This window comes from Schistocerca piceifrons, chromosome X, assembly GCF_021461385.2.
Source record: "Schistocerca piceifrons isolate TAMUIC-IGC-003096 chromosome X, iqSchPice1.1, whole genome shotgun sequence".
Lineage (NCBI taxonomy): Eukaryota > Metazoa > Arthropoda > Insecta > Orthoptera > Acrididae > Schistocerca > Schistocerca piceifrons.
In genome coordinates this window covers 628,846,042-628,918,130 of record NC_060149.1, presented here as the reverse complement: position 1 = coordinate 628,918,130, position 72,089 = coordinate 628,846,042, and positions in this window count along the sequence as shown.

Genomic DNA, 72,089 nt, shown 5'->3' with positions numbered 1-72,089 from the left:
CACAACACCCAGTCAACACGAGGCAGACCCCGCCGGGAATCGAACCCGGGCGCGGGAAGCGAGAACGCTACCGCACGACCACGAGCTGCGGACCGAGTATCCCGTAATATACGAGAAAAACGGCATATGCATTTCTGGCAAAATTTGACGGAAATATGACCTATTATATTAAAAGTTAGCCGCAATATGACCTGTTACTAAAATTTGTCGAAATATGACTTTATACGCACAATCAAAATACATTTTTCGGCACTAAAATGCCTAGACTTGTGTATAAATTGTTCTAAAATTCACTCTATAGTTCAGAAAGAAATATGACTTGTCATTAAAATCCGCGCCCTAATGATCACCAAGGCAAGGTGGCAAAGAGTTCTTGTGTTAGGGCGTTCCATTCCTCCCCCAGCGTGGTTCGCAGTTCAAAAATGGTTCAAATGGCTCTGAGCACTATGCGACTTAACTTCTGAGGTCATCAGTCGCCTAGAACTTAGAACTAATTAAACCTAACTAACCTAAGGACATCACACACATCCATGCTCGAGGCAGGATTCGAACCTGCGACCGTAGCGATCGCTCGGTTCCAGATTGTAGCGCCTAGAACCGCACGGCCACTCCGGTCGGCGTGGTTCGCAGTGTTGGACGGTCGTTGGTGCATGTGGACGTGCTCCAAACATTTCCCCAGCACATCCGTGGCGTGTTAGGTGGGATTAAGTCAGGAAACGGGCAGGCAAGTCCGTTCGCCGAATATCCTCTCGATCCAAAAGTTCCATCACCGGCCCTGTTCGATGCAGTCGAGCATTGTCATACATAAAAATGAAGTCAGGGCCGAATGCAGCCCTGGAAAGATGCACATGTGGAAGGAGTGCAGGGTCACAATAACATTGACCGGTGATTGTACCGTATCTGAAGATTCGGAGATCAGTAAGCTCATGCAATATTATGCCTCCCCACATCATCATAATAGCTGGAACACCAAAACGATCATGTTCGATAATGTTCCTGCGTGCATTACTTGTTCCCGTATCTCACCATATGAAGACTGTTCGACTGGCTCTGACGAATGCACTGATGACAAGAGCTGATATCTGGGCAGATGTTACAGGCAGGGTGTCACCACGAAGGGGAATAGATTACTGGAAGCTTCATTGAAATTACCCGTTGCCGCGCGTTGTTTACCTCTGGCACCATACCAAAGACAATAGAGACTTGCATGGTGAAGACTCAGAGCCAAGTTGGATGTTGAGTGCTAGAGTGGCATTCTGTAGCGTTCCGAGATGAGTTCACTTCTGTTTATAGCGATGAGAGCGGTCCCAACGTGTCCATAGACGACCTGGCGAAAGGCCACGAGGAGCAGCTGTTCTCGAGACCCATATCTCCTCAACTCCTGGAATCGTGGTGTGGAGAACTACAGAAAGTGACAACAGGACTGCTATGTCAACTGTTGAAGGGAGGCTGAATGCTCGCCAGTATGATATTACTGGCAGACCCTATAGTCATATCTTTCATCACCAGCGTACCAAGTGGTACGTACAACAGGATAATTCAAGAAGCCACGCAGCAGTTCACACCGCAAACAACGTGAGGAATGTTCGGACCCTGTGTTGTCCTGTCCGGTCTCCTGATTTGTTACCCATAGAGAATCTCCGTTATGCAAAGGGAAGACATATTTTCACGCCGGCCTGCAGCCGGAAATCTTTAATTAATGACAAAGCATGTGTTTCAGACATGACAAAAAATTCTTCAAGATGACATTTGGAGGCTCTTTTGTGCAATGTCACAAAGAATACAAGAATATCTTTGTCCTGTGGGGTCAAACCTCATACTGATACGTGGGCGTTTGAAAATTCCGTGCAAAGTCCGAGAGATGGCACCACTGGCGCGTATCGAGGTCATGGTTAGTTAGTAGCATCTTTGCAAATAACGCACACCAAGTTTCAGCCATATTGGTCTATTTATTTGTGTTTGGCATTCGTGTGAATCAAGGAAGTCGAGTGATTGCAAAAAAAAAAAAAAAAAAAACACCCAAATAGAATTTCGTGTGGTGATTAAATATTACTTTAAGAAAGGCAAAACGACTCAGGAGACTAAAGAGAAGCTTGATAAACATTACAGTGACTCTACACCTTCGATTAGAACAGTTTATAAATGGTTTCCAAATTTTTGGAGTGGCCATATGGGCACAAGTGATGCTGAACGCATAAACATTTGGACATGAGATAGCTATCCGCAAGATGGGTTCCGCGATTGCTCACGCTTGACCAAAAACGGAATCGTGTGAAGTGTTGCAAGGATGGTTTGCAGCTGTTCAGGAGGAATCCGTAGGACTTTAAGCGTCGTTTCGTCACTGTGGATAAAACATGGATACATTACTATACTCCTGAGACCAAACAACAATCTAAAGAATGGGTCATCAAGGGAGAATCTCCACCTAAAAAGGCGAAGACCATTCCTTCGGCCGGAAAGGTTATGGCGACTGTCTTTTGGGATTCGCAAGGGGTAATCCTCATCGCCTATCTGGAAAAGGGTAAAACTATTACATGTGTATATTATTCATCGTTACTGTACCGTTTGAAAACCCAGCTACAAGAAAAATGCCGGCGATTGGACCTCAAAGAGTCCTTTTCCATCACAACAATGCACCAGCACACAGTTATGGTCGCAAAAATAATGGAAATAGGATTCCAACTCGTTTTACATCCTCCCTATTCTCGAGACTTGGCTCCCTCGAACTACTATTTGTTCCCCAAGTTGAAGAAATGGCTGGCAGGACAAAGATTTTATTCAGCTGAGGAGGTGATTGCAGCAACGAAAAGCTATTTTGCAGGCTTGGACAATTTCTATTATTCGGAAGGGATCAACAAATTAGAACAGCGTTGGACGAAGGGTATAAGTCTAAAAGGAGACTATGTCGAAAAATAAAAATGCTTACCCCAAACATGTAAGTAGTTTTTATTTTTGCACGGACTTTTCAAACGCCCCTCGTATTGACGGACATCAGTTACGAATTCAGTGAAAGTTTAAACATTTAATACGCTTTATGTGATGTACTTCTTCACGAAGTTTGATAAATATTGGACTTGTGCTACATGGCATAACACTTTCCATTTCCGTCAGTGTATATGTGGGGTACATTCGTTAAGTACAGAGAAAGGTGGCACAGTGAACACGTATTAAGGATGAACTACAGCTAAAATTCCCCTCCGCCCGTCCAGATTTAGGTATCCTGAACTTTCCCTAAAACACTTAAGACGAACTGTCGCCAATGAGTGAGGGCTTATCGACCATGACATCATTACAGGAACGATGATCAGAAAAGGTGAAAATGTCATCAAAGAAACTAGGAGAGTATTTGAGCTTGGTCGAACTGATCAACTGTCAATGATAACCCACTTAAAAGGGGAACTGAGAGCGTTTGTTAGAAAACTAAACACAGAACAACTGTGGTTAAAACTCAAGAGCATGTAAAAATCTTACAATTTTGGAAATGGCTCTGAGACAGCAACCGTACAAGAATATAATAAGTGTAAAACAGCCAACCGGTTGCAACAAAATTTTATTCTTAACAGGTTTCACAACCGACTATATGTGTCTTCATTAGAAAATCCACAGTTACCTAAAAAGATTATAAATAGACATTCACACAGAGAAAAACTAAGGAATTAACAGTTTTATTCCGAACAGATTTATAAGAAGACTGTACTTACATGTAGTAACTGACGAACAAGTTTAATGGCACTAATGCTCTGGTCACATAAAACACTCCCTTAAGGAGTTAATGTTAAAACCGCATAAAATTAAAGTCTTTGAAACTGACATACGGCTCGTAACTGCCGGTACAACTTTGGTTTACGGTGTACTGCTGAGGGTGGCCAGAGGAAACAGTCACTGGAGGTGTGCATTGGACAAAAAGATTCAAGTTCCGAAATTGCCGCAACGTGGACACGAAACAAGTCACCAGCTGCTTTATTTACTACAAATATTTTAAATAGCATGTAAGTGTTCATCTCCCATATCAAGAGCTAGTATTATGGAGAATGAAAAATTATACAAAACAATGCAACAGCAAATATTAGGTATATTTTTGCACGAAACAGCAATAATGTAATAAATGAAAGAGAGCGAAAAACGATATATCTGAGTCTACTCGGAGGAAAAAGAGGAGTCAACTTAAGGCTTTTCTATACCATTAAAATTTTTGATTAAATAACTACAGCTACTCATTAAGAATGAAACCATCGTTCAAAGGAAGGTGTTTTAAAACTTCTAGCTCTTCTAGAGTATTAAGTTTCAAGCATTTCCTCTCTGTGTGCAGGATACTATGTCATGAACTTCTTTAGGCTTATGGCCTGTCATTAATAAATGACCGGCAAAGGACTAGTTATATATGTTTCTACCATTTTTCCTAGGAGGTGCTCTGTGTATCTGAATGAAATGGCTCGTCATGTTTGCCCTATGTAATAGGCTGGACGTGTGTCTCAGCTGCCGGTCGGTGTGGCCGAGCGGTTCTAGGCGCTTGAGTCTGGAACCGCGAGACCGCTACGGTCGCAGGTTCGAATCCTGCCTCGGGCATGGATGTGTGTGATGTCCTTAGGTTAGCTAGGTTTAAATAGTTCTAAGTTCTAGGGGACTGATGACTTCAGATGTTAAGTCCCATAGTGCTCAGAGCCACTTGAACCATTTTTTTGTCTCAGCTAATTTTATAGACTCCAGAGTTCTGTAAGGGGTAATGCGCTGGTTTCACGTTATGAATAAGACTATTTTTAAACAATTATTAGTAGAAAATCCTACATTACTGTCATATTTGTTTGTGATACAAGTCCAAAAAACGGTACAAAAAAATTCATTGTGTTCGTTATTGGGAGAAGCGCCAAGAATGATAAATCTTTTACTAGTTTTATTTTCTACTAATAACGGTTTTATTTTAATGGTTTTATTTTCTACTAATAATGGTTTCAAAAATATTCTTGTTCTTAATTTGAAACCATAGCATTCTCTCTTACAAAAGACAGGTGGCCATAATATTAGCTGTGACACACGTTCAGCCTGTTGTATAACACAAACAGGAGTAGCGATTTTTGTTAGATGCAGAGAACGCCTAATAGGAAGAAAAGGTACAAACATATACATTTCGTCTTTTGACGATCATTTATTAATTACAGGCCACAAACCTAAAGAAATTTATGACGTCAGTATCCTGCCCATATAGAGGAAAGGCTTCAGACTTGATATTCTTTAAGAGTTAGAAATTTTCAAACGCCCTTTTTCTCTCGCTCTGTTTGCGAGCGGAACAGGAAGTGCAATGATTGGTAGTGATACAACGTACCCTCCGCCACGCACCGTACGGTGGCTTGCGGAATACGTATGTAAACAAAAATGGCTCTGAGCACTATTGGACTTAACGTCTGAGGTCATCAGCCCTCTAGAACTTAGAACTACTTAAACCTAACTAACCTAAGGACATCACACACATCCACGCGCGAGGCAGGATTCGAACCAGCGACCGTAGCGGTAGCGCGGTTCCAGACTGAAGCACCTAGAATCGCTCGACCACACTGGCCGGCCTTATGTAAACAGCTGCAGATGTAGATCCAGTGGTGTACCGAGGGTGTAGTTCAGGCAGGACGCCCGCATCTCGTGGTCGTGCGGTAGCGTTCTCGCTTCCCACACCCGGGTTCCCGGGTTCGATTCCCGGCGGGGTCAGGGATTTTCTCTGCCTCGTGATGGCTGGGTGTTGTGTGCTGTCCTTAGGTTAATTAGGTTTAAGTAGTTCTATGTTCTAGGGGACTGATGACCATAGCTGTTAAGTCCCATAGTGCTCAGAGCCATTTGAACCATTTGACCCAGGCAGGACGTTGTTCTGCGATGTTTTGCTTATGTTTTTCGTACCGTGACTTTGGCCCAGTCACTCAAATGGTTCAAATGGCTCTGAGCACTATGGGACTCAACTGCTGAGGTCATTAGTCCCCTAGAACTTAGAACTAGTTAAACCTAAGGACAACACAAACATCCATGCCCGAGGCAGGATTCGAACCTGCGACCGTAGCGGTCTTGCGGTTCCAGACTGCAGCGCCTTTAACCGCACGGCCACTTCGGCCGGCCAGTCACTCAGAAGGAACGAAAGAAGATTAAGAGTTTAACGTTTAGTCGACTGCGCTGTCATTAGAGACGGAGCGCAAGCTCGTGTCACGAAAGGATGGGAGAGGAAATCAGCCGTGTCCTTTTTCAAAGGAGCCATACCGGCATTTACCTGAAGTGATTTAGGGAAATAACGTAAGACCTAAATCTGGCTGGCCGGACGGGGATATGAACCGTCGTCTTCCCGAATGCGAGTCCAGTGTGCTAACCACTGCCCCTACTCGCGCGGTTCATCGTTTGGGTTACCGTGTAACTGGACCAGGACGTTTATTTCAATGTTATCTGTGAAAAAGTGTTGCCCTTTCCTCTATATCTTCATGATAAACATGCGGTGGACAGTCCTGTCTTCCTAGGTGACAACATCCGTATTCACGGTGTTGCACTCGTACGTTCCTGGCTGGATATACCCTGTCGTACCTCGACTGCCTCTATAAATTATCTTCATATAATACCGTGGTCGAGCGGTTCTAGGTGCTTCAGTCTGGAACCACGCGGCTGCTACGGTCGCAGGTTCGAATCCTGCCTCGGGCATGGATGTGTGTGATGTCCTTAGGTTAGTTAGGTTTAAGTAGTTCTAAGTCTAGGGGAATGATGACCTCTGATGTTAAGTCCCATAGTGCTTAGAGCCATTTGAACCATTTTTGAGAAATGAGTAGCACTATCAGAAACAGCGAGTGAATCGTAGCAGTCAACATCCCACAGATTGTTACCTCTGCGGGATTTAGTCACCAATGAAAAGCTACACCTGGATATGACGCACGCGAAGTTATTTGCGGACTCTCTTCCTAGCCGAAGAGAGGCGATTATCAAGGTTGGACACGGCGTTACTCGGTATTAGAACGGTGCATCCTGGGGTGACTAATTTTTTGTCTCGTGTGATTATCTAAAAACAAAGAACAGATCCAAATTAACCTCGCCTCTATCAGTTGGGTGCTGAAACTGACGGCAGCATACAGAAAAGAGAAATATTCAATTTCTCGTTTAAAAATGTATTCACGCCTACGGAGACTACCACACAAATTGAAGAAAAAGGCGTTTGCTTGCATGATCATCTTCCGCAGCAGCTGTCAAAATCAGTTTTCATTGGTCTTCCGTCTTGCGCTTACTGCAATTTAATTAAAGAGAATTACACCAGACGCGTTCTGCTTTTATTTATAAAGCGTCTTCCGTAGTTATTCTGCAAATTCGATACATACGTTTGTACATTTTTGGCTGTTTTAAGTTAAAAACAGCGTTTCGTTTATAAAGTTGGTGTGCGATTTACTTACGTTGTTTCTTTACATATTCTCCAAACCATTGCTTCTTCCCTCCTTGCTAGCAGCGGCTGATGTCGACAGTCGGCCGGCCGGTGTGACCGAGCGGTTCTAGGCGCTTCAGTCCGGAACCGCGCTACCGCTACGGTCGCAGGTTCGAATCCTGCCTCGGGCATGGATGTGTGTGATGTCCTTAGGTTAGTTAGGTTTAAGTAGTTCTAAGTACTAGGAGACTGATGACCTCAGATGTTAAGTCCCATAGTGCTCAGAGCCATTTGAACCATTTTTTTTTTTATGTCGACAGACTTCGACTCATATATGCACTTGGCAGTTTTTGCCATTCTGCAGTATTTCTTCCGCTGCATTATTTACGCTTCACTTTTGTAAATTGAACTAAAGTTGAGTATGTTTCTCACTCTGCACAGTAACAGGGTTTATGTCAGTTTGTGTGCTTTCATTCCATTATAACAGTTGCCAACTGTGTGTGTTTGTGTGTGTGTGTGTGTGTGTGTGTGTGTGTGTGTGTGAGAGAGAGAGAGAGAGAGAGAGAGAGAGAGAGAGAGAGAGAGGGAGATTTAGTGTAAATTAGTGAAAATGTTTCGTATGTTAGGCAGAGATGTGAGAGGCGATGGGTGGGGTTGTTGATTGCAAGGGTTTTTTTCGGGGTGGAGCGGAGATGGGCCTGGATGGTGACTATAGGACAGAATCTGTGAGGAGATGGTAGTAGTATATGGAACCTGTGGTTATATGTGTACATTTAATGTTATATTAATAGACAGTCAGTTTAAAGGGAGTGTTGTTTGCTAAGCTGGTCTGATCATTTATTAGTTGTTTCTTTTCTGTTTTGGTTTCTTGAATGTGATAGTTTTCTTGTAAGGTGAGTAGGTGTTTTTTGTTGTTGTTTATCCTAATGATTTCCCAGTTTGTGTCTCTGGCGGCAATATTATGTTGGGGTTAGTGTAAGTGTTCTGCAAAAGTTGAATGATTTTCCTATACTTCCATGCTCTTGCATGTTCTTTGCATCTGGTGTCAAACGTCCTGCTGCTTTGATCTATGTATCTTCCATCACATGTATTGCATTTCAGTTGGTATATTCCTGATTTCTGAACTGAACTGAAGAAACGACGTTTTTAGTTGATTACACCAAAACTGATAATTATTTATTGGCTGACTAGTTTCGGGTTTTGTCCACTTTCACAAGCCACCTATTACAGAAAACAAAATTTGTTATCAGTGGATTCATCAAATGTGGATATTAAGGGTTTTCTATTTGCGATATATTTTATGTGGAGAGCCCTAATTCCGTCATCGCACTTTAGATGTAGCTTAGATTTGCGCTAAAACATGTCGCACTTGTAGTTATACATGGTCCAGTCACATTAATGTGGCCACCACCTTATGTTCGACATCAATGTTGCAGACGGCGGCTGGCAGGACTAGTTGTGGAGGGTATATAAGGAGTGGCGGGGGGACGCGAAAAGCAGTGCAGTCATTGTCGTAAAGCGGAAACAGAGCGCTTTATCTAACATCCAAAAGGGCATAATCATTGGCTTTAGGACCAAGGGTGGAAGCATTTCCAAAGCAACTAAGTTTGTAAACTGTTCACCTGCCGCCGTGGTTAAAATATACCGTGCATGGCAAACTGGCGCTATCCAAAACCGGTACCGAGGCAACTGTGGTCGACCCAGTTGATGACAGGGATGAACGACGGTTGCGGAGATGTTTACAGGCGGAAATACGTGGAAGTGTTGAGCAACTAACAGCGCAAATGAACCAAGGGGCTATCAACAGTATCTCCTCAACGATCGCTCGACTAACGTTGTTGCGTATGGGCCTCCGCAGGCGTCTGGTTCATGCACCCATACTGACTGCTGTTCATCGGCGACGAAGGCTGGAATTTGCACGGCAATACCAGAACTGGAGATCCACTGAGTGATGACAGGTGGATTTTTGCTTTTTCAGATGAATCACGTTTTATGCTCCATCGGCGTGAGATGTCTGAAAGCAAACGTACTGCAATTATCTTCGAGTGGGAGCGTTATAAACTGGGAAATGTTTTCGTAGTATTCCCTGGGCAATTTCATCATTCGGGAAGGCGTTATGGATCAACACAAGTATGCCTCTATCATTGGGGACCATCCATGGATCCTCAACCGAGGAACCTAGCGCAGATGGCCACGGAACTAGAGGCGGCATGGCTCCACATCCCTGTCAGTACCTTTCAGGACATAACTGATTCTCTTCCTGCACGTATCACAGTGATGCGCACTGCAAAAGGTTGTTATTCAGGCTTTTGACAGATAGTCACATTAATGTGATTGGACAGTGTACCTTACTGTAGCATGTTAATGTACGAGCATTATATGTATTTATTTTAACTGTGGTGCCTTCATTATCTAGCATGATCTGATCCATGTGACAACGATATTTCTTGTATAACTGTGAATTTGTTCTCGCTGAAATTTACTATGTGTCGCTCTGGATTATTTTTTGTAGGTATTATCAAAAATCTAAGAGATGCTGATGCAAATAATTTTATTATAAACTCAACTCCGTTCGAAAAGCCTCTGAAAGCTCAGTGTTACCGATTGACCGCTGCGTCACCCGCAGCCGACAGGCGTCACTGGATGGGGATATGAAGGGGCACGTAGTTAGCACACCGCTCTCCCGGCCTTGTCAGCTTTCGTGAGTGGAGCCGCTATTTTTCAATCAAGTTGCTCCTCAATTGACCTTGCAAGGGCTGAGTGCACCCCGCCTTGCCAACAGCGCTCGGGGCACCCGGGCGGATACCCACGCAAGTGCTAGCCAAGTACGACAGCACTAAACTTGGTGATCTGACGGGAACCGGTCTCACAACTGCGGCAAGGCCGTCGGTGATTTTACTATGGGGTCTTATATAATCACTGAGCTATACAATTTACCTCGCTATTTCATTAAAATGTTGAAATGTGTGTGAAATCTTATGGGACTTAACTGCTAAGGTCATCAGTCCCTAAGCTTACACACTACTTAACCTAAATTATCCTACGGACAAACACACACACCCATGCCCGAAGGAGGACTCGAACCTCCGCCGGGACCAGCCGCACAGTCTATGACTGCAGTGCCTTAGACCGCTAGGTTAATCCCGCGCGGCTATTGCATTAATATCACTGACTATATTCAGTGTGAGACACCCTGCTCCATTACATTAAAACTGTACAACACGTCTCCATTTTATTTCTAGCATTATGTAAGAGGTAACCTATTATTTCATTCGAATGTCAATGGAATCTACGTGCGCCAGTACTGTCGCGCTTTTATAATTGGGTTTTTAGTGAATTGTTTATAGTCGCGTACTTCGAGAGATGTTAATGTAGGATTGAGTGCAATTCATATGCTGATGAAGGTGCTGGATTGTCAGTAACAGAAAAAGTAAAATCAAAACGACCTCCTCGAAAAACAGTCTGTCCTTTCAAGGCATCAATCAAAACGGACGAACTGACATTCATGTTATAGTCAGTCTCGACATCCAAAATAGATTTATAAATAGTAGGCCTCCATCGGAAGACACGATGTACCCTGCGACGAGGCATTCGTATTGATAAACCTTTGTGTGTTAGGACAGGGAAGTCTTGTAAACTATTGCATGATGATAATATTTGTATTTTTGTCCGTGGTAGAGGTGCTGATATGAAATGTAAAATAGTTGGTGACATGGCTCTGTATAATAGTATGTAATAAATATTATTTTTTTAAATATATATAATTGTTATTTTATTTTAAAATACACATGATGCGTTGAAAGGACAGACTTTTTTCCGAGGAGGTCGTTTTGATTTTACTTTTTCTGTTACTGACAATTCAGTCGGTCAATGTTGGATGACTGTTGCAATAATTCGTATTGATACTACTACTAAGTCTACAGCTACGTCTTTGGAGCAGATACCTCCTCGTGATGTTGTCGGTTACCGGACGTTCATGATCACTATGTCTCAAGTACGTGGTGTTGGAGAAACATCAACAAATTTTTTTATTGATAAACCATTGTGTGTTAGGACAAGGAAGTCTTGTAAACTATTGCATGATGATAATATTTGTATTTTTGTCCGTGGTAGAGGTGCTGATATGAAATGTAAAATAGTTGGTGACATGGCTCTGTATAATAGTATGTAATAAATATTATTTTTTTAAATATATATAATTGTTATTTTATTTTAAAATACACATGATGCGTTGAAAGGACAGACTTTTTTCCGAGGAGGTCGTTTTGATTTTACTTTTTCTGTTACTGACAATTCAGTCGGTCAATGTTGGATGACTGTTGCAATAATTCGTATTGATACTACTACTAAGTCTACAGCTACGTCTTTGGAGCAGATACCTCCTCGTGATGTTGTCGGTTACCGGACGTTCATGATCACTATGTCTCAAGTACGTGGTGTTGGAGAAACATCAACAAATTTTTTTATTGATAAACCATTGTGTGTTAGGACAAGGAAGTCTTGTAAACTATTGCATGATGATAATATTTGTATTTTTGTCCGTGGTAGAGGTGTTGATATGAAATGTAAAATGGTTGGTGATATGACTCTGTATAATAGTGTGTAATAAATATTATTTTTTAAATATATATAATTGTTTTTTATTTTAATATACACATGACAGCAAATAAAGAGACCTGTTGGGTCAGTATGAATGACCCATCCCAAACAACCCATTCCTGAATACTTATTTTGTTATTTGTGTGTGTTGTGTGCGACCACAAACGATTCATAGAAATCTTCAGTGCCACCTTAATCAGGATATGAATTGCAAATGGTTCAAATGGCTCTGAGCACTATGTGACTTAACATCTGAGGTCATCAGAATTACTTAAACCTAACTAACCTAAGGACATCGCACACATCCATGGCCGAGGCAGGATTCGAACCTGCGACCGTAGGGGTCGCGCGCTTCCAGACTGAAGCGCCTAGAACCGCTCGGCCACTCTGGTCGGCTATGAATTGCATTCAGTCCTACAGTAGTCACTCACGAAATACGTGACTCCAAACTACTCACTGAAAATTCAGTTATAACAGCGTGACAATACTGTTGTATGTAGAATCCACTGAAATACTAATGAAATATTAAGTTTCCCTTCAGATAATTCTTGAAATAAACTCAAAATTTATTGTACAACTCTGATGTGAAGGAACACTGTGTCTCACATCGAATGTAATCAGTGATATTAATGCAATCGCGAAGTAAATTGGATAATTCGGAGATTATATAAGACCTTATAAAAAATTCTTCGCATTGACATCTGACAAATTTCCGATAACACGAAAAATAAGCCAGCGTGACACACAGTGAATTCTAGTGACAACAAGTTCTCCATTATACATTAAATATCGTTGTCACGTGAATCAGATCATGCTGGATAGTTGACGTACCACAATTAAGACAAACATATATAATGTTCGCATATTAACATACTACAGTAAGTTACAATTACAACTGTGACCTGTAGTAACACAGATCAGAGCTACGTCTAAAGTGTTATGACATAAATAGAACTGTTCACACCAAATACATCCCAAACACAAAAAAAGGTACGAAGTTACTAGAAGGACCATATTATTACAAATACCTTTATTATTAACGTTTGACGCATCCACTCATAACAAATTTTGTTCTGTGTAACAGGTGGCTCGTGAAAATCTTTTAAGTCCGAAACTAGTCCGCTAATAAATAATTAACAGCTTTGTTGTAAGTAATTACAAATGTCTTTTATTCAATATTTGAGAGATGCAATACGTGACATACTGAAAACCTATACACCACACAAATGTTGGATGCCGTACAGACCAGAGGTATTGATGTTAGCAGAAGAAAAAGAAAGAGAAAAGGCTGGTGAAAGTGAATAAGGCACCAGGACTTGACGAAATTCAGAGATATTGATGTTAGCAGAAGAAAAAGAAAGAGAAAAGGCTGGTGAAAGTGAATAAGGCACCAGGACTTGACGAAATTCACATTGAATACGCTGCGTAGTTAATTACTTTCACAGCTCTTATTTATTGAGCATCCTACGCAGTGAACAGTTCCCAAGATTAAACATGACGACTTTCTTTGAGGAAAAGAAGCTTGTCTCAGAAAATCAGAACTAATTTTGGAAAACCACTCTTGTGAAACACAGCTTGCTTTATTCACAGAGTTGGTTGGGTTGTTTGGGGGGAGGAGACCAGACAGCGAGGTCATAGGTCTCATCGGGTTAGGGAAGGACGGGGAAGGAAGTCGGCAGTGCCCTTTCAAAGGAACCATCCCGGCATTTGCCTGGAGCGATTTAGGGAAATCACGGAAAACCTAAATCAGGATGGCCGGACGCGGGATTGAACCGTCGTCCTCCCGAATGCGAGTCTAGTGTACTAGCCACCGCGCCACCTCGCTCGGTCTTTATTCACAGACGATAATTTGCAAATAGTACATGCGAGTTATGAGGTGAATCCGGTATTCCTAGATATGCAAAAGGCGTCCGACAGTGTACCACATCGCCGACTACTAACCTACACACGAGGTCTGTCCAAAAAATTCCGGAACGTTCGTAATTTCGCGCCAATGGTGTGTTGCAGCGAAATGAGGTTAGCATCCCTTCATACCTGTGTTAAATGTGTAACCGGAAGTTTCATTGTTGTATGTCTGTTAGTTATTGTTCAATGCTGTACTGAGTAGAGTGTTGTCTCGCACAGTTCCAGAATTTCAAGATGGGAGAGTTAGAGGGGCAGCGCGTCTACATTACATTTTGCGTGCAACACAAGAACACCTTTACAGAGACACACCAAGCGATGCACAAGGCCTACGGTTATGAGTACTTAAGCGGTAATCGGTGCTAAGAATGGCTCACACGGTTTAAAAATCGCCGGACGGAAGTTAAAGTGACCCACGTTCAGGACGCCCTTCGACATCTACCGATGACGCTCATGTCAGGAACGTCGACTAAATTGTGTGTGCCAATCGAAGACTGACTGTCCTAGAGATTGCAGAAGAATGTAACATTTCAGTTGGATCATGTCATGAAATCCTGACACAGCATCTTGGAATGCATCGTGTTACCGCCAAGTTCGTCCTACAGCTCATGGGTCAAGACCAGAAAGACGTCCGCTTCGCAGTCCTTGAAGAGCTTTTGGATCGCGGAAGTGAGAATGAGATGTTCCTTAAGAGAATCAGAGCTCGTAATGAGATACGGGACTACGGTTATAATGTTGAGACCAAGGTTCAATCTTCTCAAAGGGTCGGGAAAGGTTCTCCAAGACCAAAAAAGCTCATCAGGTCATGTCAAATGTCAAAGCCATGCTGATAGTTTTCTTTGACTTTGAAGGATTACTTCATCTTGAATTTGTGCCACAGGGACAAACTGTTAATCGATGGTACTATCGGGATGCGTTGCGACGCCTGCGGGAAAATGTGAGATGGAAACGGCCTAAAATGTGGCGAGACAATTCACGGCTCTTGCATCACTATAAAGCACCCGCACGTTCCTCCCTGTTGGTGTGTGGCTTTTGCACAAAAAATACCGTCACTATGCTGCCTCATTTCCGTGCTCTCCAGACGTGGCCCCTGCCGACTTTATTTTATTTCGAAAGTTGAAAACTCCGTTGAAACGACGAAGATTTGCAACAATAGAGGAGATAAAAGAAAATTATCAGATAGCGGTGCTCGCGATTCAGCAAGAGGCGTACCAAGACTGCTTCGCAAGTGGAAATTGCGTTGGAAGAGGTGTATCAATTGTGGAGGAGAGCATTTCGAAGGATACCATTCACAATAAGTAATAGGTAAGCGTAGAAAAATTTTGTTGACAAAGATGCGGAATTTTTTGAACAGACCTCGTACGAGCGTACGGAGTATCTTTGTGGATATGTAATCAACTCCATGGGTTTTTGACGTATAGAAGCCAAGACGTTATACTGGGGCCGCGTAGTGGTAGCCGCGGCCGACTGTCGTGCAGGGGACCGTTCGATTCCCGATAGTGCCAGGGATTTTTCATTGGGGGAAGTTGACTGATACGGGTGCACTCAGCCTCGTGATGCCAACTGGGGAACTATTTTACTGAGAAATAGCGACTCGAGATAACTAAAACCCAATGGTGGGGTGAGCGGTGTGCTGACACGACGCCGCTCCATACCATGTACCTTCCTTGGCAGAGCAAGATGCACCGGTCGGTCGATCGAAGGAATGTCGTTATACTGGACGGCGAATACCCAACGCCAATGACTGTAACACCGAATGCGCTCCAACTAATATTAATAAAGCCTCTAACGATCTCAATAAACGGGGTGTTAGATTTATCTGATGACCAAACGCTTGGGGTTGTATTTGCCGGCCACCGGAGCCGTGCAGTCCGGTCGAATGGGCGCCTCGTCTCCATGTTAAAGGTCCCACTACACGCCTTTTCCTCCAATGTCGTTCGAACAGTGAAACAAGAAGCACCAGTGTAACAGTGAAGTCTGCAAACGCAACAATGGCAAGACCGAATTATTCCATTCCACAAATTGTTTATTTACGAATCGTTTGTGCAAACAGTCAGCTCGTGTTGTCAGTATATTTTTTTAACAGAAGTTTCCAGGTCTTCGAATTCTGATCCATGATGCAATTCATACACTGAAGAGTCAAATAAACTCGTACACCTGCCTAATATCGTGTAGGGCCCCCACGAGCACGCAGAAGTGCCGCAACTCGACGTGGCATGGAATCGTCTAATGTCTGAAGTAGTGCTCGAGGGAACTGACACCATAGATCTTGCGGGGTTGGCCATAAATTCGTAAGAGTACGAGGGGATGGAGATCTCTTTTGAACAGCATGTTGCAATGCATCCCATATATGCTCAATAATATTCATATCTGGGGAATTTGGTGGCCAGCGGAAGTGTTTAAACTCAGAAGATTGTTCCTGGAGCCACTCTGTAGCAATTTTGGATGTGTGGGGTGACACATTGTCCTGCTGGAATTGCCCAAGTCCGTCGGAATGCAGAATGGACATTAATGGATGCAGGTGATCACACAGGATGCTTACGTACGTGTCACCTGTCAGAGTCGTACCTAGACGTGTCAGGGGCCCCATATCACTCCAACTGCACACGCTCCACACCAGTACAGAGTCTCCACCAGCTTGAAAGTGCTGACTAAGCGCAAACTGAGACGCGTATAGTACGTGTGACGTGTCCCGACAGTACAGCTCTGCGTGCACGTTCCGCACGTGTCGCGCGGGTCCAACGCATATTGAGACGCGTCTCGTACATACTTCGCACGCGCCGGTTGGCGACTCTCTGCGCTGACAGGAACTAAGCGAGCACACACTGGAATCTTTCTCAAACAATTTTACATAAACTACTCAGCAAAAATATTTCATTTTTATCTTGCTTATAGCGTTATATGTCAGCTTCGTGACGAACTGCCCATCATCTCGCTAATGGTCATACTTATTGTGGTATACACATTTTAGTAAAACGCTACGCAAAATTCTAAAAGTTTGCTATGAAAAATAGGGGTCGCTATGATTTTGTGCCGGCCGGTGTGGCCGTGCGGTTCTAAGCGCGTCAGTTTGAAACCGCGTGACCGCTACGGTCGCAGGTTCGAATCCTGCCTCGGGCATGAATGTGTGTGATGTCCTTAGGTTAGTTAGGTTTAAGTAGTTCTAAGTTCTAGGGGACTGATGACCTCAGTAGTTAAGTCCCATAGTGCTCAGAGCAATTTGAACCATTTTTTATGATTTTGTGTTTCGTGAATATTAACCACATATTGCTGCGTATGAAATTTAGCTAACACGTTGAATTTTTCTTTAAACTTGGGAGGAGGTCTCTATCTGCCTCCGATCTCGAGAAAATAGATCCTCCGATCTCGAGAAAATAGATCCTATGAAGCGCGCTCATTCCCGATCTTACGCCCATGAGAATGAAATATTCACAACATACCTCATATCTCCTAAAACTCTTGATACATCGAAATGAGATTTTGGCGAATGATAGCAAACATGGAGGAGAGTATTTTGCCAATTCGTAAACACATGGAACTTTCTTATCTATGGCCATATATTAGTAGTTATACTTCATTTTGTATTTTTTTCACTCCAGTGACTGTAATTTTTAAGGGTTATAGACAGCTAATGAAACAAGAGTTTCCTAGTTTGAAAATAAACATGAAATTTCTTGTCTTATGTTACTGCAGACCGACACAATGAAGTTTTTCGTAATCTATTGAGCTCTCTGATTGCCAATTACTTGTTTAATGAGGCACTCTGTTTCAAAATTCTATCGCATTAGCTGCTGTGAGATGAGTTTGCGCAAAGGACGTGCAATTAAACCTGTCAACAGGAGAAACGTGGCTGTTACTCATAAATGGTGATGCTCCTTCGAATAACAAAAGGTTAACGACTCACACAAAATAAATTGCCAAATCTGTTGGAATTTTGATTGAAGCCCCGTAACCCATCGTGTTTTAACACTGAGCGACTGGACTGGAAACTTACGAAAGGATTTTATTCCTTCTCTTGACCTGAGAAGCATTAAAATAGTGACGAGCGTTTCCTTCAGGAGGAATGATAGGCACATGTCAGATGCTGGTTACTCACCTACGGCTTGCCAAACTGACAATGTGTGATTCACGAATAAAATAGTTGTTTTTGAGAAAAATAAGCAAGTAATCTGTCGCACAACACAATGATCAGCATATTTTCAGCATCTGAAAACAACGCGCGCGACAGGAATGTGTACGTTTTGAGCGGGAGTTCACGTCGTTCGGAAATTGTCGTGAAGTAGATCTGCCTTTGTCAGCAATACATTTCAACAAATTAAATATATCTGATCACCACACACTTTCAGGATACTCATACTTTCGCAATAATACCGACCTTTTTTTCATTTGTGTAGCCTGTTGTATAATTAGTTTATTAATTCCGATAATGTGTATGCAACAACTGAAAGGTATTTTTCCGTCACGGAGAGCCAATTACAACATTGTTATTTGTGAGGGCTTTTCGACTGTTGCAGTGGAAATGTGATGTCCACATATACATAGTGTCTCTTATTACATCCATATCCAAGTAACGGCAGTGAAACTTATGTACTTCATATCTTGGATGCTGTTTACCAGAAGCACAAAGGGGTCATATGTGTGGAAATTGCGCCTTTTTTACTTTTTGCAACAGATCGTAGAGATACGTCAGCATAACAGGCAGCAGTAGATAACCTTGTTTGACTTTCCTGCGTTGCTTCTAGATCATGTGATGTTATAATATCCCTTACTTCCTTATTCACTACCCTTTGTTCGAAAATTTTTAGCAGTCTTCATGAAAAAATTAGCTTCACTTGCGAGTTAGAAAATGACGACCGACAGCTTACGGCAGTGCTTAGCCTGGCAGCAACAATTACAAAAATATTTTCTCGATTCCATTTTTAGGCCCTATTTCGTATAAAATTCGTCGTCTTCTGATTAAAAAATGTGGATTCAAAGTTAGTTTTTCCATTAACAATATCTTGCACAAAAATCTCATCCACAATCTCAAGTCCACAGTTCCTCGGGAGTATTGGGACAAATGCAGTTCTGGCACACTCTGCATTGGTCCCAGATTCATCCAAGATGACGTCATCCAAGATGGCGGCCTGTAGACTTGACAACAGCACATGACATCATCCAGGATGGCGGCCATGCCGTCAATCAAGATGGCGCCTTTTGGCGGGAAGTTTGAATTTTGGTGGGAAGATAGGTCAGCTGGGCTACCTCCACTAACCTAAGTCATCCGACCGCCACCTCATCCTATGAACTGGCTGGAAGTTTGAATTTTGTTGGAAAAATATGTCAATTGGGGTATCTCTACTAACCTAAGAAAATGGTAGGAAAGAAAGGGCACTTGGGCTACCTATACTAACCTAAGTCATAAGACCGCCACCTCCTCCTAGGAAATGACGGGAATAGGACTCAGCCTGTGCTAGACATAAGTCTTCATTATTTTGCATGCACCAGTCTTTATTTAAACAATTTGATGCAGTGCACCCATCCAGTGTGTTCACCATGAGGTCCCGACTCCAACTGACATAGTACACAGTACTACTGCCAGAGGACACTCTCATCCATGATGTAATCCTAGATGGCTGCTGTGATGTCGGCTGGTGATGCAAGTACCATTATCCAAGATGGCGGGAAACAGTGTCTTCACCATGAGGTCTGGACCTAGTATGCAGTACCACCACCAGAGAGTGCTGTCGTCCATTTCGTGATGTAATCCAAGATGTCGGTCTGGGGTGGGGGAAAATGGTGGGAACCAATAGGAACCCTTAACCCAGTCACATGTTAGATTTCAGCAGTATCTGATGACGTCATTGGAGGGGGTATAGGGGAGACTCAGCAACTCTGGGACCTCACTCTTTCTCAGCCAGTCAGCAGCAGAAGAAGAAGAAGAAGAAGAAGAAGAAGAACCATGAAGCGTCAGCAGTAGTCGCAATCCAACACAGCCCTGAAGAACAGGAGGAATCGGAAATGTAAGTATCCCATATCATATCTCTCTCTCTCTGCGGTTAGCATAATTATTATTCATTGTTTCCACGTATTGGTCCATGTCTAATGCTTCCTCGTCTTTGTCCAGCTGTAGCCATTGATGCACCCAAGCCAGCAGGTTCGAGCGCCAACACGCCTATCTCTGCCACATCCACACCTGTAGCAACCTCACCTGCCATCCTGCCGAGACCTGCAGTGACCTCTAGACCTGTGGCGGTAACAACCTCCAGCATGTCTGAACCTGTAGCGAGCACGTGGGGTCCTGTAGCACACTTAGCCCACTTGCTGGAGCAGGACAAGAAACTGCTGTTGTCCATCCCACTCATAGATTTGCGTGACGAGGGCACGTTATCTGTCCCCGACACATCAAATGCAGCTGCTGGTGGTAATAAACAACACCGAGATGGAGGACAGTACTGGTCACTGACATATGACCTATCCCAGCAGAACATCTCTGTGATAGTGCAACCACAGTGTGCAGATACTGTGGATAAGAAGGCGTCGAGTGCACTAGTGCTTTTCGCTTCCACGTACAATTTAACTCCCAGCAGAACAAAACGTGTAAGTGTTGGTATAGAAGTACATCATGTCTGGGGCCTGCATGCATGATTGTAAATTGAAAATGTATTAAGGGGTGTTAAAGTGCCAATTCCCGACTTTGACTGGGAGGAAATATGTCGTGCAGAGTGCTACATCAATCAGCAGATGACTACAGAGTATTATCCAACTCGTTCTCCCCCAGACATTTGCCTTACTGGTGTGACACTTTCTATTACAACTGTGTATGATGACTGTGCATTATGTGTGAAATCGGGTGACAACCGTGTTTATCTAAGGCATGCCTCAGTTAAGAAGTTATACGATCTGGATACTGCGCTATGTCTTGCATTGGAGAGACTGAATTGTTTGCTGTCTAGCATAGACTCTGCATACAATGATGTTGTAAACTCCCAATGTGTGCATGGTGTTAATGTTGATGATCTTAAGCAGCACCTCTGTTTGCACATGAATACTGAACCTAAAGAGAAACAGATTAAATGAGTGTGTGAAAAACTTAAGTACTGTGAGGCATCTTGGTACACAGGGCACATATCGTTTCTGACGCTGAGACTTTGCCAGCTGAGCTGTCCCATCTTGAAGTTACATTTCGTCAAAATGGTTACAGTGATAGACAGATTGAACGTGCGTTGCGCTATCGACCAACTGTACATCAGGTGATTGATGATAATTCTGAGTCAACACCTAAGTCTACAGCCTTCTTGCCTTACGTAGGAAACACGTCCAATAAGATCGGTCGTATTTTACGGAAATACGATGTGAAATGTGTTTTCCGACCTCCATCTAAAATTAGAGCACTTTTGAGTTCCGTTAAGGATGATCTTGGACTGCGTAAGGCGGGTGTATATCGTGTCCCTTGTAGCTGCGGCATGGCATATATTGGTCAAACTATCAGGACCGTGGAGGACAGATGTACTGAGCATAAACGGCACACACGATTACAGCAGCCAAATAGATCTGCTATTGCCGAACATTGCTTGGATACTGGTCACTCCATGTTATATAATAACACCGAGATATTGGCATGCACGTCCAGCTATTGGGACAGTGTGATTCGGGAGGCAGTTGAGATTAAATTAGCGAGCAACCTTGTTAACAGGGATGGAGGTTTCTGTTTAAACTCTGTTTGGAATCCGGCTCTCTCCCTTGTCAAGAAACAGAGGGACAGACTCAATGCTACCTCACCTGCGACTTCATAATCTCACTATCGATAGCTCTGACTTTGGTCATCTTTGGTGGCACTAGTGTTCAGTGTGTGTGTGTTATCTTTCCTGCTTGGGTCCGAGAACCGAGGTATTAAATTTGCATGTACGTCGCCTGTCCGTTGCAGTTTGCCTTGAAAATGGCGGGGTGTTCTCCCGCCGAAATATCGGCGGTCGCTGAAAGTGTTACCTGGCTGAATTCCCGGAAGTTATTTGAAAGTTGTATACGCCAGGAGAAACTCAGGTCTCACATTGTTTACCTCTACGGGGAGGAAATGTATCGGTGTTTACGTAAGTTGGATAAACTTCGTAGCTGTCGAGTTACACTGCAATGTGCTTTGTCGTTTTTATTGAGGTGTCGTGATGAAAATCATGTCCCAACATTTGCTAAGGTTGTGCACCATATTAATTCTCCTGCCGCCAACCGAATTAAGCAACGTGCTGGCTTGGCTCTTGTTCGCGAAAGGATTCGTTTTACTCGTCGACGTTTGGATTCTGTTTCCAAAGAATTGTATCGTTTTCATTTAATGGTGGCATCTGAAGTGTCTGATTTCACTTGGGATTGGTTGGACGGTGCCTCATGGACCCAAGCTGACTGGGAGTACAACTCCGTTACTGCCCGGCATTTGGCAAAGTTTGAACGTTTTCATCGCGCGGAGTCGGATGTTATATCTCGACGTTCTGTGATAAATCTCACAGAGAAATCTTTTGACGACGCAACCTTATCCGTGCTAGGGAAAGGATTAAATTTTGCACCCACTCCGAAGAATTTGCCGGTAGTTGATTTTATTAGTTCAATTGAACAGGCAGTTTGCAAACTACCTCCTGACGCTGCAGAGGAAGTTAGGAGGGAGGCATGCCGTGTTTTGACTAGGGCTCGTCCACCCAAGAGTAATGTAACAGCAGCAGAGAGGGCTGCTTTACGCTCTCTCAAGGTTGATCCCAGTATTGTTATTTTACCTGCTGACAAGGGCAATGCCACCGTTGTTTTAAATAAACATGATTATGTACAAAAGATGCAACGTTTACTATCTGATTCAACGTATCGCAGAATCGATGCTGACCCCACGAAAAGTGTTGAGAGAAAGACCAACAGCCTCCTGAAGAAAAGTGGTTTGTCGCAGGACACAATCAAGAGGCTTAACACCTATAGTGCGGTTCCCCCTAGGTTATATGGCCTTCCAAAGGTTCATAAGGAAGGGGTTCCTTTCCGTCCTATAGTGAGTAACATCGGCGCCCCGACATATCGTGTATCCAAGCATCTTGCATCTCTGTTGAGTCCACAAGTAGGACGGTGTGAACATCATATCAGGAACTCAGCTGATTTTTTACGTCGTTTGGAGGGACTGAGGCTGAATGACTCTGATATTTTAGTGAGTTTCGATGTGGTCTCTCTCTTCACTCGTGTTCCTCTGTCTGATTCGTTGCGGTTAATTGAAGCCAGGTTTGGTGCTGATTTAACTAATCTCTTTAGGCATGTGTTGACATCCACTTATTTTTTATTTAATGACCAGTATTACGAGCAGACAGATGGAGTTGCGATGGGTAGTCCGTTGTCTCCTGTGATCGCAAATTTGTTTATGGAAGACTTCGAGGAACGTGCATTGGAGTCGGCGCCTTTAAAACCCGCCTGTTTCTATAGATACGTTGACGATACCTTCGTTGTTTGGCCTCACGGTAGGGAGAATTTGAATGTCTTTCTAGAACATCTGAACTCGATCCACCCGAACATTCGTTTTACGATGGAGGTGGAAAAGGATGGTTGCCTTCCCTTTCTCGACGTGTTGGTTAGGAGGAGGGATGATGGATCATTGGGACATGCAGTCTACAGGAAACGTACTCACACCGACTTGTACTTACAAGCTAGTAGTTGTCACCATTCGGCTCAGCGTGAAGGGGTACTTCGTACCTTGGTACACAGGGCACATATCGTTTCTGACGCTGAGACTTTGCCAGCTGAGCTGTCCCATCTTGAAGTTACATTTCGTCAAAATGGTTACAGTGATAGACAGATTGAACGTGCGTTGCGCTATCGACCAACTGTACATCAGGTGATTGATGATAATTCTGAGTCAACACCTAAGTCTACAGCCTTCTTGCCTTACGTAGGAAACACGTCCAATAAGATCGGTCGTATTTTACGGAAATACGATGTGAAATGTGTTTTCCGACCTCCATCTAAAATTAGAGCACTTTTGAGTTCCGTTAAGGATGATCTTGGACTGCGTAAGGCGGGTGTATATCGTGTCCCTTGTAGCTGCGGCATGGCATATATTGGTCAAACTATCAGGACCGTGGAGGACAGATGTACTGAGCATAAACGGCACACACGATTACAGCAGCCAAATAGATCTGCTATTGCCGAACATTGCTTGGATACTGGTCACTCCATGTTATATAATAACACCGAGATATTGGCATGCACGTCCAGCTATTGGGACAGTGTGATTCGGGAGGCAGTTGAGATTAAATTAGCGAGCAACCTTGTTAACAGGGATGGAGGTTTCTGTTTAAACTCTGTTTGGAATCCGGCTCTCTCCCTTGTCAAGAAACAGAGGGACAGACTCAATGCTACCTCACCTGCGACTTCATAATCTCACTATCGATAGCTCTGACTTTGGTCATCTTTGGTGGCACTAGTGTTCAGTGTGTGTGTGTTATCTTTCCTGCTTGGGTCCGAGAACCGAGGTATTAAATTTGCATGTACGTCGCCTGTCCGTTGCAGTTTGCCTTGAAAATGGCGGGGTGTTCTCCCGCCGAAATATCGGCGGTCGCTGAAAGTGTTACCTGGCTGAATTCCCGGAAGTTATTTGAAAGTTGTATACGCCAGGAGAAACTCAGGTCTCTTTTGAGAATGGTGAATGCGTTAAATGAGTTAGTCAATGAAGTCGGTAACAAAGCAGCCAGTAGTGTCAGTGTCGTCGTAACTGCCGTCTGCTTCACGTCTGCTGTGCAGCGAGCTACGTTAATTTAAGTATTAACTGTATTTTTCTTACTTGTCACTTCTTCTTCCGTGTTTTTTTGCTTTTAGGAAGCTTTAATTGTCGATTGCTAGTAATAGTGTTCCATAGATTTCGTGTTTGTTTTGAATACAGTCAGAGGAGGAGGAGGAGATTAGTGTTTAACGTCCCGTCGACAACGAGGTCATTAGAGACGGAGCGCAAGCTCGAGTGAGGGAAGGATGGGGAAGGAAATCGGCCGTGCCCTTTCAAAGGAACCATCCCGGCATTTGCCTGAAGCGATTTAGGGAAATCACGGAAAACCTAAATCAGGATGGCCGGAGACGGGATTGAACCGTCGTCCTCCCGAATGCGAGTCCAGTGTGCTAACCACTGCGCCACCTCGCTCGGTACAGTCAGAGAGAGTCCCTTTAGTCAGCTGTAGTGCCAGTAGTGCTAGCGTTTGTTTTGAATACAGTCCAGAGACAGGTAGAGCTTGGTTTCATTGTTTTTAACAAGAAGTGTCTAGTAACCACAGTTTAGTCAGCTATCAGCCGCCTTTAGTGAATTAGCAGTCTAGTTGAAAGTTGATTAACTCTCTACAGTAAACTGATTTCTTAGGATGGATAGGATGTGTGACTGCTGTGTACGGACGCAGGAGGAGCTGGCCACTGTTCGAGAACAGCTGAACGTGTTGATGGTCGCGGTCAGCCGTCTTCAGACTGCTGCCTCGGAGTGTAGCGGCAGTGGGGAGTCTGGTGCGTCGCATGGTACACCCCAGGTGTTACATGCTTCACCCACTGTCCCTGCTGTCGAGACATCTTCGCGGGTACCGGGCGCGGTTGGGCCACCCTCTCCCCAAGGGAAGTGGCGGGTTCAGCGGCGTTCGGGGCGCCCGAGGCGGAGGGTCAATGTGGACGCTGGCCGTGTGGCATCGCCCGCTCTGCCTGTGAGTGGACATGTGGCCACTCCTTCAGCAAGGTCAGAGCAGGCACACGGGGGGAGGGGTTTATTAGTTATTGGGAGCTGCAACGTTAGGCGGGTGATGGAGCCCCTTAGGGAAGTAGCGGAAAGGTCGGGGAAGAAGGCCAGTGTTCACTCTGTCTGCTTGCCGGGGGGTCTCATCCGAGATGTGGAGGAGGGCCTGCCGGAGGCGATAGACAGCACTGGGTGCACCCGACTGCAAGTTGTTGCTCATGTCGGCACCAATGACCCCTGCCGTCTGGGTTCAGAGGTCATCCTCAGTTCGTACAGGCGGTTGGCGGAATTGGTGAAGGCGGAAAGCCTCGCTCGCGGAGTGGAATCTGAGCTAACTATTTGTAGTATCGTTCCCAGAGCGGATCGCGGTCGTCTGGTTTGGAGCCGAGTAGAAGGCTTAAACCAGAGGCTCAGACGATTCTGCGGAGATCTAGGGTGCAAATTTCTCGACCTCCGCTATCGGGTGGAGAAATGTAGGGTCCCCCTGAATCGGTCAGGCGTGCACTACACGCCAGAAGCGGCTACAATGGTAGCGGAGTATGTGTGGAGTGCACATGTGGGTTTTTTAGGTTAGAGATTTCCCTCCCTAGGCTCGACAAGACGCCTCCTGAGACGTGGCAAGGTAGGAGTGGGCAAAATGCAACAGGGAATAACAATATTAATGTGCTAATAGTAAACTGCAGGAGCGTCTATAGAAAGGTCCCAGAACTACTCTCATTAATAAACGGTCACAATGTCCATATAGTACTAGGGACAGAAAGTTGGCTGAAACCAGACGTAAACAGTAATGAAATCCTAAACTCAGATTGGAATGTATACCGCAGAGACAGGCTGGACAGTGAAGGGGGAGGCGTGTTTATAGCGATAAGAAGTGCAATAGTATCGAAGGAAATTGACGGAGATCCGAAATGTGAAATAATTTGGGTGAAGGTCACGTTTAAAGCAGGCTCAGACATGGTAATTGGATGTCCCTATAGTTCCCCTGGCTCAGCAGCTGTTGTGGCTGAGCACCTGAAGGATAATTTGGAAAATATTTCGAGTAGATTTCCCCACCATGTTATAGTTCTGGGTGAAGATTTTAATTGCCGGATATAGACTGGGAGACTCAAACGTTCATAACGGGTGGCAGGGACAAAGAATCCAGTGATATTTTTTTAAATGCTTTATCTGAAAGCTATCTTGAGCAGTTAAACAGAGAACCGACTCGTGGCGATAACATATTAGACCTCCTGGTGACAAACAGACCCGAACTATTTGAAACAGTTAACGCAGAACAGGGAATCAGCGATCATAAAGCGGTTACTTCATCGATGATTTCAGCCGTAAATAGAAATTTTAAAAAAGGTAGGAAGATTTTTCTGTTTAGCAAAAGTGACAAAAAGCAGATTACAGAGTACCTGATGGCTCAACACAAAAGTTTTGGCTCAAGTACAGATAGTGTTGAGGATCAGTGGACAAGTTCAGAACCATCGTACAATATGCGTTAGATGAGTATGTGCCAAGCAAGATCGTAAGAGATGGAAAAGAGCCACCGCGGTACAACAACCGAGTTAGAAAACCGCTGCGGAAGCAAAGGGAACTTCACAGCAAACATAAACATAGCCAAAGCCTTGCAGACAAACAAAAATTACGCGAAGCGAAATGTAGTGTGAGGAGGGCTATGCGAGAGGCGTTCAATGAATTCGAAAGTAAAGTTCTATGTACTGACTTGGCAGAAAATCCTAAGAAATTTTGGTCTTATGTCAAAGCGGTAGGTGGATTAAAACAAAATGTCCAGACACTCCGTGACCAAAATGGTACTGAAACAGAGGATGACAGACTAAAAGCCGAAATACTAAATGTCTTTTTCCAAAGCTGTTTCACAGAGGAAGACTGCACTGTAGTTCCTTCTCTAGATTGTCGCACAGATGACAAAATGGTAGATATCGAAATAGACGAAAGAGGGATAGAAAAACAATTAAAATCGCTCAAAAGAGGAAATGCCGCTGGACCTGATGGGATACCAGTTGGATTTTACACAGAGTACGCGAAGGAACTTGCCCCCCTTCTTGCAGCGGTGTACCGTAGGTAGCGTAGCGTTCCAAAGGATTGGAAAAGGGCACAGGTCATCCCCGTTTTCAAGAAGGGACGTCGAACAAACAGATGTGCAGAACTATAGACCTATATCTCTAACGTCGATCAGTTGTAGGATTTTGGAACACGTATTATGTTCGAGTATAATGACTTTTCTGGAGACTAGAAATCTACTCTGTAGGAATCAGCATGGGTTTCGAAAAAGACGGTCTTGTGAAACCCATCTCGCGCTATTCGTCCACGAGACTCAGAGGGCAAGGCGTTCGATACAGTTCCCCACAGTCGTTTAATGAACAAAGTAAGAGCATATGGACTATCAGATCAATTGTGTGATTGGATTGAAGAGTTCCTAGATAACAGAACGCAGCATGTCATTCTCAATGGAGAGAAGTCTTCCGAAGTAAGAGTGATTTCAGTTGTGCCGCAGGGGAGTGTCGTAGGACCGTTGCTATTCACAATATACACTCCTGGAAATTGAAATAAGAACACCGTGAATTCATTGTCCCAGGAAGGGGAAACTTTATTGACACATTCCTGGGGTCAGATACATCACATGATCACACTGACAGAACCACAGGCACATAGACACAGGCAACAGAGCATGCACAATGTCGGCACTAGTACAGTGTATATCCACCTTTCGCAGCAATTGCCATGCCATTTCCACCTGGCGCCTCAGTTGGACCAGCGTTCGTGCTGGACGTGCAGACCGCGTGAGACGACGCTTCATCCAGTCCCAAACATGCTCAATGGGGGACAGATCCGGAGATCTTGCTGGCCAGGGTAGTTGACTTACACCTTCTAGAGCACGTTGGGTGGCACGGGATACATGCGGACGTGCATTGTCCTGTTGGAACAGCAAGTTCCCTTGCCGGTCTAGGAATGGTAGAACGATGGGTTCGATGACGGTTTGGATGTACCGTGCACTATTCAGTGTCCCCTCGACGATCACCAGTGGTGTACGGCCAGTGTAGGAGATCGCTCCCCACACCATGATGCCGGGTGTTGGCCCTGTGTGCCTCGGCCGTATGCAGTCCTGATTGTGGCGCTCACCTGCACGGCGCCAAACACACATACGACCATCATTGGCACCAAGGCAGAAGCGACTCTCATCGCTGAAGACGACACGTCTCCATTCGTCCCTCCATTCACGCCTGTCGCGACACCACTGGAGGCGGGCTGCACGATGTTGGGGCGTGAGCAGAAGACGGCCTAACGGTGTGTGGGACCGTAGCCCAGCTTCATGGAGACGGTTGCGAATGGTCCTCGCCGATACCCCAGGAGCAACAGTGTCCCTAATTTGCTGGGAAGTGGCGGTGCGGTCCCCTACGGCACTGCGTAGGATCCTACGGTCTTGGCGTGCATCCGTGCGTCGCTGCGGTCCGGTCCCAGGTCGACGGGCACATGCACCTTCCGCCGACCACTGGCGACAACATCGATGTACTGTGGAGACCTCACGCCCCACGTGTTGAGCAATTCGGCGGTACGTCCACCCGGCCTCCCGCATGCCCACTATACGCCCTCGCTCAAAGTCCGTCAACTGCACATACGGTTCACGTCCACGCTGTCGCGGCATGCTACCAGTGTTAAAGACTGCGATGGAGATCCGTATGCCACGGCAAACTGGCTGACACTGACGGCGGCGGTGCACAAATGCTGCGCAGCTAGCGCCATTCGACGGCCAACACCGCGGTTCCTGGTGTGTCCGCTGTGCCGTGCGTGTGATCATTGCTTGTACAGCCCTCTCGCAGTGTCCGGAGCAAGTATGGTGGGTCTGACACACCGGTGTCAATGTGTTCTTTTTTCCATTTCCAGGAGTGTATATAAATGACCCTGTGGATGACATCGGAAGTTCACTAAGGCTTTTTGCGGATGATGCTGTGGTATATCGAGAGGTTGTAACAATGGAAAATTGTACTGAAATGCAGGAGGATCTGCAGCGAATTGATGCGAATGGCAATTGAATCTCAATGCAAACAAGTGTAATGTGCTGCGAATACATAGAAAGAAAGATGCCTTATCATTTAGCTACAAAATAGCAGGTCAGCAACTGGAAGCAGTTAATTCCATAAATTATCTGGGAGTACGCATTAGGAGTGATTTAAAATGGAATGATCATATAAAGTTAATCGTTGGTAAAGCAGATGCCAGACTGAGATTCATTGGAAGAATCCTAAGGAAATGCAATCCGAAAACAAAGGAAGTACGTTACAGTACGCTTGTTCGCCCACTGCTTGAATACTGCTCAACAGTGTGGGATCCGTACCAAATAGGGTTGATAGAAGAGATAGAGAAGATCCAACGGAGAGCAGCGCGCTTCCTTTGCAGGATCATTTAGTAATAGCGAAAGCGTTACGGAGATGATAGATAAATTCCAGTGGAAGACTCTGCAGGAGAGACGCTCAGTACGAGCTTTTGTTGAAGTTTCGAGAACATACCTTCACCGAAGAGTCAAGCAGTATATTGCTCCCGCCTACGTATATCTCGCGAAGAGACCATGAGGATAAAATCAGAGAGATTAGAGCCCACAGAGAAGCATACCGACAATCCTTCTTTCCACGAACAATACGAGATTGGAGTAGAGGTACTCAAGGTACCCTCCGCCACACACCGTCAAGTGGCTTGCGGAGTATGGATGTAGATGTAGATGTAGACTTAACTGATAACGTCGAGGTTATTGAGGGGAAAATAGATGTAGAGTTCCCTGTTGTTGAGAAGGGGAAGCAGGTACATAGTACGAGGAAGAAGAAAATGACCGGATATATAAAGCCTCACGCTGCAGAGATGTCTGATTAGTATACACATAGATGTCGACGAAGCAGAAAGTGATTGAAGCGTGGAAAGCAGTTCGTGAGAAATTACAGTTGCTGAGATTAGGGCATATGGATCGACAGCAAACATTAAGAGAGACCTTTAAGCCGGTTACTGAATCTCTCCGACAGCTCTCAGCAAAAACAAAAACACACGATAAGGGGGGTGTTGTCATTGACGAATTCATTATCCGTCAGACCCCTGGTCAGATAGATAGAACATTCGGCGTTAGCAGGGAAAGACCGTACATGTTGGGTACGGATCCTGTAACTGTAACTGATGACACGATACAAATAGGTGATAGACGATTTGAGAGAACACCCGGATTAATGAATGTTATTTTCCTAAGACCTACCAAAAAACCTATAAATTATTCAGTTAATTATAGGGAAACGTACCGTGAAATACTGCACATGACTGGTATACGTAAGTTCACGAAAAGCTGACCAACAAGAAATATAAAACGATTATAAAACCAATACTAGAAGGCGAAAACAACAACAGCAGTAGTAGCAGCAGTGGTGATGGTATTGACACTGAGCGTAAAGCAGTGAACAATCGAATCCCGTAGTATATATATTATGACGAGCCCAACGAGCTAATAGATCGACTACGACTGCTCATGGCATCAGCTGCTGCAGGTAATAAAGCTCATTCGAAAGGTGTTGCACTGCACCTAGAGCATATCACAATGACGTCTCAAGGTGTGAACATCATTGCAGATGCTCAGGGTTTCTATGATAGTGAGCGCAGACAGTTTGTATTTAAAGATGTTGCGTTTGTAGCGTACACACAAGATACTGGAATAATAGAGACATTCTCAGCAAACATTGCTTGACCAAGGTCTTTCAAGTATGTGAGGTGTGCTAAGACACAAAAGAGTGCAAAGTGATTAACACATTTCTACCATGGAATTCACTGAGATGATCCTGGCATACCCTATAAAGATATGGTGACTGCACTTAAATTAATCGATCACATGGATACCATCATCTATGTGAAGGGGAAGGAGAAGATCTCATGGATGCGTCGAATCTTTAAGTTTGCTGCTATTCAAGACCTGGAATTCTATAGGTGTCCTTCTCTCCATTGACTCAAGAACATGTTTTCCTGTATCTGCCTATGAAAATGTAAAATTACTTTTAAGTTGCATAAGAAATAAATGATTTCTTTTCCTAACAATCCATCTATACTTTGTTTTGCGATGTACGTCCTTAGCATGTAAGTTTAACCCTGATACTATACCTGTTTCCATCCATACCTGCAGTCCACTGGAAGTGTGCGACCTACTTACCACACCCTCGTGCACTGTCGACAAGGGACTAGCGGTACCTGTGCTATTAATAGGTAGGTTTTTGCATTCCTGTGTGCTCGCCTGCAGTGAATTCTCTGAAATTTTGTGTTAAGGGGACCATGGTTCAGCTCGAAAAAAAAAAGATTTTCGGTTTTCATCATATTTCGATAGATTAAGGTTTTATTTAAGTACTCTGAAAAAGATTTTTCTGAAAAAAAATTTTTCGAGCATTTAAAGAGCATTTTCCTACCACATATGTTTATGTGCCACGCCCACTTTTCTGTAATCCACTTTTCTGCATATATTTTAGATCTTTGTATCCCCTACATTGCACATTAGGGATTTTTTTTTTACTCCCTAGTGTGTTGGCTATCCTTGGAATGCAACGGTCCCGTATTCTTTTGTTTCTGCTGTTTGTAAACAACACGCTTTCAAACACGCGATTAGTTTTGTTCAAGTGTGATTGCGAGTAGTTGTTATACTTACATTTGCAGTGCTTGTTTACGTGTGTTTTGTTGTGTATACTGAAGATGACGAAACGTAAAGGCATTTTCAAGCAACGACAATTTAGAGGAAACAAGTTTAGAAAGCTTTTTGTACGAGAGGTTATGTTGCCTGGCAACGATGTTTCTAATTGTAATTCTTCAACAAGTGCATCATCAATGAAGCCCTTACCATTTCAAGAAATTTACAACGAATTTACTGTAAGTGACAAGGGGTGCAGTAACATTATTATAAATTTGAGAATATTATCAGATGTTATTTCCAAATTTGTACAATGTAGACAGTGTGGTGAGTAACAGAGTGTGAAAATTTGTGAGAGTGCCAGTGGGAGAAAATGCGCCGCACGGGATTAGCCGAGCGGTCTCAGGCGCTGCAGTCATGGACTGTGCCACTGGTCCTGGCGGAGGTTTGAGTCCTCCCTCGGGCATGGGCGTGTGTGTTTGTCCTTAGGATAATTTAGGTTAAGTAGTGTGTAAGCTTAGGGACTGATGACCTTAGCAGTTCATAAGATTTCACACACATTTGAACATTTTTTGGAGAAAAGGCCTAGCAATTGCTTTGGATTTAATTCGCACTTAATGCTCAGCTGTGATTTCATTTATGAATTCTTCAAAACCAGATGCAAGTGGCCCTTATGAAATCAATACTAGTTTGGATTATGCCTTACGATCCATTGGTAAGGGCATGGCTGCAGGGAGAACAGTTTGTTCAGTAATGAACTTACATCAACCACCAAATAAATTTGAAAAACTGACTGCAATATTAGAGAAAGCTGTATGTGAGGTCAGTGAGGAAAGCATGAAACTGGCTGCTAGGGAAGCAGTGGAAGAAAATGATGGATGTTCAGATATTGCAGTTGCACTTGATGGAAATTGGCAGAAAAGAGGACATACTTCTCTGAATGGAGTAGTGACTGCCTCGAGTGTAGACACCGGTAAAGTGTTAGATGTGGAGATAATGTCTAAATATTGCAAATGTTTTAAAGTCAATGAACATAAAGAACACAACTGTGTGGCTAATTTTAGAGGAACAAGTGGTGGTATGGAAGTTCATGGAGTACAACAAATATTTCATTGCTCTGTAGAAACAAGAGGCGTACGGTACACCAAATATTTTGGAGATGGTGACAGTAAGGCATACAACAATATGGTGAACTCTAAGCCACATGGAGATGCCATTATTAGCAAAATAGAATGTGTAGGCCATGTTCAGAAACGTTTGGGAACAAGGCTGAGAAAACTAAATGTTGATATGAGAGGAAAAAAATTAGAAGTTGGAAAATTGTTGACTGGACAGGGTCGGTTAACTAAAACTGAAATAGAAAACTTGCAGGTATACTATGGGCAGACAATTAGGAGAAATAAAGAAAATCTGTAGACAATGAAGAGAGATGTTTGGGCCATATTGTTCCATAAGTCCTCTACTGATGATAAGCTATGTCATGGTTTGTGTCCAAGAGGAGAAAATTCGTGGTGCAAAAACAACAGGGATCAGGCAACTGAAGAATCTTATTCTCACCAGTCATGAGGAGACAATCCGACTTTAGATTGCAATACAGTGTATACCTCGTGACCTCACTATCGAATACTAGTTTGCCAAACGATGTGCAGAGGAGCGTCTTGAATGCTGCGACTGTACAGGAACTGCAAGTAGTCTTCCACCATGAGGACGCCAGATGCTGCACATCAAACACCCTTTGCTCACCTCTGGGTGCCCCTGTCTATTGCACAATATGCATACATTTTGGACCTCAATGCCACAAACTCTACAATCGGTAAACCATTCGCCTCATTCTTCATAAGACCGATAACCTTCTTGTTCTTAGGAACAATACCATAAGGATTATCGATCTCATAAGAAAACGTGTGGAATTCTTTACCATTGCACCTAATTATTTCATATGGATCGCAGTTCTTTATCCAGTATATAAAGCTGTCTGTATCCATATAAAGTAATTTAGGATCTGCGAAATGAGGTCTTGCAAACTCGTAATGGAAACGGTACATATAGAATTTGGGGATAGCCAGAATGCACATCCCCAAATAAATAGGCTTCGTAAACTCTACTGCAGTCTTCGACATCTCCACAACAACAAAGTTTTCATTGAAAATGGTGGCACGCTTAAAATTTGGCCTGGCGACACACTTTCTCACACCATAACGCCCTTCCCATGCGGTTCTAATCAAAATATCGCATTCATTTCTCACATTCTGCATAGTTTTCCAGTTGTTCATTAATTTATAAAAATCTTTTTCAAAATCATTACTCGTGACTACCCTCTTTTCGGTATTTAGTTCAATATACTCCTTCAACCATGGGGGTTGCTTGAAGGAGATAGCCCGGGTTATTCTAACAAGCCTCATCCCTAAACTGAGGCACTGCTGGAGATTACGATAATGAATAATATACCTCTGCTTGTCTCCAACAGTAGCCATCAGTTTAGGGATGGTGCTTGCTAGCGGAATTTGTTGCTCCGGACATAACGGCAAGTCGCTTGTCTTTCCATGTAAATTATTGGGATGTGTGATGTCTGCCTCAAGCACATACTCTACGTCAGAATCGGCCGCAAGACCCATTATTTTTCTACCTAATCCCTTAAATTCGTCCTCGGGCACCCATCGAAACCCACTAACTGGCAGTGGCTGCATCAGGGGATGCCCGTATAAGTTGTTCACATCTAAGTACATAATGTAACTTGAATCAAGGGATGCATTAAACCCGACACCCATCCGTGAGTTATTTGCCTTGGTATGCCTGTGGATGCACTCCCCAATGTATCCTGTACTCAAAAAATTGAAGCATTGCAGCATCAGTCAAAGGTTCGATGCTGCGCCCCGTTTTTTTGAGCATAGCGTCCCAGAACAACCCAGGTGCTTTGTAATAAAAGGCGGGATCCAGAGAGTACATGGCCATACATAAACTCCACAACTTTTCGAAAACATCTGCAAGTAAATGCACGTGTGTGTCCATGTGTAGTCTTGCATATTCTCCCAAATTGAGTATGTTGAATTCCCACCAGACATTCACAGCATGTTCATAATCTGCTGTAGTTATGGCATCATCCGTGAGAATACTGGTAAATGCAGATATGTCGGGAAGCCTGGTTTCATTGAGTTTTGCCATACTATCAACATACTCGTATGAGAAAACTCCTTTCCTAGTCACAAGTAGGAACTTTTCTTTATCAGGAAATGCAGATCGAATGATATGCACATCATTCTGAGGTAGAGTTTCAACGAGTTTCTGGAGTGAAGTCTGCTTTAAGCGTAAAGAGTCAAGGAAGCAGAGCGTAATTTTTGGCGTCACTCGTTTTGAGAAAGAGATGTACTTCTCAACACTTACAGGCAAGACACTGACCTGATCTCTCTTCATACCGAAATTATCCAAGTGCTCAACCAGAAAATGAGCACAGGTATGCGCCGTGGTAACTTACACTTCAAATTGGATGCGTTATGAGCTGCACCGTGGAACTTTTCTGTGGATGGCAATGATCTCTATGGGGAGTTTCTGCTTTTCCATCTAACGGCAGCCCCAAATATGACAACTAACCGCCTTTTCATACAATTCATCATCCTCCTCTGATTTGGTCATGGGAATGTTTGTGCTATAGAGCTTATCAACTTCACATGCAAGTTTTTCGAGCTCAGTGAGAAGCCAAACCGCAAGATCATTCCTGATATGAGACTCATAGCGGTTAAGTTTAGAATCATATCCACATACAACTTGGAACACTGCCACATAAGGTAGTGTTTCTGTGTGAAGGTTGTATGTGAGGCTAAGGGGTTCCCTTCACAGCGAGTCATAGGAGCCAGTAGGCATTCCAAGTCGGCGTACACTACAAACGGACATCGCTGCAGGTGGTGAGCATTTTTAAATTGAATGAAGCTATTTTCCTGTGTGGGCATAATACCACGTACAGGTTCTCGAAAACACAGTCTAATAGATGTATCACTAATAACTCGTCTGAGGAAATGTAATTCAGACACCTTAAGCAAATATGCTTTTTATGTTCTTTCTTTGACAATTGACTGAAAAAGAGTTGGGACATGTCTTTGATCCACACATAGTGATAATTATCATCTTCAGAGAAGAGCAGCATGTTTACATTCTGATTATGCTCACCTGCAAGTTTTGAGAAATGGAGGGGTCCAACTACCATATGCTTGTCTTGCTCATCTGACATGTCTTTATTCTTCTTCAGGCCATAAAATGAACCGATATTCCGGTATTCTGCGCCTCAAATTTAGCTACGTCCTGAATCTTGACGGGGAACTCGATACCATTGAAGTTATAATATGTCTTATTATCACGGACTTTGTAACTGCTCAGACGCTGTGGATCTTTCTTGTAATTTCTCTCATAAGCCAGGATTGACCACGCAAAACAAGGATCATCGTTTGTATTTGCGACATTATTGCATGACTTCTTGTTGTCAACATGCATTCCCTTCATGTGTTTATGCTAATTGTTACGCACATTTATGAGATCGAGTTTGCTCAGTAGCAGCCAGGCTACATGTACATCTGACAATTATGCGACCGTAAGGAGCATTAACGGTAACATCATAGGAGGCAGTGTTGTGCAACCCTAGCAGGGACAAGATCCGACTATTCGGGAGTAGGATCTTACAATCGGAGTCAGTGTTCCGAGACAAACTTCCGGTACAATGTCCGCAAACGTGATGTCAGATCCGCCCGGCAACAGCGATCTAAACGCACATTGGCTGAGATTTTTTATATATACATGCGTAGGAGACGAGTGTAATGTCCCTATTGGCTGAGGGAGAAAGGTGCGGTCTCTCTTGTGCGTCGGGAAGACAGGGCGAGTTAGAAGCGAGGCCCCACTCAAAAATGCACGGTCGAGTAACTGGAGGCGGCTCCAAAAAAAAAAAAAAGACGCGAGTAAATATAGCAGTGATAAACAAAATATAAAGTTAAAGCGAAGTTATTAATTATCAGTGAACGCCATGTGTCGTGGGCAGTATCTATAACGAGTATTGAAAGTGATAAATGTGTTGTAAAGGTTTGAGTATAACGGCGTAGCCAAGAGCCGCCATGTTGGAAAGTGTGTGATGTGTGTTTCAAAGGATTCTTCACTAAAACGAGTATATTAAAAAACGTTGTTAACATTTAACAACTGGCATCCCAACACCCCACTTCAGCAGGATCACAAACCAACATTGAACCTGGCGCCTGAGCGCTACTACTGTGCGATGAGGGACAACCGAAGCAGGAAGACACCAGGTTAGTAATACAGAAACCAGAGGAGTAAGGCAGAGTTGCTTCCTTCTCGCTACAATGCCGTGGGGGCATTGTATTGTTAGCTATATCTTTATGGAGTTTGATATAGCTAGACCCTCAATTTACCAGATCATAGAAATGTATATGGATGCAAGGTATGGTATATAGCTGAGTGGCTTAGTGGACCCTCGAACCTCCATCTCAGAAAATCGGGCCATAATAACACTCAAGGTGGATTCATGATACCACTCAGCAATGGATGTGCTCCGAGAAATAAGGCCATTATCACCCCATATATAATGCAGAGTTGTAGCCTCTGCATCACCAGGATGTTTAGGTGAGAGATTCAGCTCGCAACAGAGTACTGCACTGCATTTAATGGCATTAAATCTCGGATCGTCTAGGACTTTGAGGAGCTCAGTCTCCAAGACAGGGAGGCATGCTTCTAAAAACCCGACAGGGTCGCAATACCTCCCTCCTGGATTCTCAATCCTAGTGAATGAGATGCGCCCCTCAAAAGCCCTAGCAACTGCTGAGTGTTCTAGAGGGTTCATTATACCGTTATTCTGACGTCCTTCACTATCAATAGGATGGGGGAGAGCACTACTGCTAGCCATAGAATAATCAATATTAGTATTACTAATGCTACAACTAGGGGTCCATTCTGTCGATGACGGGGCTGGTGAGGTTGCATCTGCTGCAGGGAGGGGTATGCACCGAGGTGCAGATACCTTTCGCTGGCGGCAGGGGCAAACTGTCTGAGGAGGCGGTGATGGCTGGTGGGAACAACTGGGCTGTAGAGATGGTTCCCGGGGTCTGATGTTCCCATTACCGAGCTGGGAAGTGGCAGACAGATGCCCTTCTTCTTCTCCTTCTTCTTCTTCTTCTTCTTCTGCCTGCTGAGTTGCCCATGGGCGCCAGAAGGCTTGCGGTGGTGCATTGGCAGGTGCTGTAGCCACAGCTGCCGCCTCTCGCACAGCCGTGAGCGGCGTTATAAATGGCACTGCGCGTCTCTGGGGAGTGTGGCCTATTCTCGCCCCCGCAACCACCACTCTAGGTATTCGGTGTACTTTGTGTGATACCCCTCCAACATACAAAAAAAATAAGTTTAGTTATCTAGATTTAAAAAAAATAAATAATAAGAATAAATGATCTTAATTATTTGTTGTAATGATAGACTTCGAAAATATTCACCTTCTCCACTCTGGCTCCATGACTTGAGCATCTCAAGAGCACATTCACTGAGGTCTCCCACCCACTGCAGTATCTCCTCCTCCTCATCTAAAAGAGTCAGATGGTTACGCCTTTCGGATTCTTCTTTCTCTACAGCGGCCGCCATCTGATGAACCCAATCAGGGATTTCACCCCCGCCTTGGTTTGAGTGCATAGCACCCTCAGCGACTCTCTCCCTATCCATAGAATCAACTAGAAAGAAAAGAAAATGTCTCGCACAACTCAATGTGTGCACTTAGAACACTCCTATATATTACACGAAATTATGTTATCTAACAACTATGTTTTACAAATGTACTTACATTCTCGAAGTGTTTCAGCCTTCTCAACCTCTAGCTGATGGGCCAGCTCCGCCAGCATGCGAGGGATGAATTCTACAAAGAGGGAAAAGACTGACTATAATACCCAGTACGGTATAAAATTTCTATAGCATACAGACACTGAACACACAGACACAATCCGTTAAAGGACACACGAGTCTGTGGACTGTGGTCCAAACAGATATTTGAACACAGAAAACATTTGACACAACACATAACACAGACACAATCCGTTAATGGACACAACAGCCTGAGGACTGATACTGAATCATATATTTGAACACAGACACAATCTGTTAAAGGACACACCAATCTATGGACTGTGGTCCAAACAGACATTTGAACACAGAAAACATTTGACACAAAACATAAGACTTACACAATCCATTAAAGGACACAACTGTCTGTGGACTGTGGCTGAAAGAGATATCTGAACACAGAAAACGTTTGGTACAACACATAACACAGACACAATCCATTAAAAGACACACCAGTCTGTGGACTGTGGTCCAAACAGTTATCTGAACACAGAATACATTTGGCACAACACATAACACAGACACAATCCGTTAAAGAACACAACAGTCTGTGGACTGTGGTCTAAACGGATATTTGAAGTCAGAAAAAGTACTTACCAGGTAATTGATCTTCATCTCCTCGGAGTTGCTTGCCACTGCTGCTGCTGTCGCTGCTGTTGCTGCTGCTGGTACACTTCATGTTGATTGAAGTACAATCAATAGACCTCGAAGGAACAAGCTGTGGAACTCTGAGAAGCACAGAAGCAGAATGAGGGCGAGTTCGGTTGTGGCTTGACTTATATAGCTTCTATGATGTCGAATCACGTCACTGATACAGTAGCCAATAGGATCGCTGCATTCTAGGGGTGGGGTGGGTCGTGCTACGTCATGAATGAATGATGACAGAGAAAGCAAACGTTAAGTATTTGTGGGACACTATAGAATTCCAGAGAGTTCGACATGGTTCTTATTTTTACATGCATGATGCGTCAGCTACACGTCGCACATGTTCCATTAGAGTGGCTAGCATATTTCTAGAACACGGCCTGTGATGTTACTATGCACATGTGGGCTAGTTGCTGTGACGTTAGTATGCACATGCAGGCTAGACGCTGTGATGTCAGTAGGCGCATGGGAGAGAGAAAGCAGTTTCCTAGGAGGAGGTGGCGATCGGATGACTTAGGTTAGTGGAAGTAGCCCAAGTGCTCTTTCTTTGCCACCATTTTTTTAGGTTAGTGCAGACACTCCAACTGACCTATTTTCGTGCCAAAATTCAAACTTCCCGCTAGTTCATTGGACGAGGTGGTGGTCAGATGACTTAGGTTAGTGGAGGTAGTCCAAGTGACCTATGTTTCTGCCATTTTCTTAGGTTAGTAGAGGTAACTGTGGTGTATTGCATTATCCAGATGGAATTTGAACCTCCTGCCATTTTCTGGGGTAGGGGGTTAGGTTAGTGGAGGTAGCCCAATTGACCTATCTTCCCACCAAAATTCAAACTTCCCACCAAAATTCGACATCTTGGATGACATCATGTGCTGTTGCCAAGTCTACACACCGCCATCTTGGATGACGTCATCGCCACCAGCTTGGATACATCTGGCAACAATGCAGAGTGCGCCAGAACTGCCCTTGTCCCAATACTCTCAGATACACAATTCAAGAATGTATAAAATCAGTTGTGATACATGTCCCATTTATTATGTAGGACAAACTCGAAGGTATTGTAGTGTCAGGTACAAGGATCATTTGTTGGGAGAAAGAGGCACTAATATACACAATTCCATTTTTCTGGTCATCTGCTAATTTCTGGACACAAACCGAAACATGTTGAAGAAATTTACATTTTAAATAAAGAAATGAATTGTCATAGACTCAATGTGCTGGAAGAGCTGGAGATTTTCAAGCATGTTCTAAGAATGATGGCCTCATCCTCAATGAACAGTTCCAACTACGTCACAAAAAATTTTCTATGTTTTCAGTCCACTGTTACCGGAATTTTGATTCCTCTTTTTATGCTATATTTCCCTGCTTCTGGTTTCGAAACGTTATTCTCTTCTAATCTTATAAATATGTGCTGCTGAAGTTACCTTCATTCTAATATTTTCTGGATTGTACAGCTGTTTGTAATTTTTTATGTCTTTCTGTCCTTTACACAATAGTAATTTCTGCCAAAGCGCAAGAGATGGCTCTATTGCACTTAATCTGCTTGACTACTGTGTGCCGCGCGGGATTAGCCGAGCCGTCTGAGGGGCTGCAGTCATGGACTGTGCTGCAGGTCCCGGGGGAGGTTCGAGTACTCCCTCGGGCATGGGTGTGTTTGTTTGTCCTTCGGATAATTTAGGTTAAGTAGTGTGTAAGCTTAGGGACTGATGACCTTAGCAGTTAAGTCCCATAAGATTTCACACAAATTTGAACATTTTTTTTACTACTGTGTATTTTCAAAAAGATATTAAGTTCTCTTTAAATAGAGTGACCAGACGTCCGGATTAATCCGGAAATGTCCTCCTTCTTAGCTCTTTGTCCGGGGTCTGGGCGGAGTTTTACAGTGTCCTGCTTTTTCGCAAAAGCTTGATTCAGTTACATTTACAATTCGTCCCGTTCTATTGCTCATTTCTTAAATACTTTAATTATTGGCACAGCCTTCGTGATAAACACACACGAAGGCGGTGTTAGTAGGTAGCACCAGGATCATCGATGTTATCGTTGATCGCCCTATAACCGAATGCAACTATCGATTATTTAAAATTTTCCTTTCGTATCTTCGCTTGGTATTGGCTTGGCTTCCTGTAGTGCACATGTGATTTGTGAGTGTAATTTTTAACCAAGTGAGTTACATAAAATATTTGGCTATGCCTAAACGAAAGTGTACATTTTCTGATGTACTTTCCTGCACATATCCGGCTTTCAAGAAAGGGAGAAATGAATTTGAAGCGAAATGTATGATATGTGGAGCTGGAAGGTACGTCTCAGTGGCCAATAAAGGTAAGAAATAACTCGACCGATTAACTGTCATGGTTTTATTTCATTGTTTCATAGTCATTCAATTTATTTGTATTCGGAAGGTTAAAGTGCAGTTTACATGTCGTCAGCTGCTGCTTGAACTGTAGATGTTGGTAGCGGTGCGTCGAATGAAGGGAGGTGAATGCTCTTGCGTTTTTCGCTTTGTTAACAATTCAGTGCTGTTGACATCACAAAATAATTGACGCCACACTGTCCCCACAATCAATGTTTTAATTTTTTTATATTGTTTAGTTAACCACCACCTGACCATCAGTAACAATTAACTACTAGTTTTACCGGTAATTCCCGGCAGTCACGTGACTTGGCCAAATCTCACGGGTTGTGTCATCATCTGCAGTTGACCCGTTTGATGTGTCCTCTTTTTTCTTCCTTTGTCCTCCTTTTTGAGGCTGTTTGTCCTCCTTTTCAAACAATTGCTTCTGGTCACCCTAATTTTTAAATTTTGTTTTTAAAATTAACTGTTGCTTTTTCAATTATTTCTGTTGTAATGTTTCAAATGCGAACATGTTACTGGCCGCACCTGACAGGCGGCGTTACTCATACCTTTTCGTGGCAGCAATGTAAGCCACTGGGCCGATTAGTCTGATGTTGTTCCCAGGTGGGAACACGTGGCAAAGGCTAGAACATTTTATTTACTTTTGACTTGAGCATAGCTGCCCCAAATTCTGACTATTGCTTTTTAGCAATGTAACTTTACGTAAGTAACCTTTGTGCGTCATGAAAATTGTCATCTTGGTTAATGTGTTTACTGTCATACCTGACTTTCTATGTATTATTTTGTAGGATTTAGCAACATTTCATTCTGATAAAGACACCCCTAGTAGGTGTCGAAACCTAGGTCAATGTACCTACCGTTTATGTGCAACCAGTTGGCTGTTTAATCCTATGTTGAAACTAGTACATGGTTGCTGAGTGAAAGCCATGTTCAAAACGGTATTAATAATTTACTAAGTAACGATCGGGACTATCAGCTACTGAAAAGAACAAGGGTTTCAAGTTGTGTACATTTAATGTTATGACTTAAATGACTACAAAAAACACACAAGGGTGAAATACTCATCACGGGAGAATGAGAGGATACATGGAAATGAGCGTGGATGTTCAGAGGGGAAGACTGGAAAAGTTCCCACAAAATGGAGCGAGCAAACAAAAAAATGTGTTAACTGACAGCTAATAGAAAACTGAAGTGTTGGTGATGATTGCATCGGAAGGTTAATGAGTACAGAGAAATAGAGCACCAAAGACTAAAACCATGGCCGAAAGGTCACTACACAGTCACTTATTGATCAGTCTGAACCAGTGTGGCTATCAACCCGTACGAATTTCGTACACCATGGCTGCGACAGTTACGTCATCTGCGCGAGACAGGGCCCGGTGAGGTAGCAGACAGGAAATTTTTGGAATTTTGTGGTAAGTTCCTATGCGACCAGACTGCTGAAGTCATCGGTCCCTAGGCTTACACACTACGTAATCTAACTTAAACTAACTTACGCTAATCCTGTCACGGACTTCGCGGCCCTTCGCGCCGGAGGTTCGAGTCCTCCCTCGGGCATGGGTGTGTGTGTTGTTCTTAGTATAAGTTAGTTTAAGTAGTGTGTAAGTCTAGGGACCGATGACCTAAGCAGTTTGGTCCCTTAGGAATTCACACACATTTGAACATTTGAACTTACGCTAAAAACAAGACACACACCCATGCCCGAGGGAGGACTCGAACCTCCGATGGGAGGAGCCGCGCGAACCGTGACAAGGCGCCCGAGACCGCACAGCTACCCCGCTCGTTGGCAGACAGGGTCGGACGCTGTCATGGTGTGGCCAGTATGCTCGTGAATTGCCTTCTCCCCTCGCGGTGGAGACCATTCTCTGCGCCTCTCAACGACCAAGTCCGTCTGCTATGGCTCCCGACGAAGAAATGCTTCCTATAGCTCTCTGCGAGGAAGTGTCTCCTCCTCCTTCCTGGTGTGAGTCCGCCAAAACTGCGATTTTGGCCAATCTGAGACCGCGTACTTTATTTCCCCAATCCGAAACCTCCTGTCAATCTTGTTCTGGAACGTTCGGCATCGATTCTTTTGGAAGATTCCGAATACCAACTTATCTGATCTCCTCTTTCCAGCAACATGCCAGTGCTGCCCCAAGGCACATTGCCGTTCTCAAAGATACCGAGTTCACAAAATGGTTCAAATGGCTCTGAGCACTATGGGACAATATCTATGGTCATCAGTCCCCTAGAACTTAGAACTACTTAAACCTAACGACATTACACAACACCCAGTCATCACGAGGCAGAGAAAATCCCTGACCCCGCCGGGAATCGAAACCGGGAACCCAGGCGCGGGAAGCGAGAACGCTACCGCACGACCACGAGCTGCGGACCCAAGTTCGCACATATCAAAGAGCGTTCCTCCAAAAACTTTTCTTAACTTTGTCCTCTCCTTCTTTACTCTCAAGCCGTCAGCGGTCCTAGTCGTTAGACAAAGAACTCACTTGTGGAGGCGCCCCGTAGTTACTCCACAGTATTGCGATGTTATCGCACGGGATACGGCCTAAGCGTGGGTAGTCTGTCGTTCTGAGAAACCAATGTATATTGGCCATCTGGCGGGAACAGGGGTCGGGTTCGTTGAATCCAGCACGCAAATGCATACTTCCCCGAGGGTGGCTAATTCTGCCAAAAGAGCGCCTTCCTCTCTGCGCCGTGAATGTGACAGTGGGCGGACGCTCACAGAATTGAGGTGGCCGGTGCTCGCTCCCCCCTCCCCCCATTTCCGCCACAGTGTGTGTGTAGTCAGCCGCCTCGGCCGCTGGAGGCAGGCCATGGCGAGCAGAAATTCTAAGGGTCATGTTTTCACTCTCCGCTAACTACTAGAACGAATTAAACACGCTCTTTCGAACTAAGAGAAATTAAAGGAAATCGTCTACAATCATCTTCCACTCTAACGGATAATGCCGCTCTTTTGCATATATATCGGAATTTATTGATTATTTAGACCTAACTTGCCGATGGATTAAGTGTATTGTGTGAAAGGGATAATGAAACACGATTCAGGCTACTCATCGTCCAGAAAAGAACAACACAATACCTCCTTAGTCCTAAGAAAACATTTACGATAGTGGCTTTAAGTGTCAAAGAAAAGGCCGTAATTTTTTTGGTTAAAAGAAAGGGGGAAGAAAACGCTTGAAGTTAAGCAGTGTGCAAAGCCAGTTCCGTTTCGTAAATTCTGAACGTGAATTGTATAAATAGAAAAAAAAAAAATTACGTAAAGTACAAAATACACGCCAAAATGAAACTCGCAAAACTGTGAAAGAAAAACTGTTCGAAAGATTTAAAACTGCTCATGAGAGTCAATGCGTAATTACGAAGGGAGGTCTACGTGACTAGGCCCTGTGAATTTCAAGTGAGATTAACTGTACTGATTTCCATGTAGGAAGTTATACTGAAAAGGCAGCCGGAAAATTTCGAAGTTTATTTCAAATTAACGTGTTGCAGAGATGTGATTAGTAGGGAATACCATAAAGGCTAACGTGAAGACGAGAAGCTTGTTGCTATCCCATAAAATGCAACGTATAAAGCTAATCAGTCAAGTTCTGTACAAGAACTACGTGCAAACCGCACATTATCATTTCGAGCTAAAGAAAGACAAAGTCATTTGCGCAGCAATGAATGCTATGGCACTTTCGTATACAACAATGCCATTGATAGGTATCAATGGATTACTGTTTCCGCAGCTTTATACCTGTCTTCAGAAACCTCAAGGCAAATTGGGGCAAACTTTAAAAAAAGGACTGTTTAGCTGAAAATTCATGTAATCGACATACCAAAAAAATCTGGAAAAATGTAAGAGAATAAATTTCAGTATTACATCCGAAACGTCTTCCTACCACTTGTAGCAAATAATTCACTGCTTTTGTTGGACGCCTGGCCTGCACATAATAACATGTCTGTATTTACGACGACGAAAAGATTCAGCTTCTCGACAAAGAAATTTTTCGAAACCTTAAAGCATTTTCAGAAAATTTTTGGACAATATAATATCTGATAGCTCTTCGTCATTTTCAGGTTTATCAGTGAAATAGTATTGTTAAACTGCAGTCATCTGCCCAAAGTTTGCACCATCAGGTTTTAGGAATTGTGCCAGATACGCAGTACAATACGCAGAACAACGGCCACGACCATTCCTTACGCCGTCCCAATTCTGTCTAAATAAAACTAGTAATTACTGAGACGTGCCTAAATGCATTAATTTTTCTTTTGTCAGGTGTACCTAGTGTAAAGAAAATGTTTGTTTTCGTCATCCAATAACAACATCACATTTTTGTGACGACTGCTCAAAATATTCAAGGAACTGTTTCATTGTAAGTAAAATATACATCATTCAAAAATTATCGTAAAAACTGCGCAACAGATATCGCTATAAAATATTTCTTGTGGACATATTAAAGTTCGGACTTATGGAAGTCGTCTGTAATGTAACACGGTACACGGTTTTCATTTGCTTTCCTCTGCTAGTCACTTGTGTTACAAATATATTTGCAACAGCGTAACTGAAAATATGAGCTGCAAGTTATCCCAAAAATTAATGATTTAATGATTTGAGACATTTTTGATACGATTGAAGTTGGCATATGTGCAATTTGGACTTCGCACAACGCGGCGCTATATTCTGTTGTTACGGCTGCGTTTGCTTATTCGCCGATTCGGCCGACAGATTGGTAAGGCTGTACAAACCGCAAACCGCTGTTAACAAGCGGTTCTTCGTGCGACAAAAATGAGTAACTTTAACATTTTTTAAAATAATACTTGCAGTACGCCTTAGCATCTAAAAACTTAATAGTGCAATTCTTTCGGAATATTATTCCTGTATGAAAAACATCAGGCTCAACCGTTTCACTAGAGCTAATTTTAGAGCTAGTGTTGCTTCTCTTGTCCCCCCATTTTTCCCGAATTCAGACTGATCTTCTGAGAGGTACGTTCAACTTTGTGCTCTGTGCGATTTGGGACAGTTGTGGTTATTATTTTAGATAAGTCAACAGCTAGACTTTGAGTCCTATAGTTTTCACGTGGTGGAGATGGGTATCATAACATTTTTCTCAAAATCCGAGGGTAGCTTTCCCTGTTCTTACATACTATATGCATACAGATTTAGAACTTGAATGTGCTTCCTTTAATTCATTCTGCGCGTATACTACAATTATGGTAACGTCGTCGTTAACGACATGTTAAAGTCTATTTTTCTGTTGAAAACAAATCATTAATGAGAACAGGATACAATGTTTTAAGAGTATGCTAAAAGGGGTATGGGATGAGGTATATATACGAGGGTTGGGACTTTAATAGTAACAACTATTTATTTACAGCTCGTACAAAATACATAAGTGTTTAAAAATTTTACTGACATTCAAAGTAGTCATCAGTATTGTGTATAACCCGTTGCTAGCGATGTGGAAGTCGTAGGACACTCTGAGCAGTGCCAGTTGTGTTGACAGTTCGAGCGGCGCGGTCTATTGCCCGACGAATTTGTAGCAGTTCTGAAGCGAATGCCGTGAAGTGTTCCTTCAGTTTAGAAATCGAGTTGAACTCACGAGGCCTTTAGTCAGGGGAGGGCAGTATGTGGTATAGCACTTAGCAGTCCCATCAATCAAACAAATCAGTAACAGCTTGCACTGTACGTGCTTCAGCATTGTCCTGCAAAAAGATGGTCAGGTCCTGCAGAAAGTGTCATCACTTCTGTCTCTATGCTGTTCATTTGTGGAACACAACCTACGACCAGCTTAGAGACAGAAGTGATGACACTTTCTGCAGGACCTGACCATAATTTTGTAGGACAATGCTGAAGCACGTACAGTGCAAGCTGTTACTGATTTGGCCGGCCGCGGTGGTCGTGCGGTTCTGGCGCTGCAGTCCGGAACCGCGGGACTGCTACGGTCGCAGGTTCGAATCCTGCCTCGGGCATGGGTGTGTGTGATGTCCTTAGGTTAGTTAGGTTTAAGTAGTTCTAAGTTCTAGGGGACTTATGGCCTAAGATGTTGAGTCCCATAGTGCTCAGAGCCATTTGAGCCATTTTCTTGTTACTGATTTGTTTGACTGATAGAGCTTCTAAGTGCTTTATCACCTACTGCACTCCCCTGACTTAAGCCCTCTTTTCAACTCGATTTCTAAACTGAAGCAAACGCTTCACGGCATTCGCTTCAGAACTGATACAAATTCTTCGGGCAATAGACCGCGCCGCTCGAACTGTCAACACAACTGGCACTGCTAAGAGTATCCTACGACTTTCACATCGCTGGCAACGTGTTATACACAATGCTGGTCACTACTTTGAAGGAGGGTAAAACTTTGAAACACGTATCTATTTTGTACGAGCTGTAAATAAATAGTTTCCACTATTAAAGTTCCAACCCTCGTAGAAAGAGATACTAATGTCAAATTCATTTTGTTCCAAAGAAAATTTGTGTCAATATTTGAAAGCTGCTTTCCTAAAAAATCATCCATATGATACACTCAAAAAACAAGTAGGACATGAATAATTAAGGGAGTTAATATTTCGTGTAAGAGGAAGAGGGAAATTTATGTAAAGGCCAGAGTACTCGAAATCCGACATTACGTGACTGCTACGAAAGATACTGTAGTTTTACTGAAAGTAATTAAGATGTCCAGAACTATCATGTCCTGACAGAAATAAATAATGCAGATAATAAGATTCAAACACCACGGGACGTTGTCAGACGGGATACTGGACAGCTAGTCAGTGTACAAGATTCCAAATCAATTAAACTAAATGAAAATGTTGTGACTGATAATTCACAAGTTGCAATTACTTTTAACAATCAGTTTCTGAACAAAGCAGCAAATATAGGATTAAATGGGTCAGTTGAAGGAGCAAGACAATATATTAAAAACATCATTCCAAAAAATGTTAAGCTCATGGGAGGTTGATGGAATTTCAAACAGCATTCTGAAAAGTTGTTCCAACTTAATAAGTAATGTCCTCAGTTACAAATGTAATTTCGTATTTTATGCTATTTCTATAGTTTTTAGATATTTTTGCGCTGAGATTATTTATTAAGAATTAAAAATTAAACTCTGCACATAGGGGACAATTTTGTCAGTGCTGGCCGCAATTTACATCTATTTGAAGCCCAGTATTGACTTTTAGTATTTGACATACCTAATATGGAAGCGAGTGTGACGACTGTGTGCCAGGTCTAATTGGCTATTTATTCATTTTAAGGTTGCACACTATACCATACTTTTGTTATGATAGAGAGAAAATATATTTAAAAATTTTTTATCGATTATTATTCTAGCAAATGTACCGGGATTTTTTGATCGTAGGATGGCCTGAGGATGGTACTGCTTAACAAAACCGGTTGCCAATAGGCAAAATAAAACATAGTGACTGTAGATTATAGCACATATTTTTTCAGATAATTGAAACATTATGGCTGCCCATGACTTTCTCAGTAATAGCGGAATTGCAGAACGCTGCTATAACAATGGATGGTGATAACTAAGTCGGAGTAATTAACGTATTGGGTTTCGATGAACAAATCTAATAGAAGAAATCGGACGTGCGACTACCAACATAATGAGTTCAAATGAGATATCCTTATGAAAATTTTTGACACAGCACTGTTGTAGGCATCCACAAGTTCGCATGATGGTCACAGAAAACGGCTACACTTCTGTATCGCAGTTGATCAGAGATTGTAACTTTACAGTACGTGACGGCGTGATATTCTGACGCAGTGGAGTAGGTGGTCCGCAGCGCGCCACATCAGCCGCATTATCTCAATCACCGCAGCTCCGCTGACAAGCCATCTGCAGGCCGCATCCGGTGTCGCCCGCCCTGCTGGTGTTATAGTTTGCCTCCTGGGCGGTAAACACTTCTGCGCCACTGCGAAATACAAGATACACTTCTCTCTGGCTCACAAAATACCCCACTGAGAGAAGTGTCGCAGTGTAAGAGACGCTCGCCTCCTATTCGGGAGGAATGGGGTTCGAATTCCAGTCCAGCCATTGTGATTCACCATTTCTGTTGTTTCCCTATAAGATGCCCGGCGAATGACATGATGATGCTGTGAAAAATTTCTTCCTTAGCCTTCCTTTTGCGTTCAGTACTCCTCGGGCTCCTCGGTTCTGTATTGGGTTTGTTTCTCCGATAGTATTAGCGGCTACGGTAGCAGTGAGGCGCAGAAATATCGATAGGATTACTAATGAAGAAACAGTCGATATGCACCTCTTGTTTTGGGTCACAGAATGAAATGGAAAACGGTACAACGAAATTACAGAAACTGGACAAAAATATGGAAACAGTGTAAGAAATCCACATGCCAGCCAAGTCTGCCGGTAGCGCTGTTGTGTTTGACCAAGAACGGCACCTTTGCAGTGTCCTCAGTACACTGAAGAGAGAAAACTCATGGGATACGATATGCACGTATACAGATGGCGGTAGTATTGCGTGTACAAGGTAAAAAAAAAAGTGCAATGTATTCGCGGAGCTGTCATTTGTACTCAGGTGATTCGTGTGAAAAGGTTTCTGAGGTGATCATGGCCGCACGACGAGAATCAACAGACTTCGAACGCGGAGTGGTAGTTGGAGTTGGACACATGGAACATTCAGTTTTGGAAATCGTTAGGAAATTCAGTAGTCCCAGATCCAGTGTGTCAAGAGTATGCCGAGAATACCACATTTCAGGCACTACCTCTCATCAAGGACAACGCTGTGGCCGACGGCCTTCGCTTAATAACCGAGAGCAGCGGCGTTTGCGTAGTTGCCAGTGCTAACACAAGAGCAACACTGCGTGAAATAATCGCAGATATCAATGCGGGAGGTACAACGAACGTATCCGTTAGGACAGTGCTGCGAAATTTGGCGTTATGGATATGGCAGCAGACGACTGACATGAGTGCCTTTGCTAACAGCACGACGTCGCCTGCGTCGCCTTTCCTGGGCTCGTGACCATATTGATTATATCCTAGACGACTGGAAAACAGTGACCTTGTCAGATGAATTCCAATTTCAGTTGATAACAACTGATAGTAGGGTTCGAGTGTGGCACAGATCCCACGAAGCTATGGAGCCAAGTTGTCAACAAGGCACTGTACAAGTTGGTGGTGGCTCCATAATGGTGTGGGCTGTGTTTACATTGAATGGACTAAGTCCTCTGGTCTTACTAAGCTGATCATTGACTGTAAATGGTTATGTTCCGTTACCTGGAGACCATCTGCAACCATTCATACATAGACTTCATGTTCCCAAACAACCATGGAATTTTTATGAACGATAATGCGCCATGTCATCAGACCACAGCCGTTCGCGGTAGGTTTGAAGAACATTCTCGACAATTCGAGCGAATGATTTGGTCACCCATATCGCTTGATGTGAATCCTATCAAACATTTATGGGGTATAATGAAGAGGTCAGTTCGTGATCAAAATACTGTACCGCCAACGTTTTCACAGTTATGGACGACTATAGAGACAGCACAGCTCACTGTTTCTGCAGGATACTTCCAGCGCCTTGTTGAGTCCATTCCACGCCGAGTTATAGCAGCACTGCGTGCAAAAGGAGGTCCGACACGATAGTAGGAAGTATCCCATGACTTTTGTCACTTCAGTGTACGTTGCAAGTCGGAGCTAAGTGAATTCGAACGTTGACAAATTGTTGGTGCTCATGTGGTGGGTGCTCCAATAACGAAGGTAGCCGAAGTGTTTCGTGTTTCAAGAGGCACTGTATCGAAGATTTACGCCGTATGCAGCGGACGCTGAAAAACATCAGCCGCTAAGTCAGAACGCGGACGAAAATGTGTGTTGAGCTATCATGTCCGACAGTCACTGAAGAGGACTGTGAAGAAAAATAAGAGAACGGCAGCTGCAAACGTCACTGTAGAACTGAGTTTCTTACTCCCTGTCGACACCAAAACAACAGGGAGGGAGCTCCATAAAAAGGCAACTGGAGGGCGATCTAGAATTTCAGAAAAAATGGTTCAAATGGCTCTGAGCACTATGGGACTTAACATCTGTTGTCATCAGTCCCCTAGAACTTAGAACTACTTAAACCTAACTAACCTAAGGACATCACACACATCCATGCCCGAGGCAGGATTCGAACCTGCGACCGTAGCAGTCGCGCGGTTCCGGACTGAGCGCCTAGAACCGTTAAATTTCAGAACCACTCATCAGTGATGCAAGGGCCCGTAACAGGAAAACGTGTTGGCGAAGCCATCAAACCTGAACTAGGGGGCAGTGGAAGGACGTCACTTGGTCGGATGAGTCTTGTTTCACACTGTTCACAACTTCCGACGTAGCGTACGTCGCAAGAGTGAAACGTGGCGAGTGTTCGGTGATGATTCGGGCAACCATATCGTGGTATTTCATGGGTCCCACGGTTACTCTGCAAAGTCCCGTTGATGTCAACTATTATGTGGGTGTTTTGGCTGATCTGGTCATCCCATGGTACAATGTTTGTTCCCCAATGATGATGCTGTATTCCAAGGCGACAGGGTTCTGTTCGCTTAGCTCGAATCGTCCAGGACTGCTTTTGTGAGCACGAGGATAAAGTGTCGCATCCCCTGGACCTCCAGTCACCAGATCTCAATATTATTGGGCTATTGTAGTCTACTCTGGAGACAAATGTGTTCGATCGCTATTCACCTCCATCATCGTTATCTGAACTTGCCACTGTTTTGCAGGAAGAATCATTTAATGTTCCCATGAAATGATACATGACCTGTATTTATCGATTCCGAGACGACTGTTACCTGTTCTGAATGCCAACGATTTTCCTACACCACATTAGGTATAGTAATGTGTTGCGTTTGTGGTGTTTCCATATTTTTGTCTATCCCCTGTGTTGATGACGATGATGTTTGGTTTGTGGGTAGCTCAACTTCGCGGTCATCAGCGCCCATATGAAGTCCTAATTTTTACACAGTCCAGTTTTGTTTACACAGTCCAATCTAGCTGCTGTCACGAATGATGATGATGATTAAATAATGAGGACAACACAAACACCCAGTCCCCGGTCAGAGAAAATCCCCAACACGGCAGGGAATCGAATCCGGGACCCCGTGATCCAGAGGCAACAATGCTAGCCATCCCCTGTGTGCTGAGCTGTTCCTATAGTGACGACAACCACACCAAAGTATCTTCGCGTCTGTACATAGACCCCTACGAGAAATCGGTCCCGTCCCTCTTACAATAATTGCATATTACAGGTCAGTTGTAAAGGGATTTTTTCATGAAGAAGAAGTTAACTGGAATAAATCGTAACTATATCACTCTATAATGAGTCACCAGAGACCACAGGTCCCTTATGCAACCATTCTCAGAAAATATTATACATCTCCATCTACAAACATACGTCGCAAGCCTCCGTAAGGTGCATGTCGGAGGATACCTAGCACCACTACTATTCATTTCCTTTCCGTTCCACTTGCAAACAGAGCGGCGGAGAAACGACTATCAACATGCCCCGTGCGAGCCCTAATTGCTCCTATCTTCGTGGCCCTTACGTGAAATGTACGTTGGGTGCAGTTCTGTAGTCAGCTGCAAGTGAAGGTCCTCTAAATTTTCTCAGGCCAAAGAATATCTCTAGAGGGATTCCCATTTCAGTTCACGAAGCATCCTCGTAAAACTTACGTCTTGATTGAATGAACCTATAGGCGACAAATCCAACAGCATCCCTCTGACGATGTTTTCCTTGCCCCACTAGTGTTCTGTACGCAGTCTCCTTTGCAGACGAGCTACACTTTCCTAAAATTCTCCCTATTAACTGAAGTCGACTACTCGCCTTCCTTTTACAATCCTTATGTGCTCGATCCATTTCATATCGCTTTGCAGTATTGCTCCTAGATATTTAATCGGCGCGACTGTATTCGAAGATTAGAGGATAACTTTTCCTGCTCATCTGCATTAAATTACTTTTTTTTTACATTTAGGTCAACCTGCCATTCATCACATCAAACAGAAATTCTGTTTAAGTCATCTAGTATTTTTCTACAGTCACTCAACTACGATGCTTTTCTGTTCACAACAGCGTCATCAGCAAACAGCTGCAGACCGCTGTTCACCCTGTCCGTCAGATCCTTTACTTATATACACACATCAAAAAAAGTTTTACATCACCTCGGTTCCGAAAGTCCCGGAACCTGTACAGAAAATTGGAATAGAGATCAACATAAACATCATTTCCACCCTTTTTATTGCTCAGGAAAACCACACACTGCATGTTGTACCACCATACAGCGAGACCTTCAGAAATGGTGGTCCAGATTGCTGTACACACCAGTACCTCTAATACCCAGTAGCACGTCCTCTAGCACTGATGTCATAGTGGCATACTATCCACAAGTTCATCAAGGCATTGTTGGTCCAGATTGTCCCACTCCTCAACGGCGATTCTGCGTAGATTCCACAGATTGGTTGGTGGACCACGTCGCCATAAACAGCCCTTTTCAATCTATCCCTGGCATCTTCGATAGGGTTTATGTCTGGAGAACATGCTGGCCACTCTAGTCGAGCAATGTCATAATCCTGAAGGAAATCATTCACAATATGTAACGGTGGGAGTGCGAATTGTCGTCCATACAGACGAATGCCTCGCCAATATGCTGCCGATATGGTTGCACTATCGGTCGCAGGACGGTATTCACGTATCGTACAGCCGTTACGGCGCCTTCCATGACCACCAGCTGCGTATGTCGGCCCCACTTAATGCCATCCCAAAACAGCAGGGAACCTCCATCTTGCTACATTCGCTGGACAGTGTGTCTAAGGCGTTCAGCCTGAGCGGCTTGCCTCCAAACACGTCTCCGATGTTTGTCTGGTTGAAGGCATATGCGACTCTCATCGGTGAAGGGAACGTGATGCCAATCCTGAGCGGTGCATGTTGTTGGGCCCATCTGTGCCGCGCTGCAAGGTGACGTGGTTGCAAAGATGGACCTCACCATGGACGTCGGGAGTGAAGTTGCACATCATGCAGCCTATTGCGCACAGTTTGAGTCTAACACGACGTCCTGCTGCTGCACGAAAAGCATTATTCAACATGGTGGCGTTGAGCACTTGGGACTTAACTTCAGAGGTCATCAGTCCCCTAGAACTTAGAACTACTTAAACCTAACTAACCTAACGACAGGATTCCTCCGGGCCATAATCCATAGGTAGCGGTCATCCACTGCAGTAGTAGCCCTTGGACGGCCTGAGCGAGGTATGTCATCAACAGTTCCTGTCTCTGTATCTCCTCCATGTCCGAACAACATCGCTTTGGTTCACTCCGTGACGCCTGGACACTTCTCTTGATGAGAGCCCTTCCTGACACAAATTAACAATGTAGACGCGATCGAACCGCGGTATTGACCAAATAGGCATGGTTGAACTACAGACAACACGAGCTGTGTACCTCCTTCCTGGTGGACTGGAACTGGTCAGCTGTCGGAACCCTTCCGTCTAATAGGCACTGCTCATGCATGGTTCTTTACGTCTTTGAGCGGTATTAGTGACATCTCTGAACAGTCAAATGGACTGTGTCTGTGATGCAATATCCACAGTCAACGTCTGTCTTCAGGAGTTCTGGTGACTGGGGTGATGGAAAACTTTTTTTAATAGTAAGAGTGGTCTCTCATACTTCCCTGGGGGGCTCCTGACGATATCCTTGTCTCTGATGAACAGCCTCAGATTTTTTTGTCGCTAGAGTTTGCTTCCACCCTGTTGAAGGCAAGACAGAAAGCAAACACTATGTGGGATTAAGAAGTTCACAACTAATTGACGACTTAAAGACTAACACAAAATATAGTAAGTGAAGGAAGAAGATCGATATAAAATAAAAACAAGAACGAACATCGACATAAAAGTTTTGTAGGTATGGAACCGAGTCATAATGTATAAAATTACTGCTGCTGGAGAAAAAAACCAACGTTTCGGCCACGGTTGTAGCGCCCTTCTTCTGGGTTCACTTTTATGTCGACTGACTCTGGTCGCGGAAGCCTACTCAATTGTAAGAAGGTTCATGTGACCGAGGAAGAAAGGATGAATTACTCTGGCTGTCCATCGACCTGCCAACTGTCAGGAAATTCTTATTGTGATGATGATTACATTTTGTCTATGTACGCTATCTGTCAAAGAAGTGAAGCACCCAGAAAACATGGTCGGAAATTAGTGTATCTTCATACATGTACACACCACCGGCGGGCATTTAAATGATTAGAATTGCAATTATAAGTGGTAGGTAGAATGGCCACCAAAGTGCATTAGTGTTGATATCAATTACAGTAGGGTATATAAGGGCATTAACAGCAGCAGGTTTTGAGAGATCACTGTGAAGAACACAAAGACGCAGTGCACTCGTGGTTTGCAGTGTTATCAGCACCAAACGGTTTGAAAGGGGTTCCATTTTGGGTCTTCAGTTTGACGACTGGACAAATCACGTAATATCCATTTTTTTCCTGGATACTGTGGAAGTAAGTAACCAGAAAATGATTTCCTCCAGTGATTCCCATTTAAATTCACGTAGCATCTCTGTTGTACTATAGAATCGGCCATACTGATCTGATACTATCCTAGCAACATATATCTGAATTCTTGCAAAGTCTGCTGTCGTACCTACTTGATAAGAACTTCAAACTCTGACGCAAAACTCTAGAATACATACTACCTGACAAAAATAGTGAACAAGCAAAGGGGAGGGGGAAACGGAATGACACTACACGGATTGAGAGAGTAAGGGAAGTTATTTCAGTGGTTACAAAGTTGAATCAAATTTACAAAGAACTTAGTCGTATGAGTACAGTTATCAGTACGCAGCTGACCCCGTCTGGCTTGGATGCATGCACTGATCCTGTTGGGAAAGATGTCATACAGCTGTATCCTCTCCTGAGGCACAATGGCCCAAAACTGTTGTAACTGGTCCTTGATATCCTGCTTCTGGCACTGGAACAGAATCGACGTACAGCCTGGTCCCACACAAGTTCTGTTGAGGACTGATCTGGGGATCTTGCTGGTTGCGGAAGTACCTCAACATCACGCAGACTGTTCACACAGTCACGTACCGTGTGTGAACGAGCATTGTCCTGTTGAAAAATACCAGGCGATGTGGCAATGATACTGAAAACAAGAAGAAAACTGAATCTCTGCTTCCCAATAATATACGAGCTATAATTATCAGGACATCTGTCTGCGGGAAGACCAATGTCGTTCTACCACTATTAACATATACTGGCGGGGTCTACTTTGAGCATGTTTATATATTCTCAAAAACATTATATCAGCCCAAATACTGGGTATAACAGGGCATTTTGCATGGCGTCGACAGAGTAACGTACCAGGCGCTCAGAGAAAGTTATGATATTCTACCTCCTGAGAAATTATAGTCCATCAGTGTTTTCATATTTGACGATCTTTCAGTGGAAAACCGGGATCAAATATGGAGGTATTTTTGTTTCAATATAATATGAAAGTCAATATGTTCTACCTGAGCTATACATAATCCAGGATTAAAAAGCAGTTGGTCAGAGATAATATGAAATTTTGCCTTCAGACAGGACAATGCGAATTTAAAGCATATTTACCAAGCACATGTAGGAACCAACATGACATTCAATAAATTTATTGCCATACACAAGAATTGCTGGAATCACATGTAGTATGGCCTTCTGGTCAGTGAAAAATCGAGAAAACTGAATGACGGTCAGTATAGATGAAACTTAGAGGAGATTCTTCTTAGAAGGTAATGTACCGACATGTGGTTGTGTCAGGATACTGTAGGCTACGGACAAATTTGCAAGGATGCAGTGCACTAATTCCGAGGGATGGTGCACAGGGCAAACATACGTCTATATATTGATAGAAACATTGAAGCAATCAGCACAAGATCAATGGAACTAGATGGCATTATCAAGGCAGTAGCTGTGAAAGGCGATACATATAAATCCATGGTGAAACAGTCAACTGACACAACCCATTAATGTGAGTCGTACAGCAGGCCGTTGTGGCCGAGCGGTTCTAGTCGCTACAGTCTGGAATCGCGCTACCACTACGGTCGCAGGTTCGAATCCTGCCTAGGGCATGGATGTGCGTGATGTCCTTAGGTTAGTTAGGTTTAAGTAGTTCTAAGTTCTAGGGGACTGATGACCTCAGAAGATAAGTCCCAAGTGCTCAGAGCCATTTGAACCATTTTTGAGTCGTACATCAAGGGAAAAATTGATGCAGTCAATGGAAATCTCAATGCACGATTAATGGAACTGGACAGTTTTATCAGGGGAATAGCAATGAAAGTCGAGATGTACGAGTACCTGAAGGGGGACATGAATCTGAGATAGAAAAGTTAAGAAGGAGAACAACCCATCATCACAGTTAGTGCCAGACCTTGCATTTTAAGTGGACTTGAATGTACACTGTCCACAGTAAGACATTGCAAGGCGTGAAACAACTTCTTTCTTTTTTGATCTGGATATATTTAAAAAGAAAATGACATTGTAGAAGGAACAAATTCTGACAAACACAATCCAATCCCCTAAGCTCACTGATGTTAAAGAAAACCTAAGGTTTGAAGATTTGATTGTAGCTTTGAAAAATTACAAAGATGGTTTTCTAAACGTTTTCAGGAAACTGCCTATCTTATATCTGTATCGAACAGCCCTCCATAGCGTTTGCCATTTCAGTTGAAAGTGTCCCTGTGCATGTGCCGATGTAACTGATTAATCTGTAATGTAATTTCCATTTTAATGACAGTTCCTTTTACGTGAAAGTCATCCATGAGATCTACATTGTTTTCCTCGGGTTGAGCTCTCACGTCTCCATCAGAGGTTGCAAAATTGCTGCAAAATATCTCTCAACATATGTGTATGAAAGACACATTGTCGATTATGAAACTAAATAAATCACCATTATATGCCAATCTGGGTGTTGAAATCTGTGAAATTATCCACGTCTGTCCACATGTCAAAAGCTTCTACCATATGAAAATTATATTATGTCTTCAGCATTCCAAAAATAATCAAATAATACTGAAAATTTATTTTCTTTGTTATGTGTGTTGTTGAGAAATGTTAAATATAAAAATAGGTCTGTGCAATGTGACTGCATTGCCTTTTAAATTCAGCATGCTTGCTGTTCCCATCCTCCTCATATTTAGGCAGTGTGCCATAGTGATGGGGGAAGTGTGCAGCTACGCTGAGTGCTATGGCACTTATGGCAGAGATGGCTTGTGAGATGAATGCTCGGCTACCCCTGTTATACACCATCTCAAAACCTGTGTAGTACGCATTAGTATGTCGAAAAGTGCAAACTCATGGAGGCACAGGGGACTATTAGCTGGGACTTACGACTATGAAAAGTAGAACAGTTGGAGTGAGAGCATTCTCTCTCTGAAGTGTTTAATCTAGTAACATAAAGTATGAAACAGCTTTCACACATGACAGATGGAGGTAAAAAAGGAAAAGAATAAGAAAAATAATAGGGATAAGAAGGATTTACTATTACTGTTTACATTAAGCATCACAGTGCTAACGAAATAGAAGCAACGTATGGGGTGAGCTGGTTTCAGCCGTATATGCTTGGAAAGCTTCCAGCATGCTTAACCAAGCTTGTCACACATGTTGTGGATAGGGAATCTGAGCGAACACATGGCATAGCGGAACTAATATTCTTAAAAAAGATAAGTTCCTGTCAAGTATTTCCTAAAAGAGATACAAGCGAATGCCGATATAGTGCATATATCTAATACATACAGGTGAAAAAACACCACAAATGAACGAATAAAACACCCAAACAGTACAAAATACAGTTATATGATTAGACCAGCGTTAACTGTTGTACGTAGCACAGGAGAAGGCATTGACACTCAGCGTAAAAGAGTGAGTAATCTACCTCTGGAGTACATTTACTATGACGATCCCAGCGAAATATGTAATATAGTGCCTACGACTGCTCACGGTATCAGCTGCCACAGGGCAAAGAGCTCACACAAGTGAAATAATATTAATCATTTCAGAGCTTCGAGAAAGGCACATTAGCGAACAATAATTGGGGAGACAGAGGTCAGGGAACTCCACAGGCCAGCAAACAAAACCTTTCCTCATCGATGTGTCATAATATGAGGCTTGGATGATTTATGGCAGGCTGATGTAGATATGAGACAATATTCATGGGAGAAAAGGAGCTTCAGATACATTTTAAAAGTTATAGATTCTTGTTCCAAATTCGCCTGGGCCCTACCTGTGAAGATAAAGAGAGGTAAGATATTTGCACACGTGTTTTAACAGATGCTGCAGACTGGGCCAAAGCAGTGCTATTACATCCTTCAAACTGACCATGGGGACGAAGTTTAGCACAGGTATTTCAAAGCAGAAATGGAGCAGTACAGGGTAAACAGCTACTCAGCATTCTTCCACACAGAAATGGATTTGTGGAGCGTTTGAGCACAACAATAAAAAATCTCATGTGGATGTAATGCAGTCTTCACGGTTCACACAAATGGCTGGGTATTCCCCCACAAATAATTCGCAGTATAACCAAACTAGACATCATACGATTAAAATGAGATCTATTGATGTGGGTGATTATGAGCTTCTAAATATGAGATCTGTTAAAAAAATTCCGGAACTTTGTCCACAAATTTTTTCTACACTCACCTTTTACTATTTGTGCATGGTCTCCTTCGAAATGCTCTCCTCCACAATTGATACACCGCTCCCAACGCTCCCACCACCTCCGGAAGCAGTCCTCCTATGCCTCTTGCTGGATGACGTGAAGTACTGTCTGCGAATTTTCTTTTATCTCGTCTATCGTTGCAAATCTTCGTCGTTTTAATAGGGTTTTCAACTCTGAAAATAAAAAAAGTCCACAGGAGCCAGATCTGGAGAGTACGGGGGATGAGGCAGCAAGGTGATTCCGTTATTTGTACAATAGTCACGCACCAAGAGGGATGAAAGTGCGGGTGCTTTATCATGATGCTAGAGCCATGAAATGTCTCGCCACATTTCATGCCGCTTCCTTCACACATTTCCTCGCAGGCGTCGCAACACGTCCCGATAGTACCATCGATTAACAGTTTGTCCTTGTGGCACGAATTCATGATGAACTAAGTCTTTAAAGTCAAAGAAAACTATCAACATGGCTTTGACATTTGACTTGACCTGACGAGGTTTTTATAGTCTTGGAGAACCTTTCCCGACCCATTGCAAAGATTGAACCTTGATCTGAACATCGTAACCGTAGAGCCATGTCTCATCACCATGATTCTCCTAAGGAACATGTCATTCTCATTTGCGTGATCCAAAAGCTTTTCAAGGACTGCGAGGCGGACGTCTTCCTGGTCTTGACTCATGAGCTCTGGACGAACTTGGCGGTAACACGAAGTATTTCAAGATGGTGTGTAAGAATTTCTTGACATGATCCAACTGAAATGTTACATTCTTCTGCAATCTCTCAGACAGTCAGTCTTCAATTGGCACGCACAATTTCGTTGACGTTCCTGACATGAGCGTTGTCGGTAGACGTCGAAGGGCGTCCTGAACGAGGGTCACCTTAACTTCCGTCCGGCCATTTTTAAACCGTGTAAACCATTCGTAACACCGATTGCGGCTTAAGCACTCATCACCGTAAGCTTCCTGCATCATTTGGTGTGTGTAATGATTTCCTTGAGTTCCACAGAAAATTTAATGCAGCCACATTACTCCTCTAACTCTGCCATCTCGAAATTCGCGGACTATGTTCAAACGGTTCAAATGGCTCGGAGCACTATGCGACTTAACTTCTGAGGTCATCAGTCGCCTAGAACTCAGAACTAATTAAACCTAACTAACCTAAGGGCATCACACACATCCATGCCCGAGGCAGGATTCGAATCTGCGACCGTAGCGGTCGCTCGGCTCCAAACTGTAGCGCCTAGAACCGCACGGCCACTCCGGCCGGCACGCGGAGTGTGTGACACAACGTCCTTCCCACTACAGCACTGAACAATAACTCACACAATAACTCACAGACATACAACAATGACACTTACGCCAGTTGCACATTAAACACAGGCGTGTGCAGGAAAGGCAACCGCATTTCGCTGCAACACACCATTGACGCGAAATTACGAATTTTCTGGAATTTTTTTAACAGACCTCGTACGGTATACAATCCCATTATAATGTTGGATCCACATAAGTAGAAATTCAATGTAGGTGTTTTGCTGCTTCTTTCAAAATGCAAAACAGCGTTTGACAAATCTTATTTGCCTAACCGTTCCACAGAGATACTTACAGTACCCAAAGTACAATGATCAAACCCACGAACTTACGAGGGCTATTTGGAAAGTAAGACTCGATAGGTCGCGAAATGGAAACCACAGTGGAAATCAAAACTGTTTTATTTCCAACAGTTAGCTACAACTTCCGGCTACTTATCTCCATAGTCGCCGATCCGACTTAGACGTTTGTCGTAGCGTTGTACCAAATTTCCAATACTCTCGTTATAGAAGGTTTTCCGCCGATTCTCTACGCTGGCCTACAGCTCGCTGTCTGTGCCAAAATGTTGTCTTCATAGCCAGCGGTTCATGTGAGCAGAGATGAAACTCAGAGGGAGACAATTACGAGCTGTATTGTGGGTAACCAAACATTTCCAATTGAAAACGATGCAGGAGTATCTTCACTGCCCTGCAGAATGCGGCTGAGAATTGTCTTGAAGAAGAAAACGCACGACAGTTATGTAATGTTGGCTGCATAGCTTCGGGCGAAATTTCTCACCAGGCTCTCGTACTTGGCGGAGACACTATTGTTCTTGGTATTTTTATGTGCTCCCTGTGTGCTCAGAACTAAAAAGAACGAAGTAACGCGATTGACGGGCATACTAGAGCCACTGCCCAACACATCTGAGCAAAACTTCATCGGATTTTCACTGTGGCTTCCATTTCGCGACCGATCGTTCCTTACTTTCCGAATAACCCTCATACATCTTAAAGGACAGTAAACGTGAAGAAACTGCAGCGAGCTTTTAAACAGAAGAATTACATAAAATTCCAGAACCACTCGTGTTTCTCGTAGACCAGGGGTGGCCAAGAATTCGATTCGCAAGTTGTGCTCTCGCATGAGTATATAAGTACCATAGCGCTCACTCTAGCTGCAAAATTCACCCTCTGCCGCGGCACGCTGTCTGAGTGTGAGGAGGAGAGGGGGAGAGAGAGAGAACCTGCCAATTCGCTGCTTTTAAATAGCAATACAGTTACACTGCATAGGACTTGTTTTTCAATTTTACATTTCTCAACAACATACATCACAAACAAAACAAATTTTCAGTATTATTTGATTATTTTTGTCGTGCTGAAGACAACATAATTTTTATGCGGTATAAACCTTAGGCATGTGTTTAGACGTAGACAATTACACAGATTTACACACCCAGGTTGGCACATTCTCGTGAGTTATTTAGTTTCATAATAGACAATAGGTCTTTCACACACATAATGATTGATATATTGCAACACTTATGCATCCTCTTATGGAGACGTGGAAGCTCAACCCAAGGAAAACAATGTAGATCTCCTGGACAACTTTCGTGTAAAAGGAATTGCCATTAAAATGGGAATTACATTACATATCAATCAGTTACATCAGTACATGCACAGGGACACTTTCAACTGAAATGGCTAACGCACTAGAAAGCAGTTCGAAAACAGACATAAGACAGGCAGTTTCCTCAAAACGTTTAGAAAACTATCCTTGTAATTCTTTCAAAGCCAGAATAAAGTTTTCAAACTTTGTGTTTTCCTTATCGACAGTGGGCTTAGGGAACTGGACTGTGTTTTTCAGAATTCATACCTTGTACATCGTGATTTTCTTTTTAAATGCATCCAAATCAAATCAGAAAGAAGTCGTTTCACATCTTGCAATGTCTTACTGTGGACAGTGTGCAGTCAACTACACTTAAAATACAAGGCCTCCAATCAAACCTGAACGTTCTAATTTTCGTTCCTGCACTATCTTTTCCTACATAAATTCAATAATAACGGATTTTAAATAAAAAAAATAATTCCAGTCACGCACCTTGAGTTAACCAACGCATGTTGCAATAATATATAAAGCTCCATACTCTTCGTTCACTTCCATCGAAAACTGTTGCAACTGACAGTGGAATAATGCATACAACTTCAGAAAGTTTACTATTCGTACCATGAAGTTCTTCACATGTTCCATGCCTGCAAATTTAGCAGAAAGTGCTTCTGGATGTACAGAACAATGAATCCTGCCATTGTAATTGTTTGGTCTTTCATTGACAACTAAATCTTTAAATTATTTCTGCATGGTATTGTAATATCGTTTCATAGCAACTTTTCAGTACACGTCTACTATATAACTGCATAATAGATACTGAGAATTCTCATTCCTCTCTTCAGTCATTCCGATTCATTTTTAAAGCTTGTGACGATAGATCGCTAAACTGAGTTTTTTTGTGCAAAGAGCCGCTGGACCTGTGAACGTCCATCGTTACAATGAACAAACAGCGAAGGCTGTACAGCGCTGAGAGCTCGAGCCAAGACAGGTCGAGTTTTGGACCGCGTGTGGCCTGCACACCCAGCATAGGTGTGGTTTGGTACGCCATGGCCAGCCTTGTCGTAGAGCTTGTCATAAGACACCAAGGGAACAAGGCTTGGCTTTCCATCATCGCAAAACAGTTGGGTTAACGCTCGCGATTTGGTTTATTACAGGGCGTACAAGGCCGTCAGAATGAATTGCGCCGCTATTTTGCGAACACTCACGTGTTGTGAAGTTTCGACGCTACCTAGACTTTGATTCATACCTCTGTTGGCATTTATGCCTAATAATCCTCCTAACGATTACATAAAAACAAACAGCATGCACATAGATACATCAGTTGAGGCTTAGATGTGATGTACACGCTAATTTAAAAGAAAGATCGTCGGTATTAAGTGCTAATTACTTTCCGCGAATAGCTCTAACCAGGGGGGAGTGCACTATTGCATTGATTGTTCTGGAGATATACAGCAACATTCCTTTTTTTCATCAGGGCTAAATCTGCATCTTGGAGGTGGTGAAGTTGTGGAAATATCCTATGGCTCATATAATATTGACGATCTAAATGCAGTTATTAAACGGTCTGTAAAAATGTTTGAGTTACGTGCAAACGTTAACATGTTTAAAACAGAGATAAAAACACAAAACACACAATAGACTTTAGCGAGGAAGTTTCAATAGGACCGCTACTGGGATTGTTGAGGAGCCAAGTTATGGAGAGTTGTACTGAGAAAATTTACGTGTTGGAACATACAGTGGATATCCTCCAGGCAGCACAATCCGTGCTGAGTGTAACATCTCAATAAAATCATATCTGAATGACCGATTACTTCACACAGTATACGGTTCTTCCCTACAGTGGGACCGGAAACAAACTCGTTGAGTTGCCAAGCAACCCAGTGTGTCTCCCAGTAACTGCTTGCCAGTCGGACATTGTGGACCAGGACTGGAATCTAGTTGATTTTCGAGGATAGGAGGTCGTAGTACATCTTCATTTGAAGCAGAATGGCTAGAGGCTACAGAAGAGACTAAAGTTGCGATGGAGACATCGCCATGGAAAGTGCGCCGTTTATCTGTATCAGATGAGGAACATGTGAAACTTTTATGTACAATGAATGCAAGTGTTCAACTGCCATTAAGTTTCCACTCATCGGAACTTTACAAGTATCCGTTTCTGCCGACTGTATCAAGACACAATTGGACAACTAAGGCGTGATTTAAACTATTGACCCTCACTTCATTATTCTGGAGCTGCGGACAGACAGGAGAGGAAATGTAAAGAAAGATTCCAGCGTATTCAGCAACTGTAAAATGACCAATGAAAGAGTGTTCCTGAATTCTGTATACCACCCACACAATATTCTACCACTTGACTGTGACAATGGCAATACCGGTCTACTATACGATATGTATACTAGCTTTCGGTCTTCATACTATGACGGTAATGAATTTTGATGCCTATTCAGCCCAAAGCAGTTTAAAGATTTAGCAAATGGTTCAAATGGCTCTGAGCACTATGGGACTTAACGTCTGAGGTCATCAGTCCCCTAGAACTTAGAACTACTTAAACCTAACTAACCTAAGGACATCACACACATCCATGCCCGAGGCAGGATTCGCACCTGCGACCGCAGCGGTCGCGCGGTTCCAGACTGAAGCGCCTAGAACCGCTCGGCCACACCAGCCGGCTAGAGATTTAGCACCAATTGTTGTGTATCAGATCCGGCCCTGTAGGCATCTCTATTGAATTTGAGTCATCAGACAATACTCGCCCCCCTCCCCCTACGCACACACACTATAGTATATGCATTATTCACGCATGATCGTGTTATTAATCACTTGCCTCTCATAGGAATGAGGCAGTCCATGATGGCCCATCAAAGTCGAAACATTGTCGCAGATGTACAGGGGTTTTAGAATCAGTGTGGACGGTTTGTATTAAAAGATGTTGCACTCGTTGCATTTACTAATACTGGGTGAGAACTGACAACATTATCCACTATCGTCGCTTCGTCTGGACCATACAGAGTGCCAAGACTGGATGGATAGCTGCTTGGTTGACACGCCTTCACCATGGAAAACGGTAAGATGATGATGGAATGGTGTACGAAAATATGGCGGTTTTGCTTCGAAACTGTTATCGTACAGACAGCATTGTTTACATCGAAGGACGTGAAAAAGTGCTGCAGTTGCTTAAAATTTTCAAGAATGATTCAATTACAAAACCTGAGAAGTATAACTGCTCGTTAATTCGATGAGTCAAGCAAATTTATTGTGAAGAAGCAAAAGAAATGATTTTAGACTTGTTAAAGATAATGTACAAATACATTTGAGCTGAGTTACCAATTCTGTATCTTAATGCAATGAAACATTTCCTTCAACAAGCATGGGAAACTACCTGAGAAGCATACACAGGCTTGCCCGTATACCAGACGAGTTGTCGTTAACCCAGGATGTGGATTTTATCCAGGACTGTTTCACCTCCCATCTCGTAAGCTGGTGCAGTGCACGTTATGTTTTACGAGCAGGTCCTTATTGGAGTATACTTTTGTTAATTTACGAAATATTTTTATCTCTTAATGATTGCTGTCCTATTTTCGTGAATCCTCTTCATAGAGCTTACTGACGTTATTTGTGGAATTGTTATCTTCACACTTCAGAGTGAGCAATTCGCGGCAATGCTGCTGTTTTTGCATAGTGTCATGAAAATTACTGATCAGAATATTTGTAGTCCACAAGTCTTTGCGTTCTAAATCACAGAGTACTTGGCAAATTTTTCGTTTATTTGATCATCGTCACATCTTGCCTCGACTACACAATAAATGTTGTGGGAACAGGTGTAATACTCGCTGCATCCATAGTACTTTTAAAACTACAAATTCTAAAACTTTTTATTTATTCAACTCCTCCACCACCACTTACACGAGTTTTCAGTAGTGCGCACCCCACGATGCCTATGCAGTTTGTCAAAACTGGGAGACGTAAGTGTAGATATCTCCTCTATCCAGCACTTGAAACGATGACATCTGACTGCGCCCTGTTGCTGTGGACCTATCTGAGCTACTTTGAACCTCGACGCTTTGAGTTGCAGACACACAGGCAGGCCCCGTTTGGTAATTAACCTGCGAACGTGGTGAGACGTTGCTAAAGTACCAAGAACGAATAGTGTAGGTGTAAACTTTTTCAATATCACACAATTTACGCTTGTACTACAAAAATAAAGGTTTGAACAGGAGTCGAACAGCCGTCTCATACACGGTTGTCACACATAGCTCGTACGCTAGCCTCTTGACCGCCATGAACTCTCACAGCCGGCACCTAAGCACAGATATATCAGTCACATAATAGACATGTAAAACTTCTCTTGCGATTTTCTCGAAATTGACACTTTAGTGCACCTTATTACTTGCACATGATGTTGTTTTAATGGCCTACTGAACGTGAATAAAGACTGAAGTAAATCCGTGATCGAAATGTCGTGGCATCCTTTTGTTAGTAGTGGATGTTTCACAGATTCGCTGTGATCAGCAGGCTTCTAAAGTATGTGTTGGAGTGTAAAGCTACTGTGGTCAGTGTTCCGACACGTGCAAAGAGGCGGGCGCTGCCCGAATTGGACAGACTGGGGTACAGAAATACAGCTGAGATAACCGAGTTGACCTCTAGGTAGGTGAATAGCGAATAAACACTCAGTATGTGCTGCGCAGCCTTCGTGATCGCGTGGTGCGAGTCTTGTCTGCGGAAATTTGAGAAGATTCAATATGGGCGTGTGTTTGCGCAGGACAATTTTTCGCTCCCACGTAAATTGACCAGTTGACTGCTTGTACTGCCATTCTACACGTTTCCCATCTTTATTTGGTTGAGAGAACATCGATTGTGATGTGTGTCTTGCGTGCATCTAGATAGTGAAACTCAGGTGGAAGAGATATATACTGGTTCTATGGACATGAGAAACACTTCTGTTGGCTTTGTAAACTACAGGGATGATTTGGAATCTGTTACATCATTGACATCGATATTCATTAAAAAATACGAGTGGATCTACCAGTTTCCTCTATTTTCGAGTTTTCATGTAAAGATCTGCAGAGACAAGATAAGTTTCTAGTTACTCAGTGGTTTGGAGCACATCCTACATAATGACCTCGCTAAAGTTTTGGGTTTCTAGAGATATAATTCCCACTCTTCATTTTTGAGGTTATACTGTGCTGGCGATCAGCAGCATGTTGCTCTGTACTTGATATCACGTAAATGGTATGATATTCTGTCAAATCATGTGAAAATACTTATGTTCTTTTCATTCCAGAGTCTATAGCTGGTTTTAGAAAACATGGCAGCAGCCAAGCTATCAGGTTGGGGCTGGAAGCAGTAATGCCTTAGCGCCGGGGGAATCAGCCCAGCCTTTGTACACTGTTTCAGACAGTGACTCAAGTCCACTGAGGGCGCTCTGATCTCACATCAGGCCAGCGTGTGCAGTGGGCAGTTGACTCATCACCGTTGTGGATGACTGACCGATCTCAAAGGAAATATCTAGTGGTGCTTATGTTTTTTGGGGTCTCTCTGTCTTTGCAGTATATGTAAGTAGTAAGGTTATGGGGCTCCTATGACAATTATGATGTCTAAATAATTAAACTGATCAATTAAGCCGGCCGCGGTGGTCTAGCGGTTCTGGCGCTGCAGTCCAGAACCGCGGGACTGCTACGGTCGCAGGTTCGAATCCTGCCTCGGGCATGGGTGTGTGTGATGTCCTTAGGTTAGTTAGGTTTAAGTAGTTCTAAGTTCTAGGGGACTTATGACCTAAGATGTTGAGTCCCATAGTGCTCAGGGCCATTTGAACCATTTTTGATCAATTAATCACTCAAATCCCCGCCACCCTGAATGATGTCATGGGTTTCCTCAGCCAGCATCTGGGTCCCAACCACCCCTCCCCCTCCTCCACCTACCCTCTTGGACGAAATTGTCCAGATGAAGGAGAAGTATGTTAGGTTAGTGTACTTTATTTATTTTGGTTGGGAAACTGAAGCAAAGATCGAACCTAATTATGTAATTGCAATACAGCTCAAAAATTGACAATGCCATACAACTGGTGTTATCCTGCTCCGAAAAAATTTTACAATACGACTTGAAAGTAGTGGCAGACATACTCAGACTCTACACTTCACCTACAAGCTGACAGAAAAAAGCCTTGGGTGTAAGGTACTATCTTTATTTTCTGGGAGGAAAATATTTTCAACTGACGAGATGCTGCTGTTGGACAGAGGGGAGTTAGGTGTATTACCAGTAAGCATATAGCTGATGACTGTATCTATCGCTGTTTGATGTCAGAGTCTGCTACAGATGCCTGCTCGACAATCACTCGGCAGTCCAAGTAATACTCACTATGACAACTGATGGAAAATGCATCACTCTTCTAATTACACATCGAAATTGTCGTGAAAAAACAAGCACTCGTAATGAATGGGACATAATGGAACACAGGTACTGGGGAAAATCCTCATCCCGAAGGACTGCAGAGAGAGCGGTGGTTGAACATACATTCTCCTCGATGAATGGTCACAAACTACCTCTTACCTCTCCTCATCCCTCACCCTCCCACCCTCTATCCATCTTTAGTGTCGACACAGACCTTTTCAAATGGTCAGTGGTTATCACGCACTGCGCATTTATCTGTGGCATACTGCCTTCCTGCCGGCAGATGAACGGCACCTGGTCCACCCTAAGGCGATGGTTCAGCATCGGCCATTAGCCAACACAAAAGGATGTAAAGTCAACTAAACATTGTGAGATAAGTTAGGACCGCCCCATTCCACATGCCGTGCCCTAGTTGGAACACAGCTACCTGGGGCGACAACACAAGAGCACACACACACACACACACACACACACACACACAAACATGCAATGGACCATCACCACACTGCTCCTCAAGTGCCTGCTGTTCTAAATGTGAAAACACTGCACAGTAACAATTGTACTTAACGTCAACGCACCTCCTATAATCGAGCGTCTTTTAAAATGGAAAACGCAGTCGTGATGATAATAAATTTCCTCTTTCTATGAGAATAGGTGCAGTCGATTTTCTTTTAGTTTCATGAGCAAAATCGGTATAGTTTCTATGTTCGACTGCAGGATACAATTTGCATCTCATTATTTGGCGACATCCAATGAAGTGCACCACTGCCGATTACAGATGACCAAAATTCAGAAGTCGGGCTATGCACCCCCTACACATGTCCAGTCTGCGTAAAACTGGGGAAAAAACTTCCACTAATTTGCTGTGAAAACTACCGATCACCACAGAATGTTCACACTATATTGAAATCGTCACTGGAATGAAGAAAAAGCGAGAATTTAAAATCCAAAGAAAAAACATATATGTTAAACAATTTCTTTCAGCTTGATGGATAAATTACACGACCCAAGAGCGTCTCTCGCATTCGAATCAGTATCTGTAAATAAACTGTCATGCACGAGTGTATTACAAACATTTCAGATCCGAGAAATGGCATTAGAGAATACAGTCTTTCATGCCATTTGCTCACTTGTCAAGAAAAACACAATCACTCAACGTTTGACAACAAGAAGCTACAACTGAAGAGGACGTTGCTGTTTTGTACACTATGGGATGATCCGTTTTACCAGTGCAAAGCCATATCACACCTGCATTTACGAAACAAATTGTGAGAGCCTGTCTTGTATTAGAACCTCCTATAAGGTGTTACAGCATCTCTCTCTCTTCCACTGCATCGAAATCAGGTAAAGTTTACGTGGTTACATTTGACATTTTTGATCTATAACTCCCCTCTACCAGCCTGCGTGTAAAATTTCTGTTGTACAACACACAACCAATCGCAATAGCAGCAGATTCCTTCGTTCTAGTTTTGTAAGCAATGTGATCATCACAGCCTGTGTCACGTAATCAACTCATATATCGGGTAAAAACACTGTCAATTCCAGGTTCCACAACGAGCTATGATTCAAGTGATGTCTACTTTATAATTAGAGGTTATGAAGTATGAAATAACGCAGGACTTGCGGTAACACCTATTTTCAAACACGCAATTGTGACGACAATAATAAAAACAGTCATGAGTCCACGAGAATAGCAGATTTCTATTAGTTTTATAGGGAAACTCGGTGTTGTTTTGAGGGAACTATCTGCATCCAAACTTTATCAGTTATACCACCCCTTGTAATAGAATGTCTTATAAGATTTTACCACGTCTTTTTCCTGCCATCTTGTAGGTGGAGGATAGAGTTTGAATATGACTGACACTAGTATCGAGTTATATTGTGAAATTTTTTCCCAGTAAAGTAACACTAGTCGTATGGCACTATCAATTTTTGAGCTGTATTGCGATTTTAGGCAGTCCTTCTGTAGCGCTGTGCATACAGTTGTATAATTAGGACTGATCTTTATGATTAATTACGTAATTCAGATGGTTCAAATGGCTCTGAGCACTATGGGACTAAACATCTATGGTCATCAGTCCCCTAGAACTTAGAACTAC